The 72,089-nt window shown below is 34.9% G+C and overlaps 3 protein-coding genes across 7 annotated transcripts; all 3 read left to right on the plus strand.

Annotated features, from left to right (window-relative positions):
- The first annotated feature begins 10,161 nt into the window (after positions 1-10,161).
- Positions 10,162-14,193, plus strand: LOC125837347 (beta-xylosidase/alpha-L-arabinofuranosidase 2-like). The gene is made up of 7 exons (XM_049516482.1): positions 10,162-10,622; positions 11,829-12,116; positions 12,225-12,394; positions 12,470-12,567; positions 12,643-12,993; positions 13,075-13,485; positions 13,567-14,193. The coding sequence occupies exons 1-7, from the start codon at positions 10,203-10,205 to the stop codon at positions 14,136-14,138; spliced, it is 2,310 nt and encodes a 769-aa protein (XP_049372439.1). The 5' UTR covers positions 10,162-10,202; the 3' UTR covers positions 14,139-14,193.
- Positions 14,194-16,115: 1,922 nt separating this feature from the next.
- On the plus strand, positions 16,116-18,348 carry LOC125837369 (uncharacterized). Of its 4 annotated transcripts, none has more exons than XM_049516504.1 (4): positions 16,116-16,133; positions 16,797-17,387; positions 17,570-17,629; positions 17,746-18,348. In XM_049516504.1, the coding sequence occupies exons 2-4, from the start codon at positions 16,815-16,817 to the stop codon at positions 18,118-18,120; spliced, it is 1,008 nt and encodes a 335-aa protein (XP_049372461.1). In that variant the 5' UTR covers positions 16,116-16,133; positions 16,797-16,814; the 3' UTR covers positions 18,121-18,348. The 4 variants fall into 4 exon arrangements, with proteins under 4 accessions (XP_049372461.1, XP_049372459.1, XP_049372458.1 ...); XM_049516502.1 differs by lacking the exon at positions 16,116-16,133 and adding an exon at positions 16,492-16,669; XM_049516501.1 differs by lacking the exon at positions 16,116-16,133 and adding an exon at positions 16,547-16,719.
- A 14,003-nt stretch (positions 18,349-32,351) lies between these two features.
- LOC125837346 (dynamin-like protein ARC5) lies at positions 32,352-48,148 on the plus strand. Of its 2 annotated transcripts, XM_049516481.1 has the most exons (18): positions 32,352-32,714; positions 32,804-32,968; positions 33,050-33,172; positions 33,441-33,662; positions 35,188-35,321; positions 35,409-35,501; positions 35,685-35,748; positions 36,001-36,049; positions 38,522-38,604; positions 39,145-39,302; positions 39,418-39,478; positions 42,054-42,116; positions 42,239-42,339; positions 45,743-45,800; positions 46,094-46,157; positions 46,245-46,444; positions 47,609-47,773; positions 47,861-48,148. In XM_049516481.1, exons 1-18 carry the CDS (start codon positions 32,364-32,366, stop codon positions 47,933-47,935), a joined length of 2,229 nt encoding a protein of 742 aa, XP_049372438.1. In that variant the 5' UTR covers positions 32,352-32,363; the 3' UTR covers positions 47,936-48,148. The 2 variants fall into 2 exon arrangements, with proteins under 2 accessions (XP_049372438.1, XP_049372437.1); XM_049516480.1 differs by having other exon boundaries at positions 46,094-46,444.
- The last annotated feature ends 23,941 nt before the right edge of the window (positions 48,149-72,089 follow it).

Below are 72,089 nucleotides of genomic sequence, written 5' to 3' on the forward strand. Positions count from 1 at the left end.
TAACGTTGACTAGATAGTTGTAGGTTGCATTATCTCTCAAAAACATTCATCACTTCTATATTTTTCATATTCAATTTCAAAGATCCATGAACCCGAGTGCCTCAACAATATTATGATATTTATCATTTGCAAAAAAAAAACCTCAAAAATTGAAGATTCAAAGGAAGGAGATGATGAAGAAGAAGAAGCAGTTTATAATTTCAGAATTACTAATCTTTATTATTTAGATTTTTTAAATTAAAACTGGTAACACTTGATACAAATAGATCAACTAAATCCGTTTTGTTTGTTAATTTCTCATCAATTACTCCTTTAATTAAGAAATTAAGTTACAACATTTAATTCAAATCAATTAAATCACGTATGTCGTCCTTTTAAGTCTGATAGATACATGTATCTAACGATTTATGATACACGTATTTGATAGCCAAAAAATGGTATAGAAATTAATAATAAAAACTATCGGGATTCTTAGTAATTAAGATCTAAAGTAGTGGGATTTATATAGTTTACACTAAAAATTATTCTTCTTGTTAGTAATTGCATTTCAATCCTGAGGAATACCCACTATCTTTTCAATAATAATCTTCCTTTTGAAAGAATCAGATCTGTTTATAAGTTTGACCACCCTAAATATTCTTCTTGAAGCTTTGGTAATTAATTCTTGGTCCGTTATTTTTTATTTTTTCTGTTTTGTCGTTTTTTAGTCATATCTTATTTCTTGTTGACATCGATCTTTTTAGGAGTCAATTTGAGATATATGACTTTGCATTCATGCACATGGTGAGCTTTCAACTTACATTTTAGGCTTAAGTCATATGCAGTCCCTTAAAGTTGTCTGCATGATTCATTTAAACGCCTCAACTAGGGCTTGTACCTATTGAACACTTTCATTGTTCAAAATGAATATCTATTGAACACTTTTCGCTGACATGGCAAAGAGAGTGCAACACACATACATAGGAGCATGTGAAGGGTCAATTTTTAGCTAATTTTTTTTAAATCTCTTTCTTCTTCTTTCTTCTTTAGCCATATCACTTTTTTCCAACACCACCAATTTCCGGCAACATCGCCCCTATCGCCATACACCATTCTCTTCTCTCTCTTTTCATTAGTCATCTCTTCCTGACCCTTGCCATCATCGTTTTCATCTGAAACACTGTAACAATCAATAATTTTTAATATGATTTTTTGGCATTTTTTACCTCCTTCTTCTTTCTTAACTTTACCACAATTCATCATCATATATTAAAATCGATTATGCAGACATCTAGTTAGATTTTTTAATCAAATTTAAGAACTGTATTTTCTAGTGAAATTTTATTTTTTCCAACAAGGTTCGTTCCCGGCATAAACTTATGTCAATGTAATCCAACAATAAACAATCACATCAATTAATTAAAATTGATAGTTAAAAGAAACGTAGAGTTCTTCAAATCCAAAAAATATCAGTTATGAAATTCATAAAAATATTTCAGATAATACCATTTTTTTCGGTCATGGTAATAGGAATTCATAATTATACAGTGAAACATTATTTATATTCCTTGTACTAAAACCAGATGAAGAGAAGAAGATTATAGTTGAAAAACATAGATTGTGGGAGGGACCGTGTGTCGGGGATGTTACGATTTGGCCGTTTAGATCTAACAGGAGAGAAAAAGGAGTGATCGCCATGGGTGGGTGAGTGAGGTTTTTTTAGAATATTCTTTATAATTTTTTTAGTTAATTAAATAGACTAAAATAGTAAAAAAAAATTAGAATTTCATTTTTTAAATAAATTTTTGGACTCAAATGCCACATGTCATCATTTAATTCATCAATTTGCCATGTCACAACGAATGTAGTACACACTTCTCATATTTTTGACTGATTGTCAAAAAAATGTCAAATAGGTATCAATTTTAAGGGGTAAAGGTGTTCAATAAGTACAAGCCTTAGTTGAAGTGTTTAAATGAATTATGCGGACAACTTTAAGGGGTCGCAGATGACTTAAGCTTACATTTTAATGCACATAATGAGCTCTGATACCAGAATTGTTGGGTTTAAGGTCTTTTCTCCTTCCTATGTGGATAAATAAAAGTCTTATTTGTACCATTCATTTTTGTCCATAAGCCCAATAATATGTGGCATATACAAGGCATGTTAAAGTCTTATTTTCAGACACACACGAGAGAAAAATTAAGAAGGATCCGATTTAGAGATTGAGAGAAAAAGAGAAAAAAATTTGTTTGAGAAAAGTTATGCTCAATCAGTCTATTATAAACATAATTTGCTTCTTTGTTAACCGTTGGATCATGCTCAAATGTGAACTAAGAGTTCTCAGCATCTAGTTCTTTGAGCAAAGTTGAAATATGTTACAAAAATTTCAATCAAAGTTTATATATGTGTTGAACTATCTTCCCTACATTTATTTTTTACAGAATTTTGGCAATTAGTTATATTGAATACTTACCTTTACGATTCTTATAGTCCCTGTTTTTGCGTCTTCAATGTCCATTCTAACATGATCTGATGAATTAGTCATTAAATCCATCTTTAGTTCCGCCTTCATACAACTTAATGATTTTTATTGATTGTAGTTGTGGTCATGCCAAGATGTAGGGGTGTAACACCTCAAAATTTCCAAGTTAAGACCCGAACTATTCTTCATTTATGTAAAAGGTCATGTCGGGTGATTCTTAAATTGCCCATATACGGAAAGGTAAATTTCTTAGTGTGGGAATTATTTTGGATATCAATTAAGGTCACTAGAAATTCCTAGCACAAAGTTGAGTTGAAAGTTTCCTTACCGATTAAGCTTTGATGTAAGATTCTCTTTGGGTCAACTTCAAACCATCATATCTCTTAGAATATAAAGAGTTACGTGGCCCATAACCTATCAAATTAAAGGTATTTGAATATTCTTTCCAACGCCACTAATTTTGTAACAATCTGAGTTTTGAGTAAAAAGTTATGACCATTTTAGTAACCTGATATATAGTGCAGTGACGACTTAGCTGACGAGAAAACATTAAAAAGGGTCGTTTTTATCTTTTTACCTCTAAGAAACCCCAAAACAAATTTCTTGACTAATTAGAGACCCAAAATAATCAGATTTTCATCTCTTAATCCATCATTATCTTCTCTCTCAAACCCTAAGGCAAAACCCTAAGGAAAAATCAAAGTAGAAGACTTCATTCAAGATTATTTCAATCTTTTTCAAGATTCTTTTTCAAGGTAAATCTTTCTCCAAGAATTCCATTCTTTCCAACTCAAATTCCTCCATACAATTGTGAATCACTAATGAATATCATAATTCTTGGCAATAGAGTTTCAAGAAACTAATTCATGAAATCTCAAGAAAGGTTTTCTTGATTTTTCTCCTTCAAGCTAGGGTTTCAAGGCTTCTAATCAAGTTCTTCTTCAAGATTCTTCAAGAACCTTGTTCTTCCATGTATGTAAGGCTATCATAGAGTTGGACTAGTTCGTCCTCACGCCCTACATCTACTTTCAAATCAATAAAAGAGTAATCTAGGATTCTACCCCTAGATTTGAATATTCTTGAGATAAGTTGATTTTAAGTTCTTGAGTTCCAAATTCTTTTTGAAATTCTATTCCTAATTTTTGAATTGCTATATGTTATGCATTGAGATTCTTGATTTGATTCGTTCATGTCTATATTTCAGCATGAACCCTATGAATTGAGTATTATTGAGATGAGTAGTATCATTGAGTTCTAAGTTCTTGAGTTCTTAAGTTCTGAATATTGAGTTTTCTATATTGTTATTGAGATCCTTGAGTTGAGTTGTTCATGTCTATATTTCAACATGAACCCTATTTTGAGTTATAAATTTTGAGAATCTTTTAAAGCAACATTTTTTTAAAACTGAGTTTTTGAGTAAGTAAAGATGAGTTTTGAGAAAGAGTTTCTAAAACATGATTAGTATGATGATCGAGTATGCCATCAATGTTTAAGCAGTATGGTATCTAGATATACCATCAATGTTTATGCAGTATGACTTTCCGAGTCATTAATGATCATATTACAATATGATTTTGATATGCTTTTGAGAAAGAGTTTTCAAGTATGATTTAAATAAGAGTATAAGGGGACTAAGTATTCCCAAATGTATCAGTTTTTACATTGATAAAAGAGAAACTTTGATTTCTAAATGAGTTATGAGTTCAAAAGATATTTCAAGAGCATCTACCCATCTTTTAAGACGGTAGTTTGAGCAATTATCTCAAATCAAAGGAAGAGTTATGTTTTTAAACATATGAGCATAAAGTGTATATTATTGGGAGTAGTATTGTGCACTGATATGGGGATGAATTCAGACAACTCACATTTCTCATAAATCATGTATGCCAACATGGGTACAAGATCATACTTTTTAGATGAATTCTAAGTGCCTTCGAGCAGATCTTAGTGGATCCACTTAGTTAAGGTGTCCTATATACCGGCAAGGTATAGGACAATTCTGACAGCGTGAGCGAGACATTGTATCATCATGTAGCTCATAGTGATGGTTGTCGGTTAGAAAATCTCCCAATAGAGAAAGTGTATTTTTATATATCACTTATTATGTTGAGTTAAGAGATGAGAACGTATTTTGTAAAACTTTAAATAATTTAACTCCTTTATTTCTTTACATTCAGCTTGAGTACATTGTTATCTATTGTAGTCCTTTCTTTCAATTATTTATTATTCAACTATATCACATACTCGTACATTCAATGTATTGATGTCATTCGACCTACATCTTTTAATGATGCAGATACAAGTTCTTAGGATCCTCAACAAGAAGATGTTGAGATCCCTTCCTCCACTCGTCAGCTTTTGAGTAAGACCTCTTTGCTTCCGGAGGACTCCAGTTTTGTGAGTTAGTAGTAATAGTTTTTTAGGAGTCATGGGTTGTAACCTCATAATATAGTAGGCTAAGCTAGGGCTAAGTGAGATGACAAGAACCAAGGAAGTGAGCTTGGGCAACATTCACCAAGCTGTGCCAACCTCCCATGACCACTATGACATCTCGTGGTGGGGACCACGGGTCGTGGTGAGAGGCGTGGTGAGCTAGATAGTAGCTAGCCAAAGCTTCCCAAAAGAGGGACCCTCCCACGAGCCACTTGATGGCTCGTGAAGGGCACCACGGGCCGTTGGAGAGGTCGTGGTCAAAAGTTAGTTTTTGGAGGGTAAGTGGTGGCAAGCCAAGCCACTGGTCAAGGGACCACGGGCGCCACTACGGGCCGTGTGACCCTTGACGAGTTGTGGTGCCACTCGTGAAGGTGGTTCGACAAACTTTAGTTCTGGGGTTTTTGGGTCTTTTCCGATTTTAATTGAATCAAATCTATGTCGTTTTACCCAAGTCTAGGACTCCTATATAAGTTATTTTAACCCTAAAACTCACCCATTCAAATCATTATTTCCAAAACCCAAAAGAAATCCCAATTTCTTCTCTCAAATATTTCTCTTTCTAAAACTTGAAGAAGAAGAAAAAGTTCAAGCTAGGATCAAGGTCAAGTCTCCATTCCTCAAGCATTTTTGGGCTTTGATATCAAGGTATGATGGCTTTTCATCCATGTAATCCTTCCTTCCACGGAGTCCCCAAGATTCCCCAATTAAAAAGTAGAAATTCCCTAATTTGTGTTAGGGTTTTCTTCTAATGTTGTGGGTCTTGATGAATGTTGATCCAAATGATTAGGTTATAATTGTTTATGCTTGAATTGATAGGAATACATATTTTTAGGATGAATTTACATGTACCCATGCTTAACCCATGTCTAGAAAGATGAAATTGATGTAAATGAGTTTTATGCCAACAAGGAGAATTTGTAGGCTTAGATGTATCCTTATAGGATTGATGAGTTATGATTAGAATTGCTTTGAGAGTGAAGCATATATGCTGATTATGAGATGTAGTTCTTTGAGAGTAAAACTTATGTTATAAATTGTTGATTATAGATGTGATTGTTGTGGAAGGGATAGTTCCCACATGAATTGCTTATGTATGAATGTGAAAGGCATTGAATGATTCTAGGTTGAAAGGATCGCTCACCTAAAATGAATCTAGACTAAAAGACTATGAAATTGATGAGGTAGAGGCGATTACCCTTGACCTCTAAATGAGAAAGATATGAGGCGATTTCCCATATTCCTTATAATTGAACAAGAGGCGACTCCCCACGTTCCTATTATGATGTTGGGCATGGAGGTGAGTACCTATGACCCATTAGTGAAAGATGTGGAGGCGAGTACCCATATCTTATAATGAAAGGATATGGAGGCGAGTACCCATGATTCTTTATAGAATGATATGGAGGCAACTACCCATGTCATATGATGTTGGGCATAGAGGCGAGTACCCATGGACCCATAAGATGGACATAGAGGGGAGTACCCATGACCATATATGTAAGGAAATAGGCGACTACCCATTAGCCTTTATAGGAAGGTAAAGAGGTGATTCCCCATGTCTATAAAAGATAAGCTAAAGATGAGAATGATAGGTGATGAACTTGGACGATGGCCTAAGGTTGCCTATTATGATGAGTAAGATTAGTGAAGGATTACCCATGTCTTGGCTAAGTATGTTTTGAGGTTACTTGAGAGGTATTCTTTTTATGTTATGATGATCTATTTTATGCATTGATTATGCTTATGACTTATGTTGTCTAACTCTTATGTTTATGTTGATGTTTATGCAAGCTATCATATTTAGTATTCTTATACTAACACATACTCTTCCCTACATTTCTTATCTAAATGTAGGGTCCGACGATCTCGACTCTCATCCCCGTGGCTAGGATCTTAGTAGAGGCAAGACTTCAAGACTGGTGAGTCCTCGTAACATTCGAGGATTTGACCACCATTTCCTTATGTTCTTTAATTTTATGTTTTGAACATTGTTGTATGGGCTGTGTCCCAATGAATCTTTTGTATTAGATGGTTTTGAGACAGTTGCATGAGACTTCCGCTTCGTTTTATAAAGACTTTGATATTGTTGAAAAATGTTTTAAATCTTGTCATTTTCTATTAATTTGACTATGAAAGCTAAGTGGCTTATATGAGGCCTCTCGGGGTCTTGTATGCCATGTTATGTCTAGGGTGTACCCCTGGGTCGTGACATAGATCTTGTCCCGACACTCATTTTTATACGGTAGAGGCTTCATAGATAGACAATTTTGGATAGTCTTTCAGTTTCAGAGGTTTTCTTTAAAACTTATGTTTCATACTCAGTATATTCAACAAAGTTTTGAGATTCAATAAACTGTTTTTAAACGTTTTTTTTCAATTTGATACTTATGTATGCCCAAGTTAGTCTTCTGCTTGTAGTTAGCCAAGATGAGAGTTCGCTTGAGAACCAGCAATGGTTCTCAAGTGCTAGCCATGTCCAGGGTGTAGGCTCGGGTTGTGACAAGGTATTCCTACTACTGATGCCAAAGAAAACAAACACTCCTTCATGTAGTATATGACTAAGAGATTTGGGAAGGAGAGCAAGCCATGACTTTTATGGTTTGCTCCTAAGTTCGAATCATAATTCACATCTTAGAGGTCTAATTTGGTATGATTATATCCTTTGAGTTGATGTAATATCTTAGAACAAATCTTTATGTAAAAATAACCCTATCAATGTATGTCTATTTTGAGACAGATCTATTTCACACTTAAAACGTCAAAACACCAATCTTCGAGCAAGTACCCGAAACTAATATGAGACTCTCCAAATAAAAATATAATATGCAAGTCAATCATAAAATATATTCTGGAGTTGTTGGAATCATCAAATCAGCATTTCAAGGTCAACTTGATCAAATGTTGACCATGATCACTCTAAAACTTTTCAAAATACTAGAAACTCAACCAAGAGTACAAATCACTTCCAAATGCTTCAAAATCAATTTGAACAACCTAACTACTAAGTCATTACTCACCTTTCATACCTAACGAAGCTATCAAAATCGATCTCGTAAACTCAAATCTTGACTTGGATGAAATCTTCAAACATAAAATTTATTCTTTAATAATGCATCGGATCGTCTTGGGAATCATGACATCCATCCCTGCAAATAGGGGTAGATCTATATGTATGGCTGGGGTGCCATGACACTCAGTAACCTCGATTAAAACTATGTATGCATATATATACATACATACATATATATATGTATGTATAACAAATTGATCATATATGAAACCTATCAGCCATGAACCAAAATCCTTAATGGTGCGACTGGTAAAAGGCAGAGTCCATCGAGGGTTTGAAACCCCTTGTCGGCTCTGTGTTTTTGGCTTCTTCTTTTTTCCCCCATTAGTGTGCATAAGGCTTCAATCCCCCCCCCCCGCCCCTCCCCCCCCCCCTCTCTTTAGTTCTTCCTTATTTGCTATTATTATTTATTAATGCAAACGACTTTTTTTTTGCTTTAGTTAATTCCTATTTTTTAAAGAAAATTTTGTCTTTCACTAAGTATTTATCTCTTAATTTTAGTATTGCTTGTGTATTCTTTATTAATATTAATGAGTACCAAATTTTGAATATAATATAAATATTAATAAAAATATATTTTAATACTATTTTAATTAAAATAAATAAATAAAATTTAAAAATGATGGATATTATTAATTATTGTTAGAGTTTTTTTGAATTAAAGGTTCTCTTGATCTTTTACGTCATGCTAAGCGGGTTGCAGTTATAATTTTTTTTATTTTCTCTCAACTATATATCTTAAGCGAAGACGACTGGGTTGAAGCTATAATTTTTTTTGTATTTTCTCTCAATTAAATATCTGTAATAACTCATTGAGGCATTGAAATATGAATAAAATAAAATAATGGTATTAGATGATTTATACAAGTTTGAATTTTTAAGGTGCAAAATCTCTAATTTTCTCAAGGTTTTAGAGAATACGATTTCTTATTTCTATAAAAAAAAATTGAACTACTTAGGTATCTTTAATATTAGAATATATATATATATATATATATATATATATATATATACTAAATATGCATATTTGATCAAGTTATTTATAAATATCGATAAATAGAAGAAACTGATCTATTTAAACGTGATACTCACAACCTCCGAATCTTAAATCCGCCTCTGCAAATCATAAATAGCATAATGAAGCTACTAAAAGGATCAAACGGTGGAAATGGGTTTCAAAAACGCAACTAATCATGCGGGTTGTTGCACTTGGACTCAACTAAATTTGTTTTTCTTCTAGATAAGTTGCTAAATGATAAATTGGTTATTAAAACTAACTAGCATATTATATTAACATTAATTTACAATGATTTAAGTAATTTAATAAATTAAGAATATATATTAATTATCTGTAATTACGTCATAGTCATAGAAGTGCTGATACATTTCGGATTACGAGATTTAAACAAGTTTAGTTTTTAGCATAAATTTTTCAGATATCTTTTAAATATTTTGAATTATCAACTATTGTGACAGATAATATTTTTTTACGTAGTTTACAAATATATAAATTTCATTTTAAAAAATTTGAAGAGTTCATAAGCAAATTCTCGATCAAACTTAAATTGTTTAACACTCAAAAAACGAAATGTATCACACGAATTAAGACAGGTGAGTAATTGTTTTTGGGTATTGGCAACATATAAGTTACATTTTAAAGAAATATATATAGATGGAGGACATTGATGATGACAAATACATTTGAGGTTAAGTGTTTGTTTAGAGTTTAGTGTCTACATTTACGTAACTCACTCTGTGTAAAACAACCATTTTCTCCACTATCCACTACAAAACCGATAAAACAGCTTCTCCTATCTTTCATCACACTTACATATCAAATAAATACTAAACGCCAATCACCTTTTTCTTGCAACAAATTTTTTATCCAATTCCTTATTGTTTTATAGTTTTACACATTAAAAAAACTTGGAAATCCAAATCTATCACTATCTACAGACTCTGCAAGGAACTTCCAAATTAAAAAAAAAATTGTTATAAAAATTCAAAAAAAAAAAAAAGCAGGCCAGTCAAAGTAGAAATCTTTCACGGACCCTATTTTTACCCTTTTCTTCATATTTAAGAAAATAGTAATTGGAGATGAGACAGTGTTAAAGTTGGCAGATTCTTGTAATAGAAAAATCACGGGTTACTACATAACAAATTATTTTTATATAACTTTTCCACTTGTTTCCCTCTATAAATTTGCCTCTCTCCATTTCAATATATGACATAGGAATGGCGTTTTCGTGTAATAATCATTTCTCTATTATTCTCATTATTGGTTTCATATTAAGTTCAGAATTGAAACCAGTTTTAGCACAAAATTCTCCTGTTTTCGCTTGTGATATCACGAGTAATCCTGCGTTAGGGAATTTAACATTCTGTGATGCATCTTTGACGGTGGAAAACAGAGTGAATGATTTAGTGAAGAGATTGACATTGGGAGAAAAGATTGGATTTTTGGTAAGTGGTGCAAGTGGTGTGAGTAGACTTGGGATACCAAAGTATGAATGGTGGTCTGAGGCTTTACATGGTGTTGCATATACTGGTCCAGGAGTACATTTCTCTAGTCTTGTTCCCGGTGCAACTAGCTTCCCTCAAGTCATTCTCACTGCTGCTTCTTTCAATGTCTCATTGTTTCAAACCATTGGAAAGGTCATTTTTCAACAATTCATTCCATTCTTGCATAATCATGTCATATATATATATATATATATATATATATAAGAGAACTGTCTATAGTATTAGTTACCTCAAAACAAGAGCAATATTTGTACTCCCTAGCCCTCCTCTTCAATTTGTTTGTTTGATTTTGACGTGATGCGGAGTTTAAGAAAGCTGTGTAGTTAAAATGCACTTTAAATTTGTTTTCTTAAATAATTCATGTGCAATGTTAGAATTAAAAAGTTGTCAAAAAAAAGAAAAGAGACACATTTCATAAAAATAAAGAGAGTATGTTTCTTTGGTTAGTACTCAATCTATTTCATATTAACTAAATTTTTTTTGAGGACTATTGTTCAAAATTCAATATGGATGCTGGAATTTTTTTTCCATATTTACCTTTTATTTATTGAAGTTTTATATTTTCTAGGAGATAAATTACACTACTTACAAAGTTATACTCCCTCCGTTCCTATTTATTTGTCACCATTTTTTATTTCAGGTACATTAACAAATTAAGTAAGTTTACTATTCTACACTTATTTAATTTTTTTTTGAAGTTAACTTTTCAATCAATGAATGAGGAGTAATATATTTTGATTAATTAATTTGACCAATGAACATAAATTATTCACTTAGTTTTTCTATATTGGTCAAATGTATATTTTCAAGGCTATAACTCACAATGGTAAAATATGAAAAATATTGTAATTTATGCATTGATTTTATGAAACGACCAGTATTATGGATTAACTATTTATAGTAAGATGACATATAAAAAGAAACGAAGGGAATATTTATGATTTCACAAAGGCAATAGTGAATCTGATGTTTTTTCTTAATATGAAATTAGAGGGAGTAATGTTTTCCAAAGACATTACTTTTTGTGTGCAACACAACAAAAGCACCTATATGATGAAATTTCTATTTGCATATTTTTTTAAAATTCGATGGAATTTCTTTTATAAATTGCTGATTGAAAGTGAAGTCCAACCAATTCTTGACGTACGTTGCCGTCTCTGTACCATTATTTCAATACCATCCTTTAATTCCAGCTTTTCTATTTAAAAAGCATTGGTTGTATTTTTAGAAAATGACAGCCGTTTGTCCAGCTTTATGGATTATATATACTTAGATGTCGTCTTCTAAACGTTAAGTTGCATTATTAATTTTAAATATTGAATCCGTCTCTGATTACAGGTGGTGTCCACCGAGGCTAGGGCAATGTACAACGTTGGTTTAGCAGGTTTGACATATTGGTCTCCGAATGTCAATATCTTTCGTGACCCGAGATGGGGAAGAGGCCAAGAAACACCAGGAGAAGATCCAACACTGACCAGCAAGTATGGTGTAGCCTATGTCAAAGGGTTACAACAAACAGATGATGGCAGCACAAATAAGCTCAAGGTTGCTGCTTGTTGTAAGCATTATACTGCTTATGATGTTGATAATTGGAAAGGAATCGAAAGATACAGTTTCAATGCTGTGGTTAGTGTCAATTTTTACTTGTTTACACTAACATATAACATGTTAAATTACAGTGATCGCGTATAATTAATAAGATTATAAGATGGTTGCGCTTTTTGTGACTAATAGGTAACACAACAAGATTTAGATGATACATTTCAACCTCCATTCAAGAGTTGTGTACTTGAAGGAGATGTAGCCAGTGTGATGTGTTCGTATAACCAAGTGAATGGCAAGCCTACCTGTGGTGATCCGAATCTTCTAGCTGGGATTATAAGGGGAGAATGGAAATTAAATGGGTATAATTTGAAGCTATCTTGATTTTTGCTTTTCAAAGATGAATAAATGCACTTACATAAGTATGCTTAAAACAGATACATAGTCACGGATTGCGATTCATTACAAGTGATATTTAAATCCCAAAACTACACCAAAACACCAGAGGAGGCTGCTGCTTTGGGTCTGAATTCAGGTGATCAGTCATTTTCAACTCTTTATGTTTGGCTATTTCAAATCTTATAATCCGAACATTTTTTGTATGTAACAGGGGTGGACCTGAATTGTGGATCTTGGTTGAGTACATATACTCAAGGTGCTGTTAACCAAAAACTTGTGAATGAATCAGTTATTGATAGAGCTATCTCAAATAATTTTGCAACACTAATGAGACTTGGATTCTTTGATGGTAATCCAAAAAACCGTATCTATGGAAACCTTGGCCCTAAAGATGTTTGCACCCCAGAAAACCAAGAGCTTGCTCGTGAAGCTGCGAGACAAGGGATTGTCTTGCTGAAAAATACTGCAGGATCGCTACCTTTAACTCCCACTGTCATCAAATCATTAGCAGTCATTGGTCCTAATGCTAATGTGACAAAAACCATGATCGGCAATTATGAAGGTACATTTTGTATCATCATTTAGAACCGTTGTTAAAGCTTCATTTACAAAGAGTTTTGTCAATTATATCTGGATTTTGCAGGTATTCCATGCAAGTACACAACTCCGTTGCAAGGTCTAACTGCCTCAGTTGCCACAATTTACAAGCCAGGATGTGCTGATGTGTCTTGCAACACTGCCCAAATCGATGATGCTAAGCAAATAGCATCCACGGCTGATGCTGTAGTTTTAGTAATGGGATCTGATCAATCTATTGAGAAAGAAAGCCTGGACAGAACTAATATAACTCTTCCAGGACAGCAATCAGTTCTAGTAGCTGAGGTTGCTAAAGTTGCCAAGGGACCTGTAATCCTTGTTATCATGTCTGGAGGTGGAATGGACGTACAATTTGCTGTCGACAATCCTAAGATAACAAGCATTCTTTGGGTTGGTTTCCCCGGTGAAGCCGGTGGTGCTGCCTTAGCAGATGTCATCTTTGGATATTATAACCCAAGTCTGTCTCTTATTTCAACTTTTAAGATGTGTTTATCTTTCCATGCAAAAGTGCCTTAAATGTTTTCGTGTTATCTTGCAGGTGGAAGGCTCCCAATGACATGGTATCCACAATCATATGCAGACGTTGTTCCAATGACTAATATGAACATGAGGCCAAACCCTGCCACAAACTACCCTGGCAGGACTTATAGGTTCTATACCGGTCCAACTGTTTTCACATTTGGTCGTGGATTAAGCTACTCTCAGTTCAAACACCATCTAGATAAAGCGCCACAATTTGTCTCCCTCCCTCTCGGAGAAAAACATACTTGTCGTTTGAGTAAGTGCAAGACTGTTGATGCGGTTGGGCAAAGCTGCAGCAATATGGGATTTGACATTCATCTAAGAGTTAAAAATGTTGGGAAGATAAGTGGAAGCCATACAATTTTCTTGTTCACTTCACCACCCTCAGTCCATAATGCACCTAAGAAACATTTGTTGGGGTTCGAGAAAGTTCATTTGACACCCCAAGGAGAAGGGGTTGTTAAGTTCAACGTCGATGTTTGCAAGCATTTGAGTGTACATGATGAGCATGGAAACAGGAAAGTTGCATTAGGACCACATGTTCTTCATATAGGAGATTTGAAGCATTCCTTGACTGTGAGGATTTGAGCAACTCCTCAACATATTTCTTCTCAAAAGAGAAGGGAAAATATCACAAGTAGATGCAAAAAAATTCCAAATTCGGAATATGTTTACATAAATGTAACAAGTTTCTTAGTTTTCGCTTAATTGTTCATCTTAAGTAGGGAAATAGCCTATCTACCGTCCAAGGTAAGGGTAAGTTCTATGTACACACTATCCTCTCCCGTCTGCACTTGTGGGATTACGCTGGATATGTTGTTGTTGTCCATCTTAAATAGAAGAATCAAACTCTTGAAGTGAAACAAAGTTTTTTTCTCACATATTATATATATTTGAGATGTCATCTACATTATGGTTACCTCTTGCTACAGGAAACTAGTACTCAAATATTCTGATGAGTTTAAAAATTTAAACAAACTAGAAAATGCCAACCAAAGTACATACACAAGAACATTGTAGTGATCTTGTCACTGGAAAATGGCAAAACAAAGTACATACACAAGAACTAGATGGTTTGTTATCAATGAAGAGAACATAAATCAATAGCATGATTTGTAAAAAATTGTCAAGTGAGATACAAATATTAACGAAATTCACGAGGAATCTTAGTAGCTTATTTGGTTGGATATCTAAACTCCCACCTTGTTGGTGAGGTTCAATTTCCCATATTGTAATTCCCTCCCCCATTTTTTGTTATGGTCCCCGGTTATGGATCTAGTTATGGGACGCTGCAAGATAAATTCTGAAGTTTTCTTTTTTCTACCTATGGTGCTGGTTCGTTAAGAGAGAACTTGCGATCTCTTGAGTTTGAAGTACTCAAAAACTTGACTAATTTTCTGCTCCCCTTTTCCATTGAATTCAAATAACTTAAATACAACATTGGTGATTAACCACCCACCTAATAACAAGGAAATAACTTCCCACTACTACTGAAATGAGAAAGTGGAAAAATAACCTCCTTACTGCTAATAACTTCTAATAACTACTACTACAGAGAAAACAACTGCTACAGGAAAACACTGTTACAGACTTCTAATAACTACTACTACAGAGAAAACAACTACTACAGGAAAACACTGTTACAGAACCTATTACAGAGAAAACAGAAGAACATAATTATAGCTACTGATTTAATTTCCATGCATAAAATTGTTTCCATGCATAAAATTGTTGGTAGACTAAAAGGGTACTAACATTTTCCCTTTCGCACCCACAATTTTTGAAAAAAAATTAAAAAATACTAACGAAATTCATCATTTTTGCATCTTCAAAAGTTATATGATACTCCTTCCGTCTCATTTTATATGAGTTAGTTTGACTTGATAATGAAATTAAGAAAGAAAGAAAGAAAGATTTTTTAAACTGTGATCTAAAATAAATGATCAATGTTTGTGTGATTATAAATTATTTCATTAGCATAAAATAGACATTTAAAAGTTAAATTGTTACTTACTATAAAAATGTGTCATTTATTTAGATGGACCAAAAAAAATAATCAGTCGTATAAACTTGAACAGGGAGTGAGATGTATTTATCATGTAAACAAATTTTATAAGGAGTATGTTTTTACAACTTTTATTTATTTATTACTTGATGTAATGGTACGCTAACTTGGTATTAAATAAAATGGATCAAAAGAAAAATGGAATTTATAGTTGTATAATATTGTTACTTAAATACTTTATACTATTATTTTAAAAAGTACATGTTATAGTTCATATTAATTAAACATTTTAAAAATTACGTATATGCAATAATAATCGAGTCACGTTTTGAGATATTTCTATTGCATTCTTGTAAAGCCTGAACCGGAAAATGAAGGCTCTGTTTTGGCAGTGTCTCTCCAAAGAGAAATTGTTGACGAAAACTATAAATATCACGTCTTCTTCACAGCTAAGAATTAGGGTTCATAATGTCGATACCAGTAGATCTCTTTTTCTTCTAAACCTAGACGGATTCTGAAAACTACTCTATCTCAAACATTCTCTCAATTTCAAAATCCGCACAAATCACGCGCATTAGGTATTTCTCCAAGCACATTTACAGATTTGGATGAATGAATTCGCATCTCCTTTGAGGTTTTCTTCTCAATTGATCGAATTTATTGTAAATTTCCGCATGCATTTCTCATTTTCTTAATATATTATTATCCGATTGTTCCTCACAACAGTAAAGCTTTTTAGCGGGAGGTCAAAAGAGAACTGATTTGTGGTTTTGAACATGTTCATTTGATTTCTATCTCGTTGATTATTAGTCAATTTTTTGAATTTAATGTGCTTACAATCGCAGCAGAAATTCAAGGAATAATCATTAGAAAGCCTTAAACTCTGAAACTGCTCATCGCATACATTTTCTGAATTTCAATCTCCTCAGAAATCACGCGCATACGGTGTTTGCATACAGAGTCCAGAGCACAATCATCCAGATCTTCCCGAGGTTCTCTTTTTAATTGATTGTATATCGTAAATTTCCGATGAATTTGTCATTCTCATGTAATTTTTTTAATTTTATTTTGCAAGTACTTCATCTGTCCAACAGGAAAGTTCGAAAATTTGAAGGTAGCTGAAACTCAAAATCGAAATCGGAAGTCAGAGGATCGAACTTTAGTGTAAAGATGATTAATTAATATTCGATTAAAATTAGAGAGATTTTTGTTTTTATGCGCTTATGAATTTGTGATTGCAGAAGAATTTGAAGAACTTCATGGAGTTTTTTTACGGTAGTAGTAATGATATGCAAGCTTCCAATGTTCATTCCTTCGACGGCAATGTTTCGCCGATCAACGCTCAGAACTTCATAGGACGAGGCCGTTTCTATCCTGGATCAAAAACTCCGATCCTCGATCCTTACTCTTCTTCAGAAAGTACTGGTAGTTCTTCCAATAAAGTCTCTCCGCTAGCCCGATACCTTTGTCCAAACTCGCCGGTGCCGTTTATTAGCGATTCTCCAAAGCACCGTTCTCTGGTCAGTACTAGCAGCGGAAGCAGAAGCGGTTCCGGCGGCGGAGTTTCCCGTTCGCCTCTAGCTTCACTAGAGAACATTGAGATTCCGCTTATGTTCAGAACTCCAGTGAAGGTCGAAGAGGATGTGGTAGTCATGGACGGTATTCTGGTTGAGCCGAAACATGGTCCGAGAGCTAAATTGTCACCGTCGACATCAGATTCAGATGGACGGTTGTCTTCATCGACACCGGCAAATGACAATAGCTTTCATAAATCGGAAACTTGTCGGTGGTGGGAGGATTCCGGCACTTGCCGCTTTGGTTCCAAATGCCGGGTCTCTTTCTTCTCTCCTTTCAAAGAAATATGATCCAAATGCTTTTGGAATATTCGTGCAGTCATGTACGGTTGAGATCAACTTTCTAATTTTGACAGTGATCTCAACCACAAATTTTCTCATTAGTCAAACTTCACTAAAATCCACAACTCTAAACATTTATTATTGCTTTAATTAAACAGTTTGTACACGGGAAAGAAGATTTACGCCCAACTGCTTTTGCCAACAGAAATCAATCTGAGGTATTATTAACAATTGATCCAATTGTATTTACCGCTGATTTTTTTATTTTTTTTTAATGATGATAATGCATCCATTAAAATTCATGGTGATCACCTTCACATGTTTATGTTTGTAGGCACTGCTCTGCAGATCATACAGTTCAGGACCATCTTCTTATGGACCAAGGGGCCGATCTGTTCATCAGCAGGTCCACTCAGCCGCGTCTCCGGCAAAAGAAGCACCAATGTCCACCCCAACCACTACTACTCTTAAAGTGTTTACTAAAGACAAAGAGCCCTCAAGCAGCGACAGTAGCACCACTTCCACCCCCACCAGTACTATCTCTTCCACTGACTGGTGTCCCCTGGATGACAATATCGAGGTTACCTTGCCTTCTACTGGTGAAAATTGTGTTTCCAGGGAAGATGTTAATGCTCATATACAGACTGTTCTCTATGGCACTTCTGGAAGGAAGAGATTGCCGGCATGCATTGACTTAGTTGAGGAGTAGATAGCCATATTAACAAGTCTCAGTTCAAGCCATCAATTCTCAATAAAGGTAATCAAGAGCTGTTAGTTACTTCGTTGTGTTCAAAAAGGGTTGTAGGTGCTTTTGTTGTGTTACAGATTGGACGTCCTAAAAGTACTATCATAACCAAGACAATACTCTCAAATAATATCTAGTATATGAATGGACAACTGGGCATATATCAATACAACATAGAATCACTAATAGAGTGCAGAGATCTTGTTTTTGAATTGCTTTCCTGAATGTTGAGCTTTTGTATCAAAAATCGAGTTAATTAACATCACCTGCATAATTCACAGATAATCCCTGAATACTCTGAGACAGCTTAATTAAGGCGATTAAGTTCAAGATTTACAAACCAATTAAGTGGGATGTTTTGTTTTAGAAAAACAAATGAGGTTGGGTTTTATTTTCTTTCTAAATATCCATCTACTGAGAGAGGTACTAGATTTGCTTTGATCCTTGCCTTGTCAAGATTGTATTTAGGCAGTCCTCTGCAATTGTACAGTTCCTTTTGTTGTGCTAATATATTTCATTTAACATTGTAAAACAAGTGAGAGAGAGAAACTTCCTGGAAAACTTTAGGCTCCAATTGGTAATATGGAATTCAAATTGTGGCATCTTGACCATTAAGGAAGTACTAGGATTTAAAGTCATATTCAAATTGTGATATCTTGACTATTGTATTGACTTTGTGCTAGTATTTGAAGCCGGTATAAGGTTCACAACATGTAGCTTTAAATTAGTAAACTCTGTTGATAATAAAATCAATTTATGTTTAGAAGCTCAATTGTGTAGGTTTATATAGAATTGCTGGTCGTCCTTGCAGTGTTTTTAGCTATGAAACAGTCCTGAAGGGGTTGGCGTTTATGGGAAAAAGAGGTTCAGACTTCAGATCCCTCTTTTATTGGACAAAATATCCAAAACTAAACACACACATTTGCCTGCGTGCGTTATTACTGTAATGTAGTAGTTTATTAGCAGTAATTATTATTGTTAGTGTGATGTTTCCCAATTTCTTTTCCATGTTAGCCTTGGTTTCAGTCATCCATTTGAATCTCGCCTCTTGTGGGTAGCAAGTTTGCCATTACTATTTGAGGGGGTAGGCGTGTTGGTGTTTATCATTGTACTAGCCGTATTATTCTTGCTTATATTATCTATCATCATTTGTTGTTTAATGTGTATCGATGTTCCTTTCATGTAGGCTTTGCACTATTTTCTTTGTTAATTACTATGTTTTCTACACTATTTTCTTCTTCTCTATATTTGGATTTGCTACTCTTTGAGTTGAAGGTCTTTTAGAAAAAGCATCCTACCTCCATGAGGTAGTGGTAAAATATACGTACACTCTACTCTCCGCAGCCTTCACTTGTGGAATTTCACTGGTTATGTTGTTGTGTAGCAAGTTCATGTATCCTTTTAAGGAATATCCATAGTCATTTGTTTAAATAGCTCCTCGATAAACCTGAATCTGCGCTCTTCGTCACCAAATTGGCTGAAAAGATTTTTCTATGTTCAAGATAACTACCTCAAATTTAGATGATTCAGCAGATGCATACCATAACTTACTTTTCAGTCTAAGATTAAGGAGTCATTGCTCTGGTTTGAGCTGAAATGCCTATTTGTTCTTTTTTCAGTTTTCATAGAAGGAGTGGGCTCATGAATAGGGAAGAGTAGATGGAAGAAGAGGGGAAGGATGACCATTTTTATGGAAGCAAGCAAAGTTTCATTGGTTACAAAATTTTCATTGGATAAAGGATATTTGGCATTATCCACCATCAATATATAAGATGTCAATCATGTTTGGCCATGGAATTCTGAAATAAAACTTCAATTTGAATTTTGGGATTTAAAAAATATCAAAAGAGCTTTTCACTTTTTCATTTCAAATCACACCGAAATTCAAAAACAATTTCAATGTGAAAACAACCACATAAATAGATATGTGAGCTAATGGCCAAACACTATTAATGGGCTATTGGCCAAACACTAACTCTATTTTCAAATGTCATTTTTCAGCCTGAAAACAAAATATATACTTTTTCAAATTTCACAATTTACCTAGCCAATCAGGCCAAGTTCACCAGCATTCTCGTGAAAATACATATTATATCCTCATTGCATCGAAAATGATCACACACTGCACCACAACCACATAAATAGACTATTCATAAAGACGACATAACAATGGAAGATGATAAAGTTTCGTTTACTCATAAGAACCCCACAAAAGGGGGAATGTACCAAAAAAGTGACCAATTTTCCTTTTGTACATGCCTACGCAATTAAAAAAAAAGTTCAGGGCCAGCACTCCTACCGAGTATTAGGGTCGTTTGGTTAGGAACAAGTTATCCCAGGATAAGTTATTCTGGGGTTAGCTACTTATCCTGGGGTTAGCTATCCTGGGATAACTTATCCCACCATGTATATGGGATAACTTACCCCATCATTATGATATAAATGATGAGATAAGTTATCCCAAACATGGCAACCAAACAAGATAACTTTTTTTTATCCGATCACTATTATTTTTATTCTCTCACATGGCCAAACGACCTAGTACTAGACTACTAGCATTATCAATTATACAAACTTAGGTATAATACCATTGATGCAAAAATTATGCTACAACATTCCAATGAAATACCTAATACGTAAACTATTGCCTAATCATCTTCTTGTGTATAAGTAGCCACCGCCAAAGCCTAATCTTGCCTACTGATCGGTAAATATGGCTGCCACGGCCACTGGTCAGCCTCCGCCAGAGAGAGGTATACCAGTAGCACAACCAAGTCCAACTTACGCCGCGTCTTTATGTCGACCAAAAGCTCAGCACAAACTGTTACCATTGAAACCTATATCATACCTGCATGGAGAACCACAAGTTATATGGGAGCAGGAAGAAGTGAACCAGATGATTATTAATGAAAATTTGGAGTATGTAGTAATTGGAAAATTCTCATATGGATGGCTGGAGATTCAAGTTTTGAGGAAACTTATTCCTAAACAGTGTGAACTAAAAGGAGAATGTAATATTGGGTTGTTAAGTAATAGACACATTTTAATTAGAGCTACTTTGTTGGAAGACTATGTTCATCTTTTATCTAAACCTGCTTTCTATATTACTCAGAAGAATTGGTAATTCCCAATGAGAACATTGAAGTGAGATCCAATGTTCAATCCTGAAGAAGAAACATCCATAGCGATTGCATGGATTTCGTTCCCAGCATTGCCTCCAAAAATTTTTTGGAAAGGAAGTTGTCTTCTCTCTTGCAGCCACAGTGGGAAAACCTCTACAGGTCGCTTTGGCCACTAAAAATCAAACGAGGCCAAGTTGTGCGAGGGTTAAGGTAGAGGTGGATTTGTTAAAAGAATTTCCAAAACGCATTAAAATTGGAATGAGGAGAAAGAATGAAGAAGTTGTAGAAAAGTGGATTAGATAAAATATGACTATGTCCCAAAGTATTACAAGACGTGTATGATCCAAGGACACAATGAGCAGGAATGTTATATAGAGCATCCTGAATTATATCCTACCAAACAAAAGTATGATCAAGAAACCAAAACAAAAGAGGCAGAACATAGCCAGGAGCCAGGAAAGGCCTCACTGGTGGATAGAGGTGCACAAACAAATGAGAAGAAGACAGAGGAATTCATGGAACAAAAAAATAAAAAAGGAGGTGGAGGAAGAAAGAGACAGCCAGAACGTGTTTGGAACAAGGCGGGAATTACTACAGGAAATCAATTCAACGCATTGGAAAAGGAAACTCATGAGATGGTTGAAGGGCAAACAAACAATAAATTAAAGATCAAAGAAGATGACAAAGAGGTATTAAACACAACACCAAGGTTATAGAGCAGCAACAACAAGGACATGAGGAGCAACATACACGTGATAAGTCACACGACTTCTTGTGACAAACTGAGGGAAAGGACCTTGACAATATCTGATGACACTAAAAGTGGTGAGAATGGAGGAAGCAATAAAGGGGTGGTGCAGGAAAGTAGCAACGAGGGTGTAGGGTGGTTATCAATAGATAATGAATAAGGTATGAGAAAGGAGAAGGAAATCACAACACCAAAGGGGACATCAAGAAGTTTGTTTGAGGCAATAAATAACTCTGAGGTACTGGTGGCAAAGCAGGTCATGGAGGAAGGTACATACACATATGTTGATGACAATGTGATCAAAAGTGGGTCGGATTTAATTGAAGAAACAGATGAGGAAATTCAGCATAGAAAAGATACAGAAGAAGATGAGGATATGGAGTTCAACATACAATAGATTAGTAAAGCGGGAGATTTATCTCCTAGGCACACTAATAGTCTAAAGATAAGGGCAAATAAAGGAAAAACAACAATCCCTTTACAGGTGAAAACAAGGAGTAGGAGAGATAAGGTGTCTGTTAGTGATCAATGATTGAGAAAATACTTTTCTGGAATATTAGATCAGTTAATACTCAAAAATCTTTTGAGAGATTGATGGATCTAAATAGAAGACACCATTATTCATTCATAGCTCTTATGGAACCTTTCCAGGCTCCAGATGAGTTAGATCATTACAAAAGAAAGCTAGGTTTTAATCATGTGGGTGTAAATAGTTCTGGAAAAATCTGGTTCTTTTGAAAAGAAGAGTGGGATGGTATTATTGTGTTGGATTCAATCCAACAAGTTACATTGAAATTCAGCAAAAACAATAAATTTTTCCTTATTTCAGCAGTGTACGCAAGCTGCAATGCACTAGATAGGCTGGAACTATGGGATGAACTGGAGAGTATTGTTGAAGATAATCAGATTCCTTGGATTATTGGGGGAGATTTTAATGTAATTGTTAGTGAAGAGGAAAAGTTGGGAGGGCTAAATTTCACACAACAGGAAGCTATGGACTTCTCCCTCTTTATCAGTAATTGTGCATTATCAAAAGTTAGATTTGTGGGAAGTAAGTATACGTGATGGAACGGTAGAATTGAAGAAAAGTGTATTTTTAAAAGACTCGATCGAATACTGGTGAATCAAGTCTTTCTGGAGCTTTTCCCATCATCGGAGGTTCATCATCTTATACGACAGGGTTCTGATCATGCTCCTCTGCACTTAATATGTAACTTAGAAGAAAAACCTATTGTGAAGCCGTTTAGGTTTTTGAATTTCTGGACTAAACATCATCAGCTCAAGGAAGTAATTAAAGAGAATTGGATGGTGGATTTTGTTGGAAGCCCTTTTGTGGAATTTCAAGTTAAAATGAAGAAAGCCCTAGCAAGTTGGAGTAAAGAAGTGTTTGGTAATGTATTCCACCAGATTGCCACCATTGAAGATGTTATAAAGGTAAAAGAGACGCAATTGGAGTTGCAACCTTCAGCTATGAATAGAGCGGAATTAAACAGAATGGAGGTGGAACTGAAAAAATATCTCAGAATAGAGGAGGATTTTTAGAGGCAAAAGGCGGGGATGAAATGGTTCTCAAAAGGAGATAAAGAATACTAAATTCTTCCATTCATACGTGAAAGGGAGAAGGAAAAAATTACACCTATCATCGATTGAAACCGATCAGGGTGATATTGTGAATACTAATGAACAAATTGGGGATGCGGCAGTAAAGTTCTAAGCAGAGCAATTTCGTGAAGAACATAATGATAGGAATTTTGAAATGCTTGAGCATATTACTAGGAGCATATCAGAAGATGAAAATGAGAAGATGGTGAAGAACCCTGACTCAGATCAAGTGAAAAAAGTGGTGTTTGACTTAAATGGGGGTAGTGCATGTGGACCTGATGGTTTCTCAGGACTATTCTTCCAATGTTGCTGGGAGATAGTCGGGGAGGACATTACTAAGCTGGTGAGGGCATTCTTTTGTGGACATGAGTTGCCAAAGTATATTACTCACACAAATTTGGAGTTGTTGCCCAAGAAAGAAGTGGTGAAGAATTTTTCAGACTTAAGGCCGATAAGCTTAAGTTACTTTACAAACAAGATTATTTCCAGGGTGGTACATGAAAGGCTGGTAGTAGTTTTACCTAAAATCATATCACCTACTCAATCGGGGTTTTGAGAGAGGTAGAAGCATTACAGAAAATATTTTGTTGGCACAAGAAATAATTAGAGACATTCACTTGAGGAGTAAAAATGTCAATGTGGTAGTCAAGCTGGATATGGACAAGTCATATGATAAAGTATCGTGGATTTTTCTAACTAAGGTGTTTCGAAAATTTGGTTTCTCTGAGGTTATCATTGATATGATTTGGCGACTGATGTCAAACAACTGGTATTCAGTACTCATTAATGGCAGATCACATGGATTTTTCCAGTCTACAAGGGGATTAAAGCAAGGAGATCCACTTTCACCTACTTTATTTATTATTGTTACAGAGGTTCTTGCTAGAGGACTGAACAATTTACATAGGGATGCGGATTTCAAAGGTTTTGGACTACCTAAGTGGAGCCCTGAGATTAATCATCTCTGGTATGCTGATGATACTATTCTTTTCTGCTCTGGAGATAGAACATCAGTGATTAAAATGATGAAGGTATTAAGGGATTATGAAAGGACCTCTGGACAGATGATCAACAAATCAAAAAGTTTTTTCTATCTATATGATAAGACTTTGTTGATTGTGGCAATTAGAATGAGACGACTAATAGGTATAAGACAAGGGAATTTTCCTTTTGTTTATCTTGGATGCCCAGTATTTTATGGGAGAAAGGTTGCTAGTTATTTTGAAGACCTGGTTAGGAAAATTGCAAGGAGAATCTTGACATGGTATAACATATTTCTCTCTTTTGGGGGAAAGTTTGTACTTATCAATGATGTACTTCAATCTATGCCAGTTTTCTTACTGTCAGCTATGAATCCACCACAAAAAGTAATGGAGCAAATACATCAAATATTTGCGAAATTCTTTTGGGGAAATTTGGGTGGAATTAAAGGGAAACATTGGATAGCTTGGGATGAGATGTGTTTGCCTAAAGAAAAGGGAGGTCTTGGTTTCAGATCTATCAAAGACATAAATAAGGCGTTATTTGCAAAATTATGGTGGAATTTTAGAGTCTCCACAACTTCATTATGGGGCAGATTCATGTGGAACAAGTATTGCAAAAAATTGCACCCGATAATTACAAGAAATGCAGGAGCTTCTCATTATGGAGAAAGTTGCTCAATGTGAGGGAGGAAGTGGAGCATGATATTTGGTGGCAACTTAAGGCAGGTAACCTAGTTTTTGGTTTGATAATTGGACTAGACAAGGGGCACTATACTTTACTGAAGAGAAGTTGTTGAATGGGGAGGAATTGGAGGTCAAGGACTTCATTATGAATGGAGTATGGGATATCAACAAACTGAAAAAACATATATTGGAGGAAATGACAAATCACATCATTGAAAACATAAAGCCTCAAATCAATGAAGACAATACAGATAAGGCCTGGTGGACAGGAGACAACACATGGAGATTTACCGTGAAGTCAGCCTTTAATAATTTGAGGCGGAGAAGAATGGAACAAGAATGGGTACAAGAGATCTGGATTAAGGGTCTGCCTTTCAAAATTGCTTTCTTTCATTGGAGAGTGTGGAAGAGGAGAAGTGCTACTGATGATAATCTTAAAAGAATGAGGTTGCAGGTGGTTTCGAAATGTTATTGTTGCGAACATGGAGAAATGGAAACAATGACACATCTTTTACTACCAGCTCCCATAGCTCAAAGACTATGGAAGCAGTTTGCTTCATGTGCAGGTTTAAACATTGAAGGTATGCATTTATAACAAATCATTACTGCATGGTGGGAACACAAGGCCTCACACAAGTTAACACAAATATTAAAGGCAATTCCAGCTATCATAATGTGGGTACTTTGGAAAAGGAGGAATGCTAGAAGACATGGAAAAAATCACTCTTTTAACTAGATGAATCATTACTGTCAGGTGACAATACATCAGTTGATTAGAGTGAAGCTCCCTTGGCTAAAAAATGTTCCATATAAATGGACGGAAATTGTGGACATGCTGTAGAGATACAAACCTACTCTTCCATATAAATGGACGGAAATTGTGGACATGCTGCAGAGATACAAACCTACTCTTCACTATCATATAGTGAACTGGAAACTACCGAAGGAAGGATCGATTAAATGCAACACATATGGTGCTAGTAAAGGTAACCCATGACAAAGTGCATATGGATTTTGTATGATAAACAACAATGGATATCTAGTGTATGCTGAGGGAGAAGATAGGGGTGGCTACCAATATGGAGGCAGAATCAATGACTATATGGAAGGCCTTGCAATTTTTTCTAGGGAATGGATTTCAGCAAGTCATCCTTGAAACAGACCCACTTAGTGTAAAGAACATGCTAATCAGAAATTGGAGAATACCTTGGGAAATAGCTGAGAGAATGGAAGATAGTTAGGAGATAATAAAGCATATTAATGTTCAAATCAAGCATAAATTCAGAGAAGAAAATCAACTAGCAGACTACATTGCTAACATAGCTATTGGAACAGCAGAAAAACAACAATTTCAAGAATTTACTCAGTTGCCAAGTTGGGAAAGGAGAATGGTGAATATAGACAAGCAACAGATTCCTTCGATAAGAACCAGGACAAGGAAAATTAACAACAAAAACAATGATTACCATGCTTAGATGCAGAACAGAAGCAACAGAGTTCCACAACTATATTTACACATTTGATGATTTCTTTATCAGGAGTAAAGGAATAGTCAAGGAACTATACACTCTAAGCTATGACAATAATAAAAAAGCAATACCTGCACTAGCAAAATAGGAGAGTGAACCAGATCTGCATTTTTAACGTGCATCCAGCTAGGAGATGAAAAAGAAGTACGTGAGTGATTCTTCTGCTGCTTCAGCTACAGAATGGTGGGGTAAATGAGAACTTCAGTAGACAAAAATGGTAGGCAAGATAGTACAACTTTCATAAGATCGACAAACCTGGAATATAAGGTTCATAATTTTGATCGAGCTCATCATAAGCCCAAGCATCCAAGTTGGGTATTTCACCTGCAGAATGAGACGAATCAACAGAGAAATGAAAAGAGGTAGTAAGCAACAAAGGTAAAGGACAAACACCTTTGTCGGCTGATATTGACAACAACCTTCAATGGAAAATGTTAATCGGCCATAGGAGAAGGAAGAGAAGGTCAATGTTAGTGGGCACAAGGCAAAACATTTTTAAGTGAAGAAGGAGCTGAAGATTCAATTTGGAAACTCTTCGTTTGGTAGAGTGTATTAGGAAAAATAACACATGCATTAGCATTGTGTATTACTAGTACCTTGTTTGGTACTCTTTTTCAACCTATGTATAACCAATGCTTGCATTAGTTATACACTCTATTGTGTATTAAGGTGTGTATTGCTAATACCATGGATTTCTAGGTATTAGCAATGCAATGGTTTTAATGCATGCATTAGATTAACTAATGACAAAACTACCCTCTAAGCCTAATAATAATAATAATAATAATAATAATAATAATAATAATAATACTAATAATAATAATTATAATAGTAATAATAATTATAATAATAATAATAATTATAATAATAATAATAATAATAATTATAATAATAAGAATAATTATAATAATAATAATAATTATAATAATAAGAATAATTATAATAATAATAATAATTATGATAATAATAATAATAATTATAATAATAATAATTATTATAATAATAATAATAATAATAATAATTATTATTATTATAATAATAATAATAATTACAATAATAATTATAATTATAATTATTCTTATTATAATAATAATAATTATTATTATTATATAATTCTTAATAATAATAATAATTATTATAATAATAATTATAATAATAATAATGTGGGGGTATTTTTGTAAATAAATATTTTTTAATAGTCTTTATACAAGACTTGCTATTTCCAATACATCAAACCAAACAATGTATAAAAAATATTACAAGCATAACTAATGCAAACATTACTAATGCTTGCATTACTAATGCATGCATTACTAATACATCATATTCAACATTATTCTTATACACTCTACCAAACGACCCCTTAGGGTCTTTGTTGTTTTTGTTTTTATCACGGTTGGTCACTTTTGGGCTGACCAGGTGTGTTGTTTTATTTTGAACATTTTGAGCCCAATGGCTTGAATTAATAAAGGACCTCGAGTCCAAATCAGTTAAAAAAATTCCTAATACGTAAAATTCAACCATATCAAGTTGTAACAGATTTACTACTCATCAAAATCTACCACAAATGAAGTGAAGGCCGGTTTGATCAAGTGGTCTGACACTCTGAGGTCCAATTTCATTGCAGTGTGTTTATGTCCAAGTTTTAGCTAGCGTTTGACAATAGTTTTTCAAATGTTCTTGGTAAGTCATTTTTGGATAAAGTTTTACCATGTGTTTGACTATACATTTTGGGACGAATATTTGATTTTTTAAAGAAATATGATTATATTTATTAATTCTAAAAACTATTAAAAATACTCGTAAATTTGTATTATCATTTTATTATGAATATGTTTCGTAAAAAGTCATGATAATGAACACAATTGATATAAATCTGAAAAAAAGGGGAAGAAAATAAAAGAAAAATAACATTGATTTGTATACAAAAAACTACTATTACTTGTAATTGGAAGTGACTTCGAAGAAAAAGCTAGGATAAAAATTGTATAAAATATATATATAACTATATGATTTTTGTACGACGAAATTCAGTCCAACACTATAAATTATGGGTGTTTTTATAAAATACAAAAGTTTGGAATAATTTTTAAAATTCCCAAAAAAATAAAAAAAAGTTGGCCCAAATACTTTTTTTTTCTAGTATTACAAAATTTGAATTGTTTGCCAAAAATATTTATCAAATAATAACAAATTTTATGGCCAAACAAAATTTGCCAAGTTTTTTCACAAATATTTTTAAAAATACATATGACCTAGCGGGTAGGGGTGTGCACTATTCGGATTAAACCGAATAACCAAACCAAACCAAACCGAAATTTTATTTGGATTGGTTTTTTGGTTTTTCGGATTGGTTTTGGATTAATAAATTACTTTGTTTGGTTTTTTGGTTTGGTTTTGGATTTTAAAAGATAAAAACCGAAAAACCGAAAAAAACCGAATTATATATATATACTGCGTGGAGTCGCGTGGTGTGCCACATAAGTCAAAAGGTGTATAAAATTACAAAAAAAAATGAGTTCAAGGGGGTAATAGGACCTTAATTTAGTTAAGGTGTGTCTCTGGGATTTCAGTCATAGTCTAGGGGGTACTTGTGTCTTCTCCCTTTTATGTTTGAATTACATCTACAATAGGTATACTTATAAGTATTTTGTTTTTAGTTTTACTTATGATTTATATTAGAAAGTATATTTAAGGGATTAAATATTATTACTTTGGTTATATATGTTATTAATTATTAACATAACCGAATAACCAAACCGAAAAAAGCCAAACCGAATAGAGAAAAACCAAATCAAACCAAATTTATTTTGAATCGGATTGGGTTACACTTTTACAAAACCAAAAACCGAAAATCCAAACCGAATAGTGTAAAACCAAACCAAAAAACCGAATGCACACCCCTACTAGCGGGTCCTCAGTATTTTCCTTGTGGTTTGTGCTAGATGGTGTAAATTTGCACTTGTTAGTGTTCAATAAATATTTTGTTGAGGATACCTTGCAATTTTACCATATATAGATCAAATTTAGTAGACGTTTGGACATAAATTTGGTTAAAACTTAAAAAAAAAAAGAAGAGTTTGTTTAGTTGATATTGAAAAATGGTATTTGAAAGTTAACGTTGTGTTTGGACATTCATTTCATTTGAAAAAAATAATAGTCTTGTGAGTAAAAAAACTTATCTTACACTATTAACAAAAAAGAAAGAGGCATAATTGATTTTCTCCTTTTTCATGGAGTAGAGTTAGGGGTCGAAATAGTTCCCTCATTAGCAATAACGCCAACCTCGAGAACAGGATCACCACGTGTTGTTGTACCTCACCAATCACCATAAGAAATAAAAGTTTCTATTGTTCGCAATACATATAAACTTTTTCACATACCTACATAAAAAGGTATTATAATAATCCAATGGTCTTGATAATAAACTTCGAAGAAAAGTTAGAAAAAGTACCGTGATTCTTTACTTTTCAGCCTTGCTCTTGAGAATTCTTTTTACATGATTGATCTTTGGACACCGTATATCCAAAATCTTTTAAAGCTACCATCAAATGACATTGAGTAATAAACTTCTATATAAAACTAGAACAAAATATTGAGAGTAATAAACTTATATATATATATATATATATATGATCAAGAGATTACTGGACTTTAAAGTCATCATCGAAATTAATTTTTTTGGGGACTATTGTACTGACTAAAGGCATAAATACCTAGGCATCACCTTTTTTTTATTTTTTTTTATGTCCATGTCGAGAAAAAAAGATTTGTTAAAACTTGAAGAACAAGAAGACATAATTGACAAAATTTGTGAAAAAAATAAGATAACAAAGTTTGAAGACGAGGAAATATCAAGATTTGAAAAAGAAAAACTTTAAAGATTCAGAGAAATAAAGAAAGTTAGAGATCATGAAAATTAGAATATAATGTGAAGGCCTTTGTTAAGGCAAGAAAAAAAAAATCTTAACTTCCTCGATCGATTTGTGGTTCTTAGTTCAATATCTAAGTTACACGTGAAAAGTACATTTAAGTGAGTGGGCTCAAGGTCCTTTCAAGTGATAGAATACATTTCAATTGCTTCCTTGCTTAAGTTTTGAAAATATTCATCTTCTCTGTCATAACTAGCATCATGTTCAAAAAATTTGGAGGGGAGGGGGGCTATATATATTAGGGAAAAATGACTTCTACACAAGGATACATGTGGGTGGACACATGGCATTGTGATTATGCCTAGAGCTGACATGATCTAAAGGATCAAAGAAGAAGTATCCATAAATATTTCATTGACCGAGTGTTCGACTCGAGATTAGCCATTTAACTTGATTTTGTCTCATTACCGAGTTTACTATATGGTCATTATCATGAAATAAGGTGAGAATTTGTAGCCGAAATCAATGAAAGACTCGTGTTTCGGAGATAAAATAAAAGGAAAAAGGCTAGGTATGCCAGATATATTTGTATGAGATCCCACAAATTATAGATGAATATTAACCGACACACTTAATGATATTCTCAGGTGAAAAAAATTTCATCAGGCGTAGTGCTTTAGGGCTCGAGTGAGGTTTTCTATTAGCTGATGTATTATCCTTGGTGCCTATAAATAGTAATTTTTATTTACCTGTAAAGGGCTAGATTCTTGATAATACAAATATTTTTGTGGTCTACGTTTTTTATTATTTTCATAGTCTTTGCTCTCAAATACTTACATCAAATCATCTTAGACGATCACACTTCACTATCTCCAAATCCAGCTGAAACATCAAGCAACTAAGCTCTATTGTGTCATTTGATTTACTTTGTTTTAATATTTTTCTTATTAAGTTCATTTATTAGCATATTTAAATTTAAATTCTATTAAGACTAATAAACAATTTAAATTGATACATGTGTTTTTGACCTTATAACAAATTAAATTGGGCCATACCAAAAGAGAGAGATCAAGAAAATAATTAAAAACTTGGTTTATTTTATTGATTATCCTTCTTTTATCTTCACAATTTTTGTAATTTAGAAAAGATAATCATTGGAAAAAAGAAAATAACACCTCCTATTTGTTAAGGGCGGGTGGCGTGAATTTTGATTCGATTAGGATATTCAATTTGCCGTAGAGATGCTCAGTAGACTCCTTAACATTGATAGAAAAATGATTTATCCTAAACATATTTTAATTAATAGATAAGAGGAAAGAAAACACGATTCAAAAATTCGAGTATTTTCCTAATAAGAATAACTCAGATTGCAACTCTAAACTCTACAATACGTATCACCTAAATATATGATTATTCTATTTTTTTTTTAAGAATCTTTTTTCAATAAAGAAAAGTGAACCATTTGAAAAGAAGAGGAAGGAAAAGATCCAAAACAAACTTTGTTTTGTTGGCCCAAATGAAAGCACAGCCCAAACATGTGTTTTCCCAATCAATCCTTTCGAAATTATTTGGGTGGTTCCAAAATTCAATTGAGATAAAGGCTTCACAAATAGTCAGTCACACATACACACTCAACTCACTACTCTGTAGTCACTGGATCTTTGAAAATGGCGGGCGAAGAAAGTTCACCAGATTCCGCTACCAAAAATATTGACGAATTGGAGGGGCAATGGAGGCTATATGAGGCTTACAATGAGCTGCACGGTTTGGCTCAAGAGTTCGACACTCCATTTGATGCACCAGCTGTGCTTGTAGTGGGGCACCAGACGGATGGAAAAAGTGCACTGGTGGAGGCTCTAATGGGGTTCCAATTCAATCATGTCGGTGGTGGAACCAAGACTCGACGACCCATTACTCTTCACATGAAATACAACCCCGAGTGTGACACTCCCCTTTGCCATCTCTTGTCTGATTCTGACCCCTCTGTTTCTCATGAAAAATCTCTCCAAGATATTCAGGTATCAACCTTATATTATGGTGGATGTGTCAAAAAGTTTTTTCCTTACATTAGGGAGTAAACTTTTCCTGATTATATTGTCTCTTGTAGGCATATATTGAGGCTGAAAACATGAGATTGGAGAAGGAAACATGTCAGTTTTCTGCAAAAGAGATAATCATCAGAATAGAATACAAATATTGCCCCAACCTTACTATTATTGACACTCCAGGACTTGTTGCTCCAGCACCTAGTCGGAAAAATCGGGCTTTACAGGTCCAATTATTTTCCACTATTTTGAAAATTGTGTAATATGAAAACACAATTATTTGAAGCTTGAGACCATATACATTGCAGGCTCAAGCTCGTGCAGTGGAGTCGTTGGTGCGAGCCAAAATGCAGCACAGAGAACTCATTATATTGTGCCTTGAAGATTGTAATGATTGGAGCAATGCAACTACGAGGAGGGTAGTGATGCAGGTACTGCCTGTTTTATTCTAATTTTGCCAAAGGTGCTCCTGATAAGTTATAGCCTAAAGTTTGCACAATGTTTTTACTACAATATGATATGTGCTGGCAAAAATGAAGGTAAAACTCCTTTATGTATGCCGAAACGGTTAAAATAAATCTATATAGATTGATGCTTTTCCATGTCACCGTGTTAAACACAGCGTGTTCAGATGTTTGTGTGCTCTTGAGTGTTCTCTACAACATCTTTACTTTTTTCATGTGTGGAATCGTATAACAGATTGATCCGGAGCTTTCAAGGACTGTGGTTGTTGCTACAAAGCTTGATACCAAAATACCTCAGTTTGCACGAGCTTCTGATGTGGAAGTTTTCCTTTCCCCACCAGCCAGTACACTTGATGGATTTATGTTGGGTGATTCTCCCTTTTTTACATCTGTCCCTTCTGGGAGAGTTGGTTTTGGACCTGAATCAGTTTTCAGATCCAATGATGAGTTCAAACAGGTTCGATTTCTGACCTCTCAATCCCCATATGGCATATGCCTTTCTTTTTCTATGAGAAAGTTACGATAATGGGGAATGTTACTTGAAATTTGTGCTGCATCATTCAGTGAAGGACAAACTGTATTTCAATCTTGGTTCATTTTGGCATTTCATAGGATTACTCAGTGTAACCGGGATTTCTTCAAGTTAACTCCTTGTCGTGTGGTCGGAAGGGCTAAGGGTGAAACTTCCATGTTGACCAAGTAAAAGATCATTAAGTATCCAGTAGAAATTTTTGATGCTTTTACCTTATGCCATTTGATTTTGTTTTTTCGGCTCTTCACAAAAACAATGCCCAAAGGAGAGTGCAAAAATTGACTTTCTGTTCCGTCATTGTATCAATAACATTGTTTGTAGAACAGAAAACATAGTGTACATCTGGAAATTGGTGAGTGTTCCGTTGGTCAATTAACTAATCCAATTGTAAAAAGAATAAAAGCTCTTAAATATGCAGTCCCAACTATTTCTTCAGGAATACAACAGCCATTTATGTTGATCCTGTGATGTGGCTTGTGTGCCTTTGAAGTGATTCTTGCAGCTAGGTATGTTATCTGCATCCATGTTGGTTGGATTTCCATTCGGTGGTGCAATAACTTGAGAATCACTAGATAGAATGCATGCTATATTGCATTCTGAGAAAGTCTATTCCCATTGGTTTTTGTATAACAAGTACTGATATCACAATGCATGTTATCAGGAAAAGGTTTTGTGCAATTCTTTTTATTGGTAGTCTTCTGAGGGGCATCCTTGGAAAAGGTAAAGTTATCTCCCTGTGACCTATATAGGTCATGGATTCGAGCCACTGATGTTTGCATTAGGGCACCCCATCTCTGGACCCTGCATTAACGCATGATGCTTCTTGCATCAAGCTGTCCTTTTGATTGGTAGTCTTCTGCTATTTTTTTTTTTGATAAAGTAAATTTAATTAATATGGGATAAATCCCATTACAACCTGTTAAAGAACCTACACCATGGTATGGTTATTTAAAAAACGACACCCAATCTTCTATATGAATGTGAATCTCATGGGTGCACCAAAAATTAACTAAGAATAGAAGGTTATTTCTCAAGTGTACAAAATCATTTTCCATCCCCTTGAAAGCTCTTTTATTTCTCTTTCCACAAGACCAAAGCATGATGGCTAGCGAAGCAACGTTCCAGGCTCTGCGTCTTCCCTTCTTCTAGATTACCAGCAAATTCAGGATTATTGTATCACTTCAAGTGTATTACCTTATTATAGGAGCTATTTAGGTCTTCTTAGCTTCAGTTTAAAATATTTGTAAATTGTAGATGAGCCTGAATCAACTATAACAAGATCTGCTGAGCTATTTACTTGAGATGTACCTTTTCTATTAAAGATAAAAAAAATTATAAGAATTTGTTTGACAGGTATACCGTATACCACTATGATTCAATGTTGAATGTAGATGAGTAGAGCTAGGTTGCAATGTCCTGTGGAATACATCATTATTGCTGTGATTTACAGGCTATTTCATCAAGGGAGGTGGAAGATTTAGTAGCGTTGGAGGAGAAGTTGGGCAGAGCACTTTCAAAGCAGGAAAGAAGCAGAATAGGTGTTAACAGCCTTAGGCTGTTCTTGGAGGAGTTGCTCTTGAAAAGGTACATTTTTTTTTCTCCTTTTTTTGTATGCCTCAAGTCTTTCATTTGATTCCAAAACTTTAACCTTCAAAATGTAATGTTACCCAGGTACATGGATAGTGTGCCATCAATAATTCCCCTCCTCGAGAAAGAGTACCGGAGCAGCACTAGAAAGCTGAGTGAATTAGATCAACAACTCAGGTTTGCAGCTACTCTCTTAGGCTGGATAACGCAGAAGAAACAATTTAAACTGACAGTGGTGCATATTGCATTTTAACTGTTCATAGAGGGATCTATTGTCATTTTTCCTGGCAAGAAATATTTAATGCATCTCTGTTATCTTTATATACTTTTCCAAATTTGATGTTTATTCCATTGTTCCAGCTCTTTGAATGAAGCAAAACTGAAGGAGAAAGGAAGAACTTTCCATGATCTATTTCTGACCAAGGTGTGAAGTTTGCCCCAAACCAATATATGCCTAAATTCTATCTTCATCACATGATATCTTTTTTCATTTATGTTGAAGGGAAAGACCATCCTTCAAGTGGTCTGCATTTAGTGTATACACTGGACATGTTTCTTTTGCTTGCCTAATGGTTCTTACTGTTCACAACGGTCTTACCATTAGCTCATTTTTAAAAGTTTAGTGGTGTCATTTTAGTAGATAAGCCACCCTAACTGAAGTTTGGTTGTTTCTCAGTTGTCACTGCTGTTGAAAGGAACGGTTATTGCACCACCAGACAAATTCGGTAAAATTACGTCCCAGCTTGGTATTCTGATCTATAAAGGCTATATCTTTTAAAAGCATTACCTGATGTTAGTTTCAGTTTTAGCAAATGAAATTTTCTTTCTTGACATAAACCAAGAGTGACCATATGTTCTTTACCTTTTCTTCTCCTCTCCAATGATCATTTGTCTTTTTATGGAGATGATTCTTTAATCTGGAGTTAATTGGAAGTGTAAATCATTTTCTGCAAAGTTGATTGCCTACAATTTTGCATCTTGGAATGCCATTTTCATAAAATTGAAGATTTTAGATGTGTAGACTTTCAGCAACGAGAAGGTTGGAAATGCGAAATTAAACTGACTATGTGGAGTATTAAATTTTAGACGTCACACTGTTCATTTCTGTCCCACTTTATTCAGTCTAGTACTAAGTTTTTAGTTTTTAAGAATCCACAACTTAACACTATTTAGCTAGATCCATTTAGTCTAGATGGGTCTCTTTTTCTGGCTTTATTTTGTTGCTTCAAATTGCACTTTGCATTTCTTATGTTTGAAAATTCTACTGTGTTCTCACTATTGTTTCTACAACCAACTAATAATTCCTACTCAGTGAACAGACATGTAATAACTATACCAGCTTGAAGATCAGCTAATACTACACCAGAGTAAAATAGCATGTCAAAAAGTAGTCACAAATTGCCCCCAAGGCCTAGCTCAAGTGGCAAAAGGTAGAGGATTTGTGGCTTAGGTCGCAGGTTCAAGCCCCACACCATGCAAAGCGAAGCCCGGTATTTAAGTGGAGAAGGGTAGAGGGGCGGGCCCATTATCCACTGAGTTTTGAAGGCTGTGATTGGTCCAAAGGGCTGGTCACAGATGGATTTCTCGGTTATCAAAAAAAAAAAAAAAAAAAAAAAGTAGTCACAAATTTTGAAAGGCTTGTGTTCCATTGATTAAGGTCTTAAAAGAACTTGAACAAGCAAGCAAAACACGAGATTTATCTCTGAGGAGTCCTACTTAGTATAAGCAATTAAAAGTTCTATAAATTAAACTATGATTTAAGTTTTGTTTAATTGGTGTATGTACAAATGTTAAGCTGTTAGAGAGGGGACATATTATATTTATTTTTGTTAGATGTGCAATGCGTTCCATCATGTGTGGGCATAATTCTTTTTCATGGGTTATGTACTAAGAAGTTTGTTTTACCTTATAAAAAAAGTGCTTAGATGTTCATTTTGATAACGGGTGACACTTTGAATTGAACTCAACTCCTTTGCCTGCTTTGAGATCATGAAAATAAAAAAGGACCTTAGACTTAACCTCAAAAAAGTAAACTCATGAGATGAGAACTATCAAAAACCATACAAAGAGACTTACAACAATATTCTCAACCAATGTCGGATTCACATCATATTAGAGTCAGACCCATCCCTAATGTTGAGTTACCCAAAGTTGGACCCCCATATTACGTATCCACGTCTGAGATGTTTTAGTGTTCGTGGAGGGGTGGAGGGTAAACGAAAGGGTGTTAAGAGTTCCGCATTGGTTGAAGGTATGGGCCATAGTATCTTTATATGATCTTGGACAAGTCTCACATCATTAGTTAATTTCGGGGTTGAGTTAAGCCCAAGATTCATTTTCCTCTCATTTTGTTGCAATAATATTGAATATGTGATTAAAAAAAAAGAAATAAAAAACATGTGTAAAATAAGCATGATTGGGCTGCTTGCCTTCTGTCATTGCTCCATAGCCGATGTCTATGACACTAGGATCAAGGCCCATGAGGGTGAGCACTCAGCAGAGAATGCATGAGCAGCAGCATAAAACAAAAAATGAAACTAAGGAGTCAAAAGATTGAAAGTGTGAAAGACTAAAGAAACAAGTTAGAGACGCAGAGTGACATTAAAGAGTGAAAATGAGATGGAACTTTGGAATAGGAAACCAAAGAAAGAAGTGGAGTAGGAAGTCAGAAACCCTATTGGCTGTAGCTTGTAGGCTCAGTGTATATTCTATGCATGTGTGTGTGTGTTTATAGATGTATTATTCTATCTTGTCCTTCCTCCGTCCCAATTATGTAGTACTGACTTGGCACAAAGTTTAAAAAGGGAAAACTTTTGAAATTTGTGGTCTAAAACAAACCTTAGATATTTGTGTGGCTATAAATAATTTCATCAAGGGTAAAAGGGGAATTCTAAAGTTAAGTTGTTTCTAATTATAGAAAGGTGACATTTTATTTGGGGACAAACTAAAAAGGAAAGTGTGCCACATAAATTGGGACATAAAAGAGTAATATTTTAATTGAGGTGTCCGGTATTTTGGTTATTTAAAAAGACGGAAAGTGAATCGTAACAACAGAGCAGAACTGACTGAACTAACCCAACTGCAGAAGTTGATTTTTATGATGAAGTCAAACTACACACTTCTAATATTTTTGGAGGCAGAAGCCTACTTTATATATGTTCGGGTTGCAACAAGCTCAACTCTGTGTATGGGTGCAGGAGAAACCCTACAAGATGAGAGGGTCAATGGAGGGGCATTTATTGGATCTGATGGTCTTCAGTTCCCACACAAACTGATACCTGTAAGCATTTATTTATCTGTAAATTTTGATTAGTTTTTGATCCTGTGGTTAGATTAAAAAAAAAGGGAAAATTTTGGAAGTCGATACTTAGACATGCAGTGCAGATGTGACAGTTGCTTGAGGCACAACACATGTTGTCCTGCCAGTGATTCTAGTATTGTTGAGGGGATATTGGATCATTTAATTGGTTTTAATTAGTTCTGATGGAAAGCAAATTGCATACCTTAGACCACTTCGTTTGTTCTGTAGGTGTTGGTTACAAGATTGAAATACTCGTTTAGCAGTTTCCTACTAATAGTAGATGCCGGTTCCTATGCTGTTTCCACAAATTTTTCAACTTTTCATCTTCAAAGCTGTCTACTAGGAGTATTTTGTAAATTGGAGCGAAATAGGAGAGTGAATCACTTTCAGAATGTCTTAATTGTCTGCTTAATAGATATGTTATCGTCTAAGACAAGTCTATCTAGTCTTCTGGCAAAAGGCCGTACCAGGAGTTTCATCAAAATTACTTATTAGTGAAGTTATTGTTATTCCATGCAGAATGCAGGTATGCGTCTTTATGGAGGCGCTCAATATCATCGTGCAATGGCTGAGTTTCGTTTTGTCGTTGGAGGAATTAAATGCCCTCCAATTACACGGGAAGAAATAGTGAATGCATGTGGAGTTGAAGACATTCATGATGGAACTAATTATTCCAGGTGCCTATACACTTGGAGTTCATGATTTTACATTTATATCTAGGTCTGCTTCTTATTTTCTGATTCCTGTTTGCTAATTCTTGTTTTACCTTTGCTTGAAACATTGAGCATTTAGAACAGCCTGTGTAATTGCTGTTGCCAAGGCTCGTGATACATTTGAACCTTTCCTTCATCAGGTAACTTAGTGCTATTTTCGTCTATTATTATTTTCTGAATATTCTGTAATTTCTAATTGTCATCTGTTATGGAGATAAAATCATCTGTAATTCATATATGCTAGGTGGTGAATTGATTCAACTCTCAGCTAAGTTATGTAGGGCTAGGGCTAGGCAAGTATTCTAAGTTTTGGTGAGAGAATCTGTATCTCAAAGAGAGTGACAAAGATTAGTTGTTCCTTCTAGAACTTGAGATGTGGCAGGTATGAGTCTTATGACTATAATACAAGGGTAAAAAACTTGCACCAACAGAACACCTCTACGAATTACTGACCTTTAGTTGTATGTTGGCACAGATGGAAATGGGCAGGGTATGGGTTGGGTCTTAAAAGATCCATACTCCACTTTTTAAAGCTCTCTATGCTTTTGCTACCCATACCAATGGTAGGTACTAAACTTTCAATGTAACCCTCCTCCTATCCACCATGTTATCCTAAACTTGCGGGTAGGTTTGGCGAGAATATTTGCGGGTACAATGAAAACTGTCAACGCGTCCAAATGTCATGACCCAAAATCCCAAGCCACGATGACACCAACCCAAACCCCGTAGTTGAATCAGTTACACTACTAAGTCCGTTTTTAGCAACTTTAAAAACGGAAGTAAGATAAAAGCCGATAGTAGGGTCAATACAAGACATTCATAATATAGGAAGTGCGGAAAATACAGTAGATGCTATCCAAAACCTAGTGTCAGAAGTACTAGAGCCTCTAAATAGGATTACACTCTCAATAAGTACTACGATTGTCCGATAAGAAAAGATAGAGATAAAACAAAAAGGGATGGAGTCCGGTGCTGCAGAATAAACAAGCAGCTCACCCCGAATACTCCAGACTATCACCAAATGGATGCAAGATAACCTACCACTCAAATTTAGGAAAAAATCTGCACACAAAAGGTGCAGGAAACAAGGGTGAGTAGGTAAAACATGTGTGCTCAGCAACATCGTTGACCAACCCTAAATGAAGCAATGGCGAGGGCTGGTCTTACCATGCTTACTTCCACACTTCTCAACAATCATATAAATCATAGATATGGATAATTCAACAGGTAAATGGAACAAGATAGTTACAGTTCTCAGAAATAACTGGAAATCAGCAAGTTAAGCAAGTAGATTCAAATAACCTCAACCAAACAGGCAAAAATCGATATCAAGCAAGGTAGCCAATCAACTGAAATGCAGTGGAATATAAGTAATATGAGATGAGATGCAATGTCCAATGCACCAGTATACACACGCTCCTTCTGTAGGTAGTTGTGACCCATGGGGGACTTGCGCGGTCCATGTACTGCCCCAAAAATCCGGTCTGTAGATCCATAGGGTAAGGTAGTATCATCACTCCATCCAGAATCTGGTCTCCCATCCCACGGGGGACTCGCATGGTCCGTGTACTGCCCCCGAAATCCAGTCTGTAGATCCATCGGGTAAAATGGTATCATCACTCCATCCAGAATCCGGTCTCCCAGACCCATCGGATAATCACCGTATCATCTTTCCTTCTGGAATCCAGTCTTCTAGATCCATTGGACAATAACCGAATGATTTATCATGTACATTATGCACGAGACAACATATGAAAGCATGATAAAATGCTACAAAAGTACAGATACGGAATACATGAACTATATATGCAAAACATCCGACTAGGTCATAGATCACTCTCTGAACTTAATGGAATCGTCATAACTCAAATCTAACCTCTTAACCCAAAATATTGACTTTGGTCAAAACTTCTCAAATTCCAAATATCCAAAACTAGATTCTCCGAGATGCATCCGATCACATCGGGAACCATGCTACACATCCCTGCAAGTCATAAACAACAAAAGAAAGCTACGGAGAGGGTCAGATTGGGGAAAATAAGTCTAAACTACAAAACGACCATACAGGTCATTACATCCAAAGTTATATCTAACGAAGTAAAATACCATATACAGCTTGCTGGTAAGTTAGATTACACAGTTAATGATATAAAATCTTCACTGTATTCATATTTTGAGTAAAGGGTAACTACACTGCGTTCATATTTGCAGTGGATACTTGAATGTTGATCATCACCACCTGCTAAGCCACCTTTTCTTCCAAATCACCTTCCCATATGGATAGAGTTTGAGAAATTGATCCATACATTATCTGTGGCAGTCAGTTTCTCAAAATTGTGCATGCACCCAAAAGAAGTTGGGATATGTAATATGGGCTGAAACTGAGCTTAAGTTAGGGAAAGAAAGAGAATGGTGTCGCAAATTTTAATAGTCCATCTATATTATAGCTTGTAACAAACATGTAATTCTCCAATATGAAAGATTCATTTTAATTGGAGATATCAAGAGCTGTGCATCAGTTCTGATAAGTCGCAAAATGATTTGAAGAAGTTAGCTGGAGAAAATTCGCCAGGAATAAAAGTACTCTTCTTTTGGCATGTTACAGATTTATAATATTCTCAGTAATTTTTCTTGCTTCTCTATGATCATTTCATTCTTCTTATTACTCTCCCATATTTATGTAACCTTACCAAGTCTGCCACTGTTTGCTTACAGTTGGGTTGCAGGCTATCACACATTCTGAAACGGTTACTTCCAATTGCTGTTTATCTTCTTCAGGTACAAATTACTTTGTATTGTTTGTTTGCTGTTCTTCCCTTGCAATATTTGAGGATTCATGCAATTAATGTCATCATGTTCCTCTGAAAACTAATGCTTTGATGTTTGACTTGTTTCCATAGAAAGAAGGGGAGTACCTGAGTGGCCATGATGTATTTTTGAGGCGTGTAGCAGATGCCTTCAACAATTTTGCAGAATCCACTGAAAAATCATGCCGTGAAAAGTAAATGCTTTTCTCCATTTATACTCTCATGTTCAAATTACTTTTCACAATTATCATTGTCTAGAATAGCTTGTGGTGATCATAAGGTTCTTCAGCTCCAACTGTCAAAACACAAATGATCCTAGCTTTTTTTCTTTTTAAAATTTTAGTTTAGTTTCTTTATTTTATTGGATGGTTATCATCAATGTTTTTAAAGGTTCGAGTGTGAGGTGAGGCGTTTTACTTGATACACAGTGAGGCATAAGCCCCGTGATTATGTTATTTCTATTATTTTATAAATTAATATAATAAAAATAGGTAATACTGAAAAAGATAAAATTACATATAAAATTACTCCCTCCGTCCAACAATAGTTGTCTACTATACTATTTTGGGATGTCCAACAATACTTGTCCACTTTATGAAATCAATGGATAATTTTATACTTAGTTCTTAATTTACCCTCATCATTAATCATAGTCATTTTTGTAGACATTATATTTATCACTCCCTCTGTTCTTTTTTATATGTCATCCTTGCTATAAATAGTTGATCCATAATACTTGTCATTTCATAAAATCAATGCATAAATTACACTATTCTTCTTATTATACTCTTGATAGTTAATTAGTTTTGAAAATAAATATTTGACCAACCTAGGAAAACTAATAAGTAATTAATGTTCATTGTAATTACTTCATACATTGATTAATTACTCTCACCATTGCATTACTATATAAAATAAATCTCAACAAACAAATTAAAAATAAAAGATAGATTTATTTATCATTTATTGAAAAGTTGACTTCAAAAAAACATTAAAAAAAGGTAGAATTGTAAACTTGGTTTCTTAATACAAGTGAAATCTAAAAAGGTGACATATAAAAAAGAACGAAGGGAGTATATTCAAAGGATGATACTCCCTCCGTTCCTTTTTATATGTCACCTTTTTTTTAGATTTCACTTGCATTAAAAAATTAAGTAAGTTTACAATTCTATCCTTATTTAATGTTTTTTTGAAGTCAACTTTTCAATAAATGATACATATGCTAGATTTCAAAAATTGAAATGCATTTGGATGACTATTTAAATTTTTAGCCAAAATTTTTCAATACGAATTAATCCAAAATTTAAAAAATTAAATTTTTCCCAGCTCAGTTTTCCTATATATTTTGTGTAAAAATGATTTTTTATAAATTCATAAAGCAAATATGACAACATCACAAAATATTCAAATTCCATTACTTCAAATTGATTTAAATATTCCTGTTAAATATGATGTTATTGATAATGAAATTAGATGAGAAATTCCTGATCTTAATATAGTTACACTACCGACATCTTCCTTGATAAAATTTGTTGAAGCTTCAACTTTCAAGATTATTTTTGATTTTTTCTCCATCTTTTATTTTTAATTTATTTGTTGAAATTTCTTTCTCAAAATCAGATTTTATAGAGTAGTGCAATGGTGAGAGTAATTAATCAATTTATGAAGTACTCCTAGGTTTTATTATGAACATTAATTACTTATTAGTTTTTCTAGGTTGGTCAAATATCCATTTTCAAAACTAATTAACTATTAAGGGTATAATAGGAAGAATATTGTAATTTATGCATTGATTTTATAAAATGACAAGTATTATAGACCAACTATTTATAGTAAAGATGACATATAAAAAGGAACAGAGGGAGTATAGTAAATTAGCCTTCTATTTATAGTTTCTTAAGAAGTGTGCAAAGTCAATAGTGGACAACTATTGTTGGACACAGGGAGTATAGAATTTTCAACAAAATATAAAATAAATGAAAATGTACATAGAAGTGCTACATCTCAAAACAATAATCACAATCAATAATTGACTAAACAAGAGACAAAACTGGTCATCTCGAAAAACTAATTCGACTTTTTAAAAAATTGAGTGGAATTTTATAAATTAACTTGAAAAAGAAAGCAAAGAAGGAACAAACAATCAGGAGCATCAAACCATAGCAAGTGATGAAGAATGATGTGTTTTTGCTTTGTAGTTTGCACATTGATCATTTTTCATCTATACCCGAAGGAGGAAGAGAAGGAATAAAATTAGGGCCTGAGAATTAAAAATATTTATATTTTAAAGATTTTTATCTACTTAAAATTTAATAACAAGTTGAAATTTTTAATTTAAGGACTTAATTAACAATTTTAATTTTAGTTAGGAGAGGTTTTCTAGGCTTACGCCCCAAAACAAAAATTTGCCCAATGCCTAACTGTACACCCAGACTGATGGGGCTTACGCCTTATGGTACTTTCACCACCCACAAATCTTCCCTATGCGTTCTTACTAGGGATGGCAATGGGGCGGGGCGGGTTGAGTTAAACCCGCAAATTTTTTAATCCGCCCCGCATAACTACCTTTTTCATTTACAACCCGCTCCGCATAATTTTTATAATATTTTCTTTTTCTAGTTAAGTTTGATACTAAAAATAAAATTCATACAAATAAATTCATTTTTCATTAAGTTGTATTAATTTAATAGGATAGTGACTTAGAATTTATTTTTTAGAGGCCAATTGAGAAACATGTAAGAAATTGTATTATTTTTTATTGAACAATTTTCATTTACTATCTTGAATATTTTAGTAGCTTTAAAGAAATTATCTTAATAAATAATGCTCATGTAAAAAGTTAATAATAAGCTTGAACCCACATAAAATCACATATACCCGCCACCCGCCCCGCATTAATTTAAAAAAACCCACTTCAACCCGCCCCACATTAGTTTTAAAAAAACCCACCTCAACCCGCCCCACATTAGTTTTAAAAAAACCCACCTCAACCCGCCCCACATCCCATCCGCCCTGCACAACCTAAAACCTGCCCCGCCTTAAACCCAGCCTGCCCCGCCCCATTGCCATCCCTAGTTCTTACTGCGCTCCACCCTGGGCTCATCTCAAAAATGCCTTTTAATAAATGGCAATAATTAACATGATTTCCTTGCCCCCTCCCCCCTCTTTCTATCAGTTTTATTATAACTTTTATGTTCCATAAACATAAAGTGGTGTAAACTGTGTGTTTGATAAAAAGACTTCTATCTTGGTAAGCTTGTTATCTCTGTTTTCTCTTTTGATATCACCAGGATCTAAATTTCAATCCTTGTCATTACTAACTTTTGTGTTTCCAGATATCCCACTGAGCTTAGCAATTTTTAGAGTGGCTTCAAAATCTCTATCCTTACAATTTTTAGATTAACCTAAGTGCGTGTGGTTCCCATTATGCTTTCTTGGTTTTGTATTTCCTTACCTTTTTGCAGTATGACCTGTGAGACTTCATTTCTAATGCTCACAGAGGATACTTCTCATGTACATTTCAGATATGCCAAGAAAATTGCTTTCAGTTTAGCATTTGATTAATTTCTAGTCTTTTGTTGTTTATATGTGTTCCAGGTGCATGGAGGATTTAGTGAGTACCACTCGCTATGTGACATGGTCCCTCCACAATAAGGTCAGCTTACTGCATGTAAATTAAAATATAATGGTTGTTGACCCATTCTATATCTTTTATCGATCTTTGGGTTTCAGTCCTTTGAATTGATGTGTTTTCTGAAAATATATGAGGTAAAACATAGTGGCATCTAAGTTGGTCCTCTGTCTGTTGATTTCTCTTTTCCCTCTGCCTGGTCTGAGTCCGTAGTGGCTGACATGCATTATTTGCTTTGGTAACAACTTGTTCATTGTTTTCCTGTCATAATTCTTTGCTGGTCTAATCTATCTGCATATATACTGTTACCCTTCCAGAATCGGGCTGGATTACGTCAATTCCTAGATTCATTTGGTGGATCCGAACAGTCTGCCATTATTGGTAATTCCACATCTACTGGTCTTTCTCAAGATTTGTCAACTGCATCTGTAGCCAGTGATAACAAGCAGGATGTTAAGCCCAGGACAGATGTAAAGCTTAGCCATTTGGCTTCAGGTAATGATTCAAATATGAGTACTCAGACAACAGAAACAAGACTGGCCGACCTTTTAGATAGCACACTTTGGAATAGGAGGCTTGCTCCTTCTTCTGAAAGAATTGTTTATGCATTGGTTCAACAAATATTTCATGGCATAAGAGAATATTTCCTTGCATCAACAGAACTAAAGGTACACTTTTCTCAGCAGAACTAAATATTCATGGCTATAAAGATATTTAATGGTTTGAATCTGAATGATTAATATAAATTATACGCATTCATATGTTGAGCAAACAATCTTAAATGTTTATTGGTCTATTTCGAATAAACCCCTAATTTATTAGAACTCAACTCATTACCCGGGATCCAACTAAAATACATACCGGCCTGGTTTGATTGTCCCATCTAAAAAATATATTATTTTCTATTAATGTAAAATTTGCTATCAATTACCTAATTGTCTTGTTCATTCTTTTTTCTTTTAATCTCTTCCTAATTGTGAGATTCCATTGGGTAGGTTGTTGTTCCTAATTAGGATATTCGGGACTCAAACTCGGAATGAACTTACATGTTCATATTCTTTTGATTTGTACTATTATCATGGGGGAATGTTGAACTAATTGTTTCTATATGAACGTGGTTGTCCTTTTCTGTTCTGTCGTAAGTTGAAAGAAAACTTAATTTTTTTAATGGTGTCTGATATCCAAGAAGAAAAGTGCGGGGGTTGTGGGGTGGGGTGGGGAGTGAGTGTGGAGAGCGGACTAACTTTTTTTTAATGTTTACTATGGAACTCAAAATTAGGCCAATCATATGAGGCCACATATTAGGTAATTTCGAATTGTTTTAACGGGGAAGGGCCTAAAATTCCCATGAACTATGAGATATGGTACAATATTGCACTCCATCCACCTTATGAGTGTGGGCCATTAGAAATAAGGGCATTTTTAGCTTGAAAGGTTAATGTCGAGAGCACTTTTGGCCTGAAAGGTAAACGAAGGACAATATTGTACCAAATCTCATAGTTCAGGGGTTATTTAGACCCTTTTTCGTTTAATCTTTGAAAAAGAAAACGGGTCTTAAGCCTTAATCCCAAATGAAGTGTTGTTCATAATATCTTGCTATTAAAATTCTAGTAGTTATATGTAAGTCTGAATGATATCACTAATTTGCTAATCAAAGTATCAGATACCAGCTTGGACCCTATCCCTAGAGGTTGCATCAGCTTTCAGTATGGAGCAAATGCAATTCAATTATGTTTGATCATTTACTTAGTCGAAAATCATTTCATATTAAGTTAGGTTGCTTCAACTTCCTCTTTTTGTTTGTTTTCTAAAGAAATTGTTGTTATCTGCAGTTCAACTGTTTTCTCCTCATGCCTGTTGTTGACAAGTTGCCTGCAATGCTTCGTGAGGACTTAGAATCTGCTTTTGAAGATAATTTAGATAATGTTTTTGACATCACTAACCTGCGACATTCAGTAGCGCAAGACAAGCGGCAAACTGAAATTGAGCTAAAAAGGGTATCCATTCCATTCTCCTTCCTGTGTAATTGTCAATCTTGGAGTTCTTTCTCCCTTTTGGTTTCTTAATATTGACAAAATTTGCAGGTACAAAAGCTTAAAGAGAAATTTCGCTACATACACGAACAACTTAATTCACAGCAGGCCATGTTTGGGCAGTAACTAAATCATCAGTTGTTGATGTCTCCTGAATGGTACAAAATGCAAGAGTAATATTCTGTAATTATGCCTTCTGAATGCATGCTTCAGTTTATTAGATTGAAAGAAGAAATGACAAAACATCTTGTACATGATTGAAGCTTTTAGTATGCTTCCCTTATTCACAGCTGAAGACTGTAAAATTAACCAAAACCTATACTAGGTAATTGCTTGAGTAATGTAGTTCAATTGGGTTTTGTCCCTTTATTTTGTTAAGGCTGCAAAATGACTTCATGCATGCTGTTTTGTACACCCATAATGCATCATGAAGCTTTAAGGATCAATCCTTCCTTTGCACATTCACAATCTTCTGCAATCTCTGCTTTACTTCTCTGTTCGACACTTCTACTTGGCCACACTAATGAAATGCTTTCCTCCATCACTAACAATAGCTCTTGGAGTCCTAAATCTAGTGAATGTGTTTTTTCATGAACTTTATGACAACCTTTGAATCATTGGTGGGAAGAGCTACAACTTCAACCTACTTAGACACATAATCCCCCATCACTAGAATGTATTGGTTTCCATTGGATGGTGGGAACAGACCCATGAAGTCGAAATTCCTCACATCAGATATTTCTACCTCAAGATTGATATTCAGTAGCATCTCATGTCTCCTCGAAATAGCACCCATCCTCTAGCACTGGTCACTCTTTCACATAGTAAGTGACATCTTTTGATAATGTGGGCCAAAAGAATCTTGATTACAACACTTTGTGGGTTGTGCGCTCACCTGCATGATAGCCTTCATAAGGTGATGAGTGACCACTTTCTTGCACTCGATTGACCTCATTCTCTGGAATACACCTCCTTACTACTTTTTCTGGCCTTTACTTGAACAAGAATGACCCATCCCATATGTAGATTCTCACATCATGGTTCAACTTCTTTTGTTGCGTGGTTGCTGCAGGTGGAAACACTTCGCTTACCAACAAATTCACTATATCTGCATACCAAGACAATTAAGTGATATCTAGGGCCAACAACTGCTCATCCAAAAACTCTTCATGGATTTGTCCTCCATTGTGTACATGTGAAGAATCCTCCAACCTCGAGAGATGATCGACAATTTGATTTTGGGTGCTTTTTTTGTCTCTGATCTCTGGATCAAACTCTTGGAGCAACAAAATCCACCAAATGAGCCTTGACTTTGCATCCTTCTTGTTGAATAGGTACATAATAGCAGCATGATTAGTATAAACAATAACTTTAGTACCTACCAAATACGATCTGAACTTGTCGAAGGCGAACACTAGAGCAAGCATCCCCGTTTTTGTCACTGTGTAGTTTGCCTGTGCAGAATCAAAGGTCTTGCTCATATAATAGATTGGATGGAACACCTTTTTTTTTGACTCAATATTGCACCCACTAATACATCGCTGGCATCAGACATGAGTTCAAATGACAACTCCTAATTAAGAGCAATCAAGATATGAGCTTCAATTAAGTCTTTCTTTAGCAACATAAATATCATCGAATTTAAATTTCACCTCTTTCTCCAATAGACTACACATAGGTCTGGTAGTCTTGGAGAAGTCCTTGATGAACATTCTATAGAAATCAACATGCCCAAGAAAACTTCTTACCCCTTTCACCGAAATTAGAGGTGACAACTTCTCTATCACTTCAACTTTGGCTCTATCAACCTCCAGCCCATTCTTCGAAACTTTGTGACCTAGAACTATATATGCCTTCTCGAATCAAGAAAGGACATTTTCCCAATTTAGCACTAGATTCATCTCTTCACATCGGGCAAGAACCCTATCAAGATTGTGCAAACATAGCTCAAAAGACTTTCCGAAGAATAAGAAATCATCCATGAATACTTCCACCATATCCCCATTATGATGTGAAAAATACCCATCGTGCATCTCTGAAAAATGACAGGTGCATTGCAAAGTCCGAAGGGCATACACTTGAAATCATAAGTGCCATAAGGACAAATGAACGTTGTCTTTTCCTGATCCTGGAGGGCAATCACTATTTGGTTGTATCTAGAATACCTATCTAAGAAGCAATAATACTCTTTCTCGACTAACTTGCCAAGCATCTGAACAATGAAGGGACTAGGTAGTTGTCATGCCCCGAGGCTACCCTTAGGCGTGACACGGTGCTTAGTTGACAAGTGACCCCAAGCTAACCCATGGCCTAACATACCTATACAAGTTCAGTTAAATCATGCACTGTGCGGAAGCTAAAAATAGTTAATAACTGATATAGGGAAAAACCCAACAAGTTTGAATATATCAAATATATGAAGAGTATAGTAATGACTGAAACAATACTTAACAACTCAAGCTGAATCTAATATATGTCTGAAAGCCTCTAACTGAATTGAGTTGTTGGGACATGCCCCCAACTAACTCTAACAAGACTGAAACTGAAAAGTAAAGTATGTCTATTGTCCTCGAACTATGAGGACTCACCACTGAAGTTGCTGAATACAGATTGAAAGTCGAGCTAAGCATGATCTGGATGCTGAGCACCTGAACCTACATCATACAACGATGAAGCGCAAAAGAAAGCGTCAATACTTTGAATGTACTAAGCATGCATCATATATGCTAAGCTGAACAATATAACAACTAAACAAGGAAATAGATATATTGAACATAATTGAAAACTGAGCTGGATGCAATGACCAAGTACTAATCATGAAGATATCATACTGAATTGAATACTGAAGTAAATACTGAATACATGGTCAATGTAACATGAATCCGACTATGGGAGATACTATTAACAAACATAAACCATGTGAGCTAAACGTGGAGTCCGATGTATACGCTCCATCAAGAGGACCCAATATACCTTGTCGGGGTATAATGCACAACAGAGGGGACTTATAAACCTACGCTACCACATAGTTCTTGGACTTGAGGGTCGGCTGAACCTTAGTCCAACTCGGTGCTAAGTCTACTCCCAACTGAATATGTATAGCTAAAACGCAACTGAAATACTGAATAGCTCAAAATGATGATAATTATCTGAGAATGCAACAAACATATACCGAAAGATATGACATTTGGATTCTGAAGCATGATTTTCTGACTTATCTACCTAGCAAGTATAATCATGAAATACTGATAATTAACACAAGCTAGGGTTCTAAGTTCTATACATGGGACTATACTAATTCTCCAAGAAACATGTGATCAATAAAATAGTAACTATAACAACTAAATTTCAATGGATCCCTAAGATTTAGGAACCCTAGGTCTGAACAATTTTATGGAGAAACTGAAGAATTTACTGAATTCTAATTTCTAGGGACCTAATGGGTGAAAGGAACCCACTAGTCAAATCCCACATACCTGGTGACGACAACTACGGAGAAATCCTTTGGATTTCAGGGATAAACATGAAGAAGACCTCTGCTTGTTTTTTGGGAGAATGAGGGTTTTAGGTAGTTTCTAACTAGATAACTAGGCTTACGGAGTAAAACGACGTAGTTTAAGCACCAAACGACGTTGTTTAAGTACCAAACACATAAGGAAAAAGACCAATGTGACCCTGATGTTGTGTTTAGCATTTGACACGTGCCAGCATTCTCCTAAATCGTTGCATATGTTTATATAATATATAAACTAGGCCATTTATAATCTCATTAAGATTTTGAACATCCTTTACAATATTTGACTTTTATATGAAAAAAGAGTAAATGATTGACATTATCACATATCTCAAGAATTGTAAATATAGAATGAATGATTAAAAATATCTTAATATCTAATCATTTTTATCTTTTACATAATTTATCATAATATTTGGTGATATAATTGTCTTGCTAAAATTGAGTGATGTTTTTATGAAGCAATGAAGCATCACTTTTTCTTTACATGAAAAATATAGAATCTGATAATTCTATGGTTAGAATATACTCCTTGTGAAAAAAAAATATTTATGTGAAAATTTTCGAAAATCAATATAAGTTAAAAATAAGTTAAGTCCGCTAAAAAATTACACCACAACAACATAAATAAAAAATCTAGAGACAATCTACTTATCCGAGGCCAAACGCTCACCACTTTTCGTTATTGTTACTTTGTTACTCAAACAAAATTTATAGAAGGAGAAAAATAAATTTGAAACAACAACAAAATAATATTTTTGACCCCTTTTAGAAATTCATTCTTCGTTAAAATTACTGCTCTCAAGACTCTTCTAGAAGCTTCATCTGTGCAACTTTACAACTTTTTCAGAAATATGTATGTATACTTATTGCATTATGAAATTACATGTAGATCAAAATGTTGAATTTTAGACTTATGTTAAAAAGATATTCTCGAACATGAAAAAATTGAAAATGATTCTAACCTAGACAACTCAAATGCTCAGTAATGACTTGGGACATGAAGGACATCAATTTCAAGTTGATAGATAGAATCTTTGTAGCTTAAGTTATTACCTTTATTTAGAGTACATTTTGTTTAAGAAGGAAAAAAGGGAAAATATTAAAAGGACGAAAGCCTTGTCCAAGTGAGATCATATACATGTTAAACGAAAAATAATCAATACAATTTTAAAGAGACAAAAAAATATTGAGAAAAAGCATACATTAGAGAGAGTAAATTATGAGGTACCCAAGGATGATAACAAATCATTATAACCAGAAAAGTTCCTAAGTTTTGGAATAACATACCTCAAAAAATTGACTAACACTTCAATCAAGCTTCAATCTTTAAAGTACTCATAACATCTAGTGATAAAATTTAGTAAAAGTTGATAAAGATAATTTAAAAACCAACGCTCCGAAAATTTCCAAGTTAAGCCCCAAACCATTCTTGAATAACATGTAAGGTTGTACCGAGTGATTCTTAATTGTTCTTAGATCCTTAAGTCAATTCATGTCTATAGTTCAGCATGAACTTATGAATAGAGTATTCTTGAGATGAGTAGTATCGTTGAGTTCTAAGTTCTTGAGTTCTGAGTATTGAGTTTTCTATATTGTTATTGAGATCCTTGAGTTGAATCGTTCATGTTTATATGTCAGCATGAACCATATTTTGAGCTATAAAACTTCAGAATCTTTAAAAGTCAACATTTGTATTTTAAACTGAGTTTTTGAGGAAGTAAAGAGGAGTTTGAGAAAGAGTATAAGAGAATTAAGTATTTTCCAAACGTTTCATTTTACATGAAGAAAGAGAGTATTATTATTAGAAAAGAGAAACTTTGATTTCTAAACGAGTTTATGAGTTTAGAGATATTACAGAGTAGTTACCTCTTTTATGAGGAGGTAGTTTGAGCAATTATCTCAAACTAGAGAAAGAATATGTTTTATACATTTGAGCATGAGTGTATATATATATATTATTGAGAGTAGTATTGAGCATTGATATGTGGATGAGTTCAAACAACTCAAAATCCTCATAAACCATGTATGCCCACATGGGTAAAGGATCATACTTTTTAGATGAATCCTTATTGCTTAGTGGATCCACTTAGTTGAGGTGTCCTATATTCTGGCAATGTATATGATAATTATGGCAGCGTGGGTGAGACACTGTATCATCACGTAGCTCATAGTGATGGTTGTCGGTTAGAGAATCTCCCAAATAGAGTTATGATGTATTTTCACTATATCACTTATTATGTTGTGTTTCAGAGATGAGTAAGTATTTTTGTAAAGTTTAAATGATTTCATTTCATTAATTCTTTAAATTCAGTTGAGTTTATGCTATATTTATTGCAGTCTTTTCTTTGAATTATTTCGCCTCAGCTATTTACTTACTCGTACATTCAATGTACTAATGTTATTCGACTTGCATCTTTTTATGATGCAGATATAGGTATTTAGGATCATCAATAGGCGCTTTGTTGAGATCACTCTACACTCTAACTAGCTTTTGGTGAGCCTCCTTGAATTCCTAAGGACTTCACGTTTACTTTCAGTTAGTTGTTTTGAGGCGTCGTGGGTCTTGTCCCGACACCTATCTTAAACATTAGAGGTTTCATAGATAGATAAAATTGAAGAGTCTTCCAGTATTCACTTTTCCTTGAGATGTTTTTACAAACTATTATACATATGTTATTGAGTATTTTACCGACAGTTTGAATTGAGTATTTACTTTGAGTTTAAATGTTCAAAAATTCTGTTTTAAGGCTTTTATCTCTTGAGTAAGTCTTCCGTTAAGCAGTCAGCCATGCCAAGAATTCGCTTGGGGACTATCAATGGTTCTTGAGTGCCGACCACGTCCAGGGTGTAGGCATAATGTGTGACAAACTTGGTATCAGAGCACAAGTTTCAAATGTCCTAGAATGTCTATGAAGCCATGTTAGTAGGATCTTATTTATGGTTGTGAGGGCCCCACTTCTATAAATGAGGGACTATAGACATTTAAGAAAAATTTCCATTCTTTCATACTCTAAATCATGCAATACAATTGTTCCATAAGAAATTTATTCAAACTCGTTCGTTTCTTAAATTTGTTCGACTACCCCTCATACTTAAGATGGTTGAAAAGTAAAGTCCAGATCCTTATCGATGAGTTACTCTCAACAAAAGTCTTGCGAAAGTAATGAGATTGTAGAGGGGCTTGAGAGAAGCCCTTAGTTAGCTTAAGTATTTAGATTCGAATGAATGCACTCTTATTCATATTAATCACGCGTTTGAGCTAAAAACGAGATGTACTCTTATATTCTCTTCTTTATGAATCTTGTTTCAGATGATACCCTTTAAAAGAGAAGTGTGTTTTAGAATGCTTGGGGTAGTATTTACACCTGGAAGCTAGTACGATTTGAGATATTATGAGCCAGTAGTAGTAGTAGAAGTGCCTCGAGTTAGAAGAATTCATGTAGTGGTATAGTAATCTATGAAAGGGAGATAGTGATGAGGTAAATTCTATTGTTGCAGTCATGCACCCAGTAAGTTATTAATGAGGAGTTTTCCCTTATGGGTAGACTAAGAAGTGATGAGTTTGTGTATATTTCATGATAACAGGTAGAGTAAGAGTTACTAGTATGGATGAGTTAGAGTATACTTTAACGAGAAGGGAGTTTATGTCAATGTAACATTGTGTTAGTGAAGGCCAAGTATAGGTGTTGAATAAAAGAGTAGAGTATTTACGAGGTGATAGATCTAAGCTAGTTTATGATTTTTAGGGAGAGCCATGATGTTTAGAGGGTTGTAGAACTAATTTGGTGATGATGTATAATGAATGGATAAATAGTACTTAATTTGTAAAAGGAAATGTGACAGTAAACTATTAGTCTGTAGATTGAGAGTTAAAGATTGACTAATTGTCACGAGGTCTTAGTGGACGAGTGTTTATTAATTTTATCTAGTAGTCGTAAATTTGTATAATATGTGAGAAATCATATTTATATATGTGTTTCGTACTAGACACTAAGCTTGAATTTGAGATGAGTGTCGTGATGAAAAGGATGGCATGATGGTAATAATGCTAGTTTTGAGATTTGATCTGGTAGTGTTACTTTTGATAAATGTGAGTGGTACAAGTGTGGTATTATGACTCTTACATGAGAGAAAGGGAGTATGGCTAAGTCATTAGATTAACAAGAGCATAAAGAGGTGTACAAGAGATCATATGTAGTCAGATGAGGTTGCAATTAAATTAATAATTTTTTATGTGTGCCTAGATAGGCTATCAATGTGGAATAAACTTATTTAAGAATTATTTTTTTGTTAAGAGGTTGTTGAAGCGATCTTATAATCCATTGAGATGAGGTTAAGAAAACCATCTTAGAAAGAGGTCTTAAAAGGAACCCTAGTACATGCACATGGAGAGTTCAATAGCCATGAGATTAGCCTTTCATGAGTATTAGAGTAAAGCGAATATAAACTAGTTTAGAGATGGTAGAATAGATCCATAACTTTAAAGTGTTAGTTTCAGACCTAAGCGGGAGATGATAAGATGAGAAACCAAGTCAAATGTAGAGGATCAGATAGTAATATGTTCAGAAAGAGTTAAAGTGATATATCGATCCATTCATACTCTAGCGTAATCCTCAATGTTCAGTCGTTACAACATCATGTTAATGTCTCTTATATCATAATTGTGTCCATAACCTGTGCTCATATACTTCAGAGAGATTCACATCTATGCTTAGTTTCGATAAGGAGGGGCAAATACTTTTGCCCATTGATCTCAATCTTACTCCATAAAGTTATGAATATCAGCCTCAAGATATGAACCTATTCATATAAGCATTCATGTCTCATAGTATTCTTAGTCTCGGGAATTCATGATTTATTCTCAAAGTCTAGCAAAATAATGTTATGTCATGCATATTCTTATATCAGAATTCTCGAATGAATCGTGCTTATGATCTTTCGCCCTAAAGCTCTTTAAGTGATCCTTTTTAATTAGAGAGTGATGCTGATGATAGTAGTTGAGTGATGATAAATGGAGAAGGTTGATGTTTCTTATGTTGGTAGCAGTAGTGTGCTTATTCCATCCAAGGTTATAAAAGTGGAGGAAGGATGAATGAAGTTTTACTATGAGTAATATTTAGGTGAGAGTAGTTAGTTAGTTCCAGATAGTAATGCGTGAAATTTCAATTGATAGAGATGACGAGAGGAGGAGGAATTCTTAGAAGGATTAATTGGTTAGTAGTAGTCCATGGATTGGCTATAGTACTACACTTGAATGTGGTATTGTTACATGTTGATGAATACATGATGTATTAGATGATGCTTCTTGAATAGGACTCAAAGTTTTGTTGAATGTAGTGGTAAGGAGTACTATTTTTGGGATGAGATTTCCTATAGAGGCATAAAATCTGAATCTTGTGATTTAGATTAGTATAAATATCTCATGGTTAGCTTCTTGTGATTTAGAGATTAGGCTTGAACACAGTAAGATCAGACAGTTTAACTTAGACCTTGGTAAGAGTAGTCATAAAACCCTTGTAGGAGTTATGAGTTGCAGCTAATGAGGTGCGATATTAATAAAAGGAGGGTCTGGTTTAGAGGTCCCGCTAGACTTGAAAGCTAGTAGTTGTATTGCTTAAGGCATAATAGTTCCATTCTTACTTCGGGCCCAAATACCTTTGTTTCATGTAAAATAATTTCAAATAGAGTGTGACTATGTTCAAACTCATATCATTCATTACTTATGTTCTCTAGCCCAGTTTCAAAACTAATAGTATCAATTAGTCGCGCCTATTTAGTAGGCAAGCACAAAAGTCAAGAGAGGTAGTGATAGTAACTCTTTTCCCCTCATTCTCAGTTTAACCATCATTCGAGGATGAATGATCCCAATGGGGAGATATTGTAACACTTCGAAATATCTAAGTTAAGCCTCAAACCATTCTTGAATTGCATATAAGGTTGTACGGAGTGATTCTTAATTGTTCTTAGATGCTAAGGTCAATTCTTTAGTGTGAGAATGATTTTGGATATCCATTAAGGTCACTAGAACCCCCTTGCACAAAGTTGAGTTGAAAGCTCCCTTACCGATTAAGTTTTGATGTAAGATTCTATATAAGTCCACTTCAAACGATCATATCTCTCAGCACATAATTAATTAGGTGGCCTATGACATATCAAATAAAAGGTCTTTGAGTCCTCTTTTCAACGCCACCATGTTTGCCTCTTTTTTGAGTTTGGAGTAAAACGTTATGACCGTTTTAGTGAAGCCCCATTGGGCAGGTGAAGTTTCACGGCAGGCTTTATGGCCCGTAAAGTGTTTCATGGACCGTGAAGCCTTAAACAGTCCGTGAAACCTTCCTTTCGAGGCACCTCGACAGTTTTTTTAAGCTGGGGTCATTTTGATCTTTTCCCTATGCATTTGGTAGTTAAACAATGTCATTTTAACCCCTATTCTAAGCCTAAACCACGATGTTTTAAACCTAATTAAGGGCTTAGAAAGTGTTAATCAGTTCTTTTTTGTTCATTAACACTTCAAGTCATTAGAGCAAGGTTCCAAGAGGAGAAAAGCTAGGGTTAAAGCATTCTTCAAGTTTCGACGATTTCACCAAAGAACTTTGTGATTCCATGTATGTAAGATCATCATAGTGTTGGACCAGTTCATCCTCACACCCTACATCTACTTTCAAATCAGTAAAAAAGTAATCTAGTGTTCTATCCTTAGATTTGAGTATTCTTGAGATGAGTTAATTTTGAGTTCTTGAGTTCCCGATTCTTTTTAAATTCTATTCCTAATTATTGAATTGCTATATGTGATGCATTTGAGATTCCTGAGTTGATTCGTTCATGTCTATATTTCAGCATGAACCCAATGAATTGAGTATTCTTGAGATGAATAGTATAGTTGAGTTCTAAGTTCTTGAGTTCTTTGTATTGAGTTTTCTATATTGTTAGTAAGATCCTTGAGTTGATTCGTTCATGTCTATATTATTAATGAACTCTAATTTGAGCTACAAAACCCGGGAATCTTTTAAAGCCAACATTTGTGTTTTAATTTGAGTTTTTGAGGAAGTAAAGAGGAGTGTGAGAAAGAGTATAAGAGAATTAAGTATTTTCCAGATATTTCATTTTTACATGAAGAAACAAAGTATTATTTTGAGAAAAGAGAAACTTTGATTTCTGAACGAGTTTATGAGTTCAGAGCAGTTACCTCTTTTAAGAGGATAATTTGAGCAATTATCTCAAACTAGAGAAAGAGTATGTTTTATATATTTGAGCATGAGTATATATATTACTAAGAGTAGTATTGAGCAACGATATGGGGATAAGTTCAAACAACTCAAAATCCTCATAGAACATTGTATGCCAACTTGGGTAAAGGATAATACTTTTTAGATGAATCCTTATTTCTTAGTGGATCCACTTAGTTGAGGTGTCCTATATCTCGACAAGGTATAAGACAGTTCTGATAGCGTGGATGAGATGATGTATCATTACGTAGCTCATAATGATGGTTGTCGCTTAGAGAATCTCCCAAATAGAGTTACAGTGTATTTTTACTATATCACTTATTATGTTGAGTTTCAGAGATGAGTAAGTATTTTTGCAAAGTTTAAATGTTCATTTCTTTAATTCTTTACATTCAGTTGAGTTTATGCTATATTTATTGTAGTGTTTTCTTTCAATTATTTCACCTCGTCTATATTACATACTCGTAAATTCAATGTACTAATGTCATTTGTCCTTCATCTTTTTATGATACAGATATCGGTGTTTAGAATCATCAACAAACTCTTCGTTGAGATCATTGTACACTCTTGTTAGCTTTTGGTGAACCTCCTTGAATTTCTGAGGACTTCACATTTACTTTCAGTTTGTTTTTTTGAGGCGTCATGTGTCTTGTCGTGAAATCTATTTGTAAATATTAGAGGCTTCATAGATAGGTAAAGTTGAAGAGTCTTCTGATATTTACTTTTCCTTGAGATGGTTTTACAAACTATTATACAAATGTTGTTGAGTATTTTACATACAATTTTGAGTTGACTATTTCCTTTGAGTTTAAATGTTTAAAAATTTTGTTTTAAGCCTTTTATCGCTTGAGTAAGTCTTCGCTTTGCAGTCAACCAAACCAAGGGTTTGTTTGAGGACTAGCAACGGTTCTCGAGTAGCAGCCACGTCCAGGGTGTAGGCTCGGGACTTGAAAAACTTGGTATTAGAGTATAGGTTTCAAGTGTCCTAGGGTGTTTATGAAGCCATGTTAGTAGGATCTTATTTATAGTTGTGAGGGCCCCACTTTTATAAATGGGAGACTATAGAAATTTAAGAAAAGTTTTCCTTCTTTCATACTCTAAATCATGCAATACAATTGTTCCATAAAAAACATATTCAAATTCGTACGTTTCTCAAATCCGTTCGACTACACCTCATACTGAAGGTGATTGAAAAGTAAAGTCCAGATCCTTATCGAAGAGTTACTCTCAGCAAAAGTCTTGAGAAATTCATAAGACTATAGAGCGGCTTGAGAGAAGCCCGTTAGTTAGCTTAAGTGTTTAGATTCTAAAAAATGTAATCTTATTCATATGAATCGCGCGTTCAGCTAAAAGTTAGATGTACTCTTAGATTCACTTCTTTTGAAAATCTTGTTTCAGATGATACCCTTTAAGAGGGAAGTGTATTTTAGAATGCTTTTGGGTAGTATTTCCCCTGGGAAGCTAGTATGATTTGAGATATTATAAGCAGTAGTAGTAGAAGTTACCCAAGTTTAAAAAATTCATGTAGAGGTATAGTAATCTATGAAAGGGAGATAGTCATGAGGCAAATTATGTTATTACAGTCAAGCACCCAGTAAGTTATTGATGAGGAGTTTTCCTTATGGGTAGACTAAGAAGTGATAAGTTTGTGTATATTTCATGATAGAAGGTAAAATAAGAGTTACTAGTATGGATGAGTTAGAGTATACTTTAACCTGAAGAGAGTTTATGTCAATTTAACATTGTGTCAGTGAAAGCCAAGTATATGTGTTGAATAAAAGAGAAGAATATTCATGAGGTGATAGATCTAAGATAGGCTTATGATTTTTAGGGAGAGCCATGATATTCAGAGGGTTATAGAACTAATTTGACAATGATGTATAGTGAATGGGTAAATAATACTTAAGTTGTGAAAGGAAATGTGACGGTAAACTGTAAGTATGAAGACTGAGAGATAAAGATTGACTACTTGTCATGAAGACTTAGTGGATGAGTGTTTCTTAATTTTATCTAGTAGTCATAAGTTAGTATAATATGTGAGCAATTATATTTATATATGTGTTTATTACTAGACACCAAGCTTGAATTTGAGATGAGTGTCGTGATAAAAAGGATAGCATGATAGCAATGATGCTAGTTCTGAGATTTGATCTAGTAGATTTGGCATCGAATTAGTGTAGAAAATAATGTGTTACTTTTGATAAGTGTGAGTGGTAGAAGTGTGGTATTATGACTCTTAGATGAGAGCAAGAGAGTATGGCTAATTTATTAGATTAACAAGAGCATTTAGAGGTGTACCTGAGATCGTATGTAGTCAGACGAGGTTCCAATTAAGTTTATGATTTTTCATGTGTGCCTAGATAGTACATTTGAGCTATCAATGTGGAATAGATTGACGTAAGCATTATTTTTTTCTTAAGAGTTAGATGAAGCAGCATTATAAGCCAATGAAAAGAGGTTAAGAGAAGCATCTTAGAAAGAGGTCTTAGGAGGAACCCTAGTATCTGCACATGGAGAGTTCAGTAGCCATGAGATAAGCCTTTTCTGAGTATTATTATTGTAACACCCCGTATCTTAGACATACCAGAATGAAGATTTCCAGAAGTGCAGGTGCCACCGACGGAGGCCACCTACGGACTGTAGGTTGGACCACGGTCCGTGGATTATAGTCCGCTGAAAAACCCCAGAAAACCCTGACCGTAGGTTGAAACACGGTCCATGGATTGTGGTCCAGAGAAAAACCCTAGAAAACCCCGACCCACAGCTAGGACCTATGGACCGTAGGTTGAACCACGGTCTGTGGAACGTGGTCCGCAGAACCCATCCTCTGAAGCCGAACGACGGCTGACCAGGATGGACCTTGGTTCGTGGACCAGGTCCGTCGATTGGTCCCAACAACTTTTAAGTCAGGGTCATTTTGGTCTTTTCCCTATGCGATGTACCCCTAAGCTACGTCGTTTAACCCCTAAACTACGTAGTTTTTGTCAGTTTTAGCATAGTAACTAAATTAGAACTTACCCTAGTCAATTAATTCTCCGAAATTCATCCAATTAGAACGAAAAGAGGAGAAAGAAGTCGAGCAGCCTTAGTTCAATAACGCAACAAGGTTTCGTCAGTTCCAACCCCGAAATCAAAAGATTTCTCCATGAAATTCGTCACCAGGTATGTTGGATTTCACTAGTGGGTTCCTTTCATCCATTAGGTCCCTAGAATTTAGTCAGATTCTTGATTCCCTCCATATTATCTAGACATAGGGTTTCTAGAATTTCAGCAAATTATTATGAATTAGTTATTTTAATGTTCTTAATCAAATTATCATTTAGTAGTATTGTTTTTGTCCAGATTCATGCATAAATTTAGAACCCTGGTTATGTAGTTCTTTTAGTTCATGAATTACATTAGCTAGGACATATAAACAAATATATATGCCTCAGTTTTCGAATGTTTCATTATCAGATATACATTTTGCATTTTCAGATTTGCATGTCAGATTATTGAGCTATCCAGTTTACTTCAGTATGTTAGAAATTTCACATATTCAGTTGGGAGTAGGCTTAATATCGAGTTGGGCTAGAGTCAATGACCTTCAAGTCTCAGAACTACGTGCCTCCGTATGTTATAAGTCCCCTCTGTGGGCATCAATTTAGTTATCACGCCAGTCACGCCTCTATACCTCTGGCAAGGTATATTGGGTCCTATCGATGAGGCTTATACATTGGACTCCACATTTAGCTCATGTGATTTTATGTCGGTTCTTAGTAGCTCCCACAGTCAGATTCTAGTGCCTTAACCAGGTTATTAGTTACAGTTCAATATTCAGTTTCATCATGTTATAAACTTGGTCATTGCATTCAGTTAGTTCATGTTCAATATTTTCAGTACAGTATCATGCTTATCTCATTCATTGCTCAGTTATATGCTTTGTTCAGTTATGTATTTTATTCATCTTTATTCTATCCTGCATGCTCAGTACCCTTCAAGTACTGACACATACTCTACGCTACATCTTCTCTTGATGTAGGTTCATGTCTTTAGCTTTCAGATCACGCATAAATCGGCTCCTGATCTCCATTTCAGCAGTATCAGTGGTGAGTCCTCATTCTTCAAGGACGATTGACATGATTATATTCTCTACTTTTAGTCTTTCGTTTCAGTTTTTGCTAGATCTAGCTGGGGCATGTCCCAATATTTCTAGTTAGTTAGAGGCTTTATGTCAGACATAGTTAGATTCAGTTTTAGCTTTGGAGTTTGATAATTCAACTGCCATTAAACTCACATATTATTTATTCAGATAGTTTGGGTATTCCCCATCATTTCAGTTTATGATATGTTTCTAGCTTCTTCACAATATTCTCTTATATCTGTAAATCTTGAATTATGCTTATAATATACCAACAACGTTAGCTTGGGGTCATTCGTGATCCTAGGTCCCGTGTCTGCATCCTGGGGGTAGCTTTGGGGCGTGACAAACTTGGTATCATAGCATTTGGTTCAAGAGTCCTAGGATGTCTGAAAAGCCGCACTAAGTAGAGTCCTTTTCATGGGTGTGAAGTGCACCATATCTAATGAGAGGGAGGCTACAAAGTGTTTTAGGAAAACTTCACTTTCTTGTTACTCTTATCATGCGCAAGGTATGATCTAATTTCTCGTTTCTAACTCGACGTTATGCGTTTTAGATCATGCCTCCTCGTAGAGCTTACAGAAGGAATGTGTATGCCCGCAACGCTAACGCAACTCCTCCAGTCCCATATCAGAAAGTTTCGAATGCAGAGTTCCAAAATGTCATTCAACTTTTGGCTCAGAGTGTGACCAACCAGTACAACCATCAGATTCCAATTCTTGCAAATGCTAGTGGTGGATCAGTGGCAGCTAGGGTTCATGATTTTTTTAGGATGAATCCGCTTGAGTTTTTAGGATCGCAAATTGGTGAGGATCCTAAAACTTCATATATGAGGTTTAGAAGATCTTTGGGGTGATGCAAGTGACTGGAAATGTTAGGGTGGAGGTAGCATCCTATCAACTTAAGGATGTAGCTCACATCTGGTTTACTCAATGGAAAGAAAACAGGGGTACCGATGCAGCTCCTATCACTTGGGAGTGCTTTAGTGAGACTTTTCTGGACAGGTTCTTCCCAAGAGAGTTGAGGGAGGCAAGAGCTCAGGAATTCATGAATTTGAGGCAAGGTAACATGACAATCCAAGAGTACTGACTCAAGTTCACCCAACTCTCCAGGTATGCTCCTCACATGGTTGCCGATTCCAGGGCTCAAATGAGCAAGTTTCTATATGGGGTATCAGACTTAGTGAAAACATAGTGTAGGAATGCTATGTTGCTAGAAAATATGAACATCTCTTGGCTCACGACTCATGCTCAACAGGTTGATGGAGATAAGCTTAGGGAACATGCTAAGGATAATAAGAAGGCTAGAACAGGCAACTGTGAGTATTCTCAATAGAAATCGGGTGGTGGAAATCGCTTGCAGTTTCAGCAAAACTCTTCAGCTCCAGCACCTTCATCAACTAGTGTCCCATCTTCAAGGTTTTGACAGGATCAGAAAGGTAGGGAATCAGGTTCTAAGTCTCAGGGGTGTGCTTCACGCACCAGAACCTACCCAACTTGTCCAAAGTGTGGTAAGAACCATATGGGCGAGTGTCTTGCAGGAAAGGAATGATGTTTTGGGTTTGGTCAGTCTGGTCACAAGTTGAGAGATTGTCCTTCTACTAAACAGGGTCAAGGAGGCAACAATGGTATGGCTCAGTCTACAACTTCAGCAGCACCAGCAGGTCGCCCGACTTAGCAGGGTAATTCATCTGGTACAGGTGGCGGACAAAGCCAAAACAGGTTGTATGCTCTTGAGGCTCGCTAGGATCAGGAAGATTCTCCATATGTAGTCACTGGTACGTTATGAGTCTTTAACTTAGATGTTTATGCTTTGTTAGACCCAAAGACTACTCTTTCCTTTGTAACTCCATATATATCAGTAAATTTTGGTCTTAGTCTAGGAAATCTCTCGGAACCATTCTCAGTCTCTACTCCAGTTGGTGACCCAGTTATAGCTAGACGGTATACATAAATTCCCCTGTCACAGTCTCTCAGAAAGTCACCTCAGTAGATCTTGTAGAGTTAGAAATGGTAGACTTCGATGTCATTCTAAGCATGGATTGGTTACATTCCTGTTATGCCTTAGTCAATTGTAGAACTAAGATAGTTCGTTTTCAGTTTCCAAAGGAACCAATCTTAGAATGGAAGGGTAGTAACTTAACGCCTATGGGTCAATTCATTTCTTACCTTAAGGCCAAAAAGATGATTTCTAAGGGTTGTCTCTATCATCTAGTTTGGGTTAAGGATTCAAGCTCCGAAACCCTAACTCTTGAGTCAGTTCCAGTAGTTAACGAGTTTCCAAAAGTGTTTCCAGAAGATCTTCCTGGAGTTCCTCCTGAAAGGGAAATCGAATTTGGAATTGATCTCCTTCTAGATACCCAGCCTACTTCTATTCCTCCTTACAGAATGTCTCCAGCTGAGCTTAAGGAATTGAAAGAGCAGTTAAAAGATCTTCTAGATAAGGGTTTCATCAGACTAGTATTTCCCCATGGGGTGCACAAGTGTTGTTCGTGAAAAAGAAAGATGGTTCTCTCAGGATGTGCATTGACTATCGGCAGTTGAACAAAGTCACAATAGAAAATAAGTACCCTATCCCCAGGATTGATGACTTGTTCGACCAACTTCAGGGTGCTAGTCATTTATTGAAGATAGACCTCAGATCCAATTATCATCAGCTCAGAGTCAGAGATAGTGACATCTTGAGAACAACCTTCAGAATTCAGTATGGTCCTTATGAATTTATAGTTATGTCATTTGGACTAACCAATGCTCATGTAGCTCTCATGGATTTGATGAACATAGTGTTCAAGCAATATTTGGACTTGTTCGTTATCGTTTTTATTGATGATATCCTCATTTACTGTAAGAATGAGGAAGAACATGCGACTCATTTGAGAGTTGTCCTGCAAACTCTCAAAGATCGCCAATTATTTGCTCACTTTAGCAAATGTGAGTTTTGGTTGCAATCAGTTGCTTTCCGTGGGCATATTTGTGTCTAGCGAAGGGATTCGAGTTAATTCTCAGAAAATAGAAGTAGTAAAACAATGGCCCAGACCTACCTCTCCTACATATATTGTAGACACGCATTTTTTGACCGAGCTTAAAATTTTACACCATTCTTAGAGCTGAAATATTTTTATAAATATAAATTAAACATTTTGACTTTTCTCTTATTTTTATTAAGTTTATTTTAAAAGATTTGAAAACAACAAAATAGAATCACTTTTTAAGGTAAGTTTTATTGTCAATTGTTTAAAAAGAAATGGAAGATTACAAAACATCTATATTTGAAATTAAGTTTTTATAAATAAGCTAGTATTATTTAATTGTTTTTTTATATATATAGCTAGTTGACTTTTTCTTAGATTTTTATTAATTTTAAATAATTAGTTTATATGTTATTATAATTTATTATTTGTAGTTAGTTATTATTCTTTTAAAAGTAGAGTAAAACTAAAATTAAAATAAAAAATAGCCTAAATAATCTAACAAACCTACCCCACTCCTACTCCTATCCAAAACATACTACACGTACAAAACCAAAAAGGGAAAAGGAGAACAAAAGCTTTTGACTTATCTTCCAAAAATTAAAAAAAAAAAAATAAGAAAAGAAAATAAAACCATCATCAAGTTATACTCCCACTTTCTCTCAACTTCCCCACACTCCCACTCCCTCACGTTTTCCTCCACATTCCACACCCCACACAATACAACCCACTACCCCACACCTACACCTATCCTAACACGTATATACTTACACCCACATACTACAAAAAAAGAGGACAAAACAAAAAAAGCATACATAGAGATATAGGCATTAATTAAAAAGCAATACATATTGTACTTTCTTACATTGTGATTGAAGATCTGGAAATATATTTTCGCGGTTTCAAGTTCGTGGCTCCTGATTATTTGTCGTTTCTTCTCGTTAACTAATTTTCACAAGAGGTAACCTTTATTTGTATTTTTATTTTTTGCATAATTTTATGTCATTATTGTGCAAGAATTAATTTCAATATATTGAAGTTGTTCAGATTTCATATGTGTTTAATCTGTTAATATTATTAATGTTGTGTACTGAAATATATTCGAACATGCTATATGACATGTGAGTATTTCTTACATGCTTAAGAGTCCATTCCTCGCTCTTTTTCCTTAATTAATTATCAAAGTTTTTATGTTTGTGTCTTACTAAGTTGAATGAATTCTTTGTTCGATAGTATTTAGAAAAGTATTAAGTCATGTTTTATGCTACAATATGTGTGTTGTCTTGATATTTGGGATTCTAACAAAAAATAATAATAATAAACTTGTTAGTATAAGGAGAAGCTACGAAGACAAATTAAATTAAAATAGATTAAAAAAAAAAGAAGAAAAATAAATGTACAGAATGTCAAAAGAAAAAATATTATAAAAATATATATAAAAAAAGAACAACGAAAAATAATGAAACAAAAACATAGCACAACAAAAATTAAAAAATAAAAAGCAAAGAAGAAAAACAGAATGAAAAAAAATATACAGAACGTTTGAAAAAAAAACTTACAAAGAAAAAAAATAAATAAAAAATAAGAAGAGAGAAGTAGAATGAAAAAAAAAAATATAAATAAAACAAGATGTGCACAAAAAAAATAAAAAATAACGGTAAGAAGAAGAAGAAACAGAATGTTAAAAAAAAAATATAAAAATAAAAACTACAAAAAAATGACGTGCAAGAAATAGAATAAAAAATTAAAGAAATTTCCAAGAATTTGGTCTTAACCTCTTTAACATTTTCTTTTTTTCTAAAATTAATCCTAAATCCCATAGAAGTTTACCTCCTATTATAATTCAAATATCGACTCCCACTAAAACGACAATACTAAAATTCTCCGGACTCTAAAAATGTAAACAAGACAGTTACAATAAATCAAAGAAGGTGGGACATAAGTAAATATATAGCTAATAAGTATACTATATCCAAAAACTAAGTCAAGCCAAGATATAAGTCTATGAAGCAACTGTGCTAGAAACACGGGACTCAAGGGGTGCCTTACACCTTCCCCTTGGTCAATAGAATTTCTTATCCAGATTTCTAGTTCGCAGACCATTAAAAATTATAGTCAACTTCCTTTTGATTAGGGGTAAAAATTAGGTGACTTGGAACACCAAAACTCAATTCCAAGTGGCGACTCTGAAATAAAATAATCCCTTTTCAAAATGTCACTTTAATTGGAGAAACTCTATTTTTCAAACGCTTCGTTTGGGGAAAATAGGGGTGTGACATATATCAGAAGCTTCTTAGGTTTAGTGAGTTATTAAAAAAGGTTTGTGGAAGGAATTTCATACATAGCTTCTCCATTGACCAAGTTAACTCAGAAAAAGGTCAAGTTTCAGTGGTCAGATGATTATGAGAAGAGTTTTGCAGAACTGAAAACTAGGTTGACTACAACTCATGTTTTGACTCTGCCAGAGGGTTCAGATGTTTTATGTGATCTATTGTGATGCATCCAAACTCAGCCTAGATTGTGTGTTGATACAATGAGGTAATGTCATTGCTTATGCTTCTAGACAACTTAAGGTGCATGAGAAGAATTATCCGACTCATGACCTTGAGCTTGCATCAGTGGTGTTTGCACTTAACATTTGGAGACATTACTTGTATGGTGTTCACGTAGATGTGTTCACAGACCATAAGAGCCTTCAATAGATGTTCACCTAGAAAGAGTTGAATCTTCGCAAGAAGAGATGGCTTGAGCTCCTTAAAGATTATGATATGAGTGTGCTTTATCACCCTGGTAAGGCCAATGTAGTAACAAGTGCTCTTAGAAGATTATCTATGGGTAGTGTAGCACATGTTGAGAAAGAAATAAAAGAACTAGCAAAAGATGTTCACATGCTTGCTCGTTTGGCAATTCACCTTATGAGCATATCAGATGGTGGTGTAATAGTTCAGGATGGGTCAGAATCTTCATTGGTAGCGGAGGTTAAGGAAAATCAAGACAGTGATCCGATATTGCTTCAACTAAAGGGTGCAGTCCATTAGCAGAGAGTTGAGGTTTTCTCCCAAGGGGGAGATGGTGTGCTTCGCTATCAGGGTCGATTATATGTTCCTAAGGTGGGTGAGTTGAGACAACATATTATTGCAGAAGCCCATAAATCCAGTTATTCTATTCATCCAGGCTCCATTAAGATGTACCATGATCTGCGGGAAGTCTTTTGGTGGAATGGTATGAAAAAGGATATAGCGGATTTTGTGGCTAAGTGCCCACATTGCCAGCAAGTGAAGGTAGAACATCAGAAACTAGGAGGTATGACTCAAGAAATTAACATTCCTACCTGGAAGTGGGAAGGATCAACATGTACTTCATTACAGGTTTACCTCGTACTCACAGACAACATGACTCCATTTGCGTGATAGTTGATAGCGTTACAAAGTCTGCGCACTTTTTTGCTGTTAAGACGACAAATTTGGTGGAGGAGTACGCCAAGCTTTACATTAATGAGATAGTCAGGTTGCATGGGGTTCCTTTGTCTATCATCTCAAATAGAGGTCCTCAGTTTACCCCTCATTTCTCGAAGTCATTTCAGAAAAGTCTTGGTACTCAGGTTAATCTTAGCACAACATTTTATCCACAAACGGATGGTCAGGCATAACATACCATTCAGACCTTAGTGGACATGTTGAGAGCTTGCGTGATCGATTTCAAGGGTAGTTGGGATGATCACCTTTCTCTTATAGAGTTCGCCTACAATAATAGCTACCATTCCGGTATTCAGATGGACCCTTATGAGGCATTATATGGGCGTAGATGTAGATCTCCAGTTGGTTGGTTTGAAGTAGGTGAAGAAGCCTTGATAAGGCCAGATTCGGTTCATGATGCTATGGAGAAAGTTAAGCTCATTAGAGATAGACTTAAGACAGCCTAGAGTCTCCAGAAGTCCTATGCAGATGTAAGGAGAAGGGAATTGGAGTTCCAAGTTAATGATTGGGTTTTCTTGAAAGTGTCACATATGAAGGGGGTGATGAGATTTGGAAAGAAAGGGAAGCTCAGTCCTAGATATGTAGGCCCTTACAAGATCTTGAAAATGGTTGGTAAAGTGGCTTACGAGTTAGAGTTGCCAGCAGAACTAGCAGCAATCCATCCAGTCTTTCACATTTCGTTGTTGAAGAAGTGTGTGGGTGATCCAACATCTATAGTGCCATTAGAAAGTGTGGCTGTGAAGGATAATCTCACTTATGAGGATATGCCAAATGAGATTCTTGATCGTCAGGTTCGAAGGTTGAGAAACAAAGAAGTCGTTTCAGGTAAGGTTTTGTGGAGGAGTCAGTCCATAGAGGGAGCTAATTGGGAAGCAGAAGCAGCCATGAAGACCAAGTATCCTCATCTCTTTCCTTCTGAATTCATTCCAGCTTGAGGTAATAGTTCCTCTCCAATTTTTTAGTTACTCATGCATAGATTCAGTCTTAGTATCATGTTCCTTCAGTCGTACTTGCATTTTCAGCGTATTTGCATGTTCTCAGAATTTAGTTTAGTCAGATTTCAATTTCCAATACTTAGTGGTAGGGTTTGCAGCTCTTTCCCTCCATAATCAGCTAGTTTAGTCTTCATTCGAGGATGAATGTTCCCAAGGGAGAGATAATGTAACACCCCGTATCTTAGACAGACTAAAATGTAGATTTCCAGAAGTGCAGGTGCCACCGATGGAGGCCACATACGGACTGTAGGTTGGACCACGGTTCGTGGATCGTGGTCCCCAGAAAACCCCAACCCACTAGTAGAATCTACGGATCGTAGGTCGAACCATGATCCTTGCAACGTGGTCCACAGAACCCATCCTCGGAAGCCAAACGACGGCTGACCAATACAGACTGTAGAGTGGAGCACGGTCTGTGGACCAGGTCGGTTGGTTGGTCTCGACAACTTTTAAGTCAGGGTCATTTTGATCTTTTTCCTATGCGTTGGAACCCTAAACTACGTCGTTTAACCCCTAAACTACGTAGTTTTGGTTAGTTTTAGCCTAGTAACTAAATTAGAACTTATCGTAGTCAATTAATTCTCCAAAATTCATCCAATTAGAACGAAAAGTGTAGAAAGAAGTCCAACAGTCCTAGTTCAAGAACGCAACAAGGTTTCGTCAGTTCCAGCCCTGAAATCAAAAGATTTCTTCATGAAATTCGTCACTAGGTATGTGGGATATCACTAGTGGGTTCCTTTCACCCATTAGGTCCCTATAATTCAGTCAGATTCTTGATTCCGTCCATATTATCTAGACCTAGGGTTTCTAGAATCTCACCAGATTATTATGAATTAGTTATTTTAATGTTCTTAATCAGATTATCATGTAGTAGTATCGTTTTTGCCCAGATTCATGCATAAATTCAGAACCCTAGTTATGTAGTTCTTTTAGTTCATGAATTACATTAGCTAGGACAAATAAACATACATACATGCTTCAGTATTCGAATGTTTCATTATCAGATATCCATGTTGCATTTTCAGATTTGCACAGATTATTGAGCTATCTAGTTTACTTCAGTATGTTATAAATTTCACATATTCAGTTGGGAGTAGGCTTAATACCGAGCTGGACTACGGTCAGTCACACTTAAGTCCCAGAACTATGTGCCTCCATAGGTTATAAGTCCCCTTTGTGGGAATCAGTTTAGTGATCACACCAGTCATGCCTTTATACTTCTGGCAGGGTATATTGGGTTGTCTCGATGGGTTGTATACATCGAACTCCACATTTAGCTCATGTGATTTTATGTCGGTTATTAGTAGTTCCCACAGTCAGATTGTAGTGCCTTGACCAGGTTATCAGTTACAGTTCAGTATTCAGTTTCAGCATGTTATAAACTTGGTCATTGCATTCAGTTAGTTAATGTTTAGTATTTTCAATACAATATCATGCTTATCTTATGTCATTGCTCAGTCATATGCTTTGTTTAGTTATGTATTTTATTCAGCTTTATTCTATCCTTCATGCTCAGTACCCTTCAAGTACTGACGCATACTCTGCGCTACATCTTCTCATGATGTGGGTTCAGGTCCTCAGCTTTCAGATCACGCATAGACCGGTTCTCGATCTCCATTTCAACAACATCAGTGGTGAGTCCTCATTCTTCGAGGATGATTAACAAAATTATATTCTCTACTTTTAGTCCTCCGTTTCAGTTTTTGCATGATCTAGCTGGGGTATGTCCCAACATTTCTAGTCAGTTGGAGGCTTTATTTCAGACATAGTTAGATTCAGTTTTAGCTTTGGAGTTTGATATTTCAGCTGACATTAAACTCACAGATTATTTATTCAGATAGTTTTGGGTATTCCACGTCATTTCATTTTATGATATGTTTCTAGCTTCCGCACAATATTCTCTTATATAAGTAAATCTTGAAGTATGCTTATGATATGCCAACAGGGTTAGCTTAGGGTCATTCGTGATCCTAGGTCC

This window comes from Solanum verrucosum, unplaced genomic scaffold (assembly GCF_900185275.1).
Source record: "Solanum verrucosum unplaced genomic scaffold, falcon-dt-bn FXZP01000147.1, whole genome shotgun sequence".
NCBI classification, from domain to species: Eukaryota; Viridiplantae; Streptophyta; class Magnoliopsida; order Solanales; family Solanaceae; genus Solanum; species Solanum verrucosum.

Excerpts from the sequence above, each read along its gene's own strand:
- LOC125837347 (XM_049516482.1), top strand. The coding sequence starts at position 10,203 with ATGGCGTTTTCGTGTAATAATCATTTCTCTATTATTCTCATTATTGGT. Across the intron at positions 10,623-11,828 it reads TGTTTCAAACCATTGGAAAG|GTGGTGTCCACCGAGGCTAG; the intron begins GTCATTTTTCAA and ends CTCTGATTACAG. Across the intron at positions 13,486-13,566 it reads CTTTGGATATTATAACCCAA|GTGGAAGGCTCCCAATGACA; the intron begins GTCTGTCTCTTA and ends GTTATCTTGCAG.
- LOC125837369 (XM_049516504.1), top strand. The coding sequence starts at position 16,815 with ATGGAGTTTTTTTACGGTAGTAGTAATGATATGCAAGCTTCCAATGTT. Across the intron at positions 17,388-17,569 it reads GCTTTGGTTCCAAATGCCGG|TTTGTACACGGGAAAGAAGA; the intron begins GTCTCTTTCTTC and ends TTAATTAAACAG. Across the intron at positions 17,630-17,745 it reads CCAACAGAAATCAATCTGAG|GCACTGCTCTGCAGATCATA; the intron begins GTATTATTAACA and ends TTATGTTTGTAG.
- LOC125837346 (XM_049516480.1), top strand. The coding sequence starts at position 32,364 with ATGGCGGGCGAAGAAAGTTCACCAGATTCCGCTACCAAAAATATTGAC. Across the intron at positions 36,050-38,521 it reads TGCACCACCAGACAAATTCG|GAGAAACCCTACAAGATGAG; the intron begins GTAAAATTACGT and ends GTATGGGTGCAG. Across the intron at positions 46,445-47,608 it reads TTGCATCAACAGAACTAAAG|TTCAACTGTTTTCTCCTCAT; the intron begins GTACACTTTTCT and ends TGTTATCTGCAG.